The sequence below is a fragment of the Peromyscus maniculatus genome, chromosome 16 (assembly GCF_049852395.1).
Source record: "Peromyscus maniculatus bairdii isolate BWxNUB_F1_BW_parent chromosome 16, HU_Pman_BW_mat_3.1, whole genome shotgun sequence".
Classification (NCBI taxonomy): domain Eukaryota; kingdom Metazoa; phylum Chordata; class Mammalia; order Rodentia; family Cricetidae; genus Peromyscus; species Peromyscus maniculatus.
Window position 1 is genome coordinate 56913730 of NC_134867.1, and position 72089 is coordinate 56985818.

Sequence of the window (72089 nt, forward strand, 5' to 3'; positions counted from 1 at the left end):
GAACCACACAAAGGGCAATAACAGTAAGATCAAGAGGGCCCTGGAGGGATGGCTCAAATGGTGAAGTGTTTGTCCTGTAAGCGTGAGGACCTGAGTTCAAGCCTCATAACACACACTTGTCTATAAAAATCAGAATTTTGTGTGCACTTGTAATCCCAGAACTGTGGAGATGGAGACGGAAGGATCCCCAGGTTTGCCAGCCATCCAGACCAGCCAGCCTACTTGGCAAGTTCCAGGCCAATGAGAGACCCTGTTTCCGAAAGGTAGATGGTGCCTGCATAGTCAGGGTAAGAATAGCCATTCCAGAGCCAGAGGAATTGGAGTCTGGGTTGTTTTCTGCCCTCCACACACATGTGCACATGTACACATGGCATATCTACACATACAAGCTCACCTGTACAAGCACATATACACATACATACACAGGCAGTTTAACACACACACACACACACACACACACACACACACACACACACACACGAAGACAACAAAATTATTCCATTTGGGAGAAAAATGCTAAATTGTCGTTCTGAGTGACTGGTTTGTAGGGAGTCTGGGGGCAGAGTCTGAGTCCCAGTCTTTGGCCTATCTAAGTTTTATGTACTTTTTCTCTTCATTGACGCCTGACCCATTTCTGGGTATATGAGCATGCAAATATTCACTCCTTTATAATGGTACCAAGAAATGAAACCCAGGAAAACTGATTTGACCCAGAACAAGGCTAAATGCGAGAGAGCAAAGCTGCAAACATCAGTGCGCCCCAGAGGGATGTACCAACTCCCCCTGTGGACTGCAGGCCATACTGTCCCCAGGGAGCAGCCACCGGCTTCCTTGTGAGACCCTTCCAACCACGTTGTCTTTGACTCCCCCCACACAGTGAGTGAAGGAAGAGGGAACCATTGGGCCATCCTCGTCTGCTTCTGCGGGCTCCACCGCTACAGGACAACTCCCGTCTCGACATGATTGCAAGCCGTGGCAGCAGTGATGGACACCGTCAGCGCTCTCTCCCTGTTCACTGGGTGAGAAAAGATTTTTCATTTCATACATCATTTACAACTTGCTGCGGCGATTCTAAAAAAAACCAGTGGGCTTTATCGAGTTAATGAGCAAGAAAAACATATTTGGTGAGCGTGTTAATTTCGAGAAAGTTCCGCAGAGCCCAGGACATTAGGCAATGTGCATGGGGCATCTGGGCACTCCGGGGAGTCCACTCCCCAGATGCTCTCCGCCCAGCTATGTGGGCACCTGGCTATTTACTAATAAGTCAGAAATGCATCTAAATTGAAACAGAAGAGAAAGTGTGTCCCTTGCACTTTACATTCTCTGTATTATCTCTGGCAGGGACATCTGGGACCTTGGGCCAAAGTCACCATGGGCTCAGTTGAGTTCCCTCAAACATACCAGTCTTCATAGCAAGAAAAGGAGCGTGTAGTTGCAGCTTCGGGGAAAATCAGGCCACAGGGAGAAGAAGCTATGCTGAATTCTAGCACTGAGGACTTCTAAAATTATATAAGACAATCTCTCCACAAAAAAAAAAAAAATGACACTGTAATAAAGGTGACAGACTAGACATGCTGGTGACATGGCCCTGTCATAGGACCAAAATAAGACACCAGAGTAGGACTTCACTTACTAAAGAGTCCTTTATTCTTATTTTTATCTATCAAGATCCCTGACATTTCAAGCTGGTTGCATACATCTCCGAATTAATCCCCTCTCCCAAGCCGTCAAGCAGGACAGCCATAATAGATCTTTCAGGTCCTGTCTTGAGTTTCAGCCTAAATTAGACATGAGAGATTGGATCCCAGCAAGTGCAGGGTACTAACAGAACTCACATCCACAGCTGATAGGTGTGTGTGTGTGCATGGTGGGGGTGAGGGGTCCCCGTCTCTTTTCCACACATGGTAACAATGTGGAATGGTGTCTTATTAAAGATGGGGAGATGCTTGCCACGCTGTCAAATTACAAGTATGTGAATTGAATTGAATTTTAAATTGAAACACAAAATGATTCCCACAACATCAGAACGTCCCTCACTCCACACACAGCTGGCAATGGAAAAAGGTAGCATTTTAAAATATGCTATAAAATTCACTTGGGGTCCATTTCTGGCTTCCGACCTATCATAGATAAGGTACCTATAAACACACACACACACACACACACACACACACACACACACACACACACACACTTCAGAACACCAACAGAGAGCTGAAACTGAGAGAATGAACGGGACTAGGTAAAGGCACAGACAGCAGACAGAACACATCTACTGAGCACGGTTGTGCTAAACGGTCTGTTCTGTTTGTCAGACAAAATGCAAAAGAGTCTATTTCAGAGATGATGCAAAAATAAGTACCACTATTTTGGGGAGGAACATAATCATGATTTGTTGGTGAATATAAATCCAGGAGACAGGTTTATATGCTGATATTTAATGGTGCTCTGTACACCATCTTGCCAGGGTACTGGTAAGACTCCCCCTAACAAAGAGACATACTTTGCCTTCAGTGTTGAGTCGGGGCTCATTCCTTGTGCCTCATGTGCAGTTAGACTACGCATGAGAGATGCCCTCGTTTGCAAACGGCTTTTGGAGAAACGGAGACAGGAGAGTTGAGCAGTGTAGTGAACAGCAAGGAGGCTGGACAGGGAGCAGGCTCTCCACGAGGGAGGCTTTAAATGCCTGCCTCGGGTGCATTCCTTTAAGAAGGGCCACACTGACTCTGCATCCTTATTACATCTCATTCTCCTCCTGAGGCCACCCCAGGAGAAAGGCCAAGAGCGTGCCCGATAGTCAAACCGAGCAAAAATACACACATCCTCCAACCTGACTTTTAGGCACTCAGTTGTTCCCCGCTTAAAACTTAGATAGGGCTGATCATGGTGGCACATACCTTTAATCCTAGTACTTAGAAGGCAGACACAAGGCTATCTCTATGAATTCAAAGCCAGCCTGGTCTTGAACATAGACTTCCAGGGCACCCAGGGCTGTCTCAGACAAACAAACAAAAGTAAGCTTAGGGACCAGGGAGACAGCACATCAAGTAAGAGCATTTAGTGCACCAGCCTGAGGACCTGAGTTCAAATTCCCCGCACCCAGTAAAAAGAGGAAGGTGAAGTGGTCATGTGATCTGTTATCTCAGCGCTGTGGGTGGCACAAGTATGACATTCTCTGGGCTTGCTGACTACCCGCCTAGCTCTAAGATAAGAGACGATATCTCAAGGGAATAAGTTAGAGTAATAGAGAACACCTGACCTGCCTCTGGCCTCGCACAAGCGGAGGGAAGTACACATAGACATACATACACACGACAAAAATAGCATACAAATTAGCAAACTTGCGCTCACTGCTCTCTGCCTGACATCACAGTTTCTGCAGCACTGTGATGTCAGGCCCTTCTTAAAGATATGTGTCTCTCATATCACTTACTGGGGAAATCCCCAAATGCCCAGAAGATCCTATGTACAAGGAGAAAGAAACCATAATGAAAGAAAAATGAGAAGTCAGGTCGAAAAAAACAAAACAAAAACAAAAACAAAAAACCCTGCCTGAGAATGACAGACAGGGAGAAGAATATTCTAGAATGTTTATGAATCTCTTCCTTCTTCGCCACAGCACCTGGTCTAACAAGGATGAAGCAACTCAAAGCCCATCCCGACCAGCTCCCTGCTAGCACCCTGGACCCCCAAAGACCCTGCTAGGTTTGCCCTCCCCTGAATCCAGATGGAAATGGAGGCTGGCTTCCGGTCCAATAGAAAAGTGGCAGACACCACTGGCTCGCCTGCCCTATGGCCATTGCCTTACATGGGACTCCATTTCAGCAGATGGGAATGAGGGCTTGTGTTGCTGGCTCTGGCACGTTCCACAGTGTGCCCTCACTCAGAAAGCTCTCCGTACACTCACTCCAGAACACTGTGGTGTTACGTCACAGGGGAAAAAAAAAAAAGACGGCACCGTTTCACAGATTATCTCACAGCAGCTGCGGCTGCGGCCGCCTGTGCAAGACTTGCATCGGATCCAGCCAGTCACCATTCCAACGTGGACCAGAGAGGGACGCATGAGCTCCCACGGCTGGCTGAGAAGCTATTGACAATTGGGGGCTACTAGGGGTCCCTTTGCTTTATGGGTGTGGTCCCTGCTAGGTTGACTATGCCACAGTGGATAACCCCACCACCAAGCATGTATAGACAGTGCTAATTCGCCTCTGTGGGCTATGAAAAAGAGAGGGAGAGGAGACATGAATTCTATGCCTTTACAAAAATGCCTAGTGTAGATGGGGACAAAAGACTTGGCAATGAAATTATGGAAACTAGCACATGCCCTAAATATGGAGGTGAGCCTACACCTAATCACACACATCCCTGGGGAAAACTCTCTCAGGCCATACCCAGAGTGATACAGTAGCAGAGCAGTGGGTAGAATTCTGGTCGGGGGAAGAGAGACCCCCCAACACAAGAAAGTCTCCACATGCTGGTTCTGAGGAATGAAAGCCACATGTAAGGAATGAACAAAGCTTCTTGGAAGCCCCAGGAAGCTCCCGGCTGATAGGATACATGGGGCCTGACTCAACCCTGCAGCAAGAAACAGAAGCATAATAACAACCAGAGTGGGTAGGCGTTATCTACCACAACCTCCAGGAAGGAGGCCAGCCCATGCTGATACCTGTGGGACCCAGAGCCGAGGAACCAGCTGGACCACACTGTACACCCACTTCTGACACAGAACCAACATGAAAAGGATGCTTTGGTGTGCATGTTTTATACTACTAACCTTCTAATTATATTTTTTACACTGGAAATAAGAAACTAATTCACTGACCTCAAAGAAGTAGACTGCTGTGTTGTGAAGGCAAGGAGCTGAGGACAGCCCCCAAGAATCCCTCAGTCACAAGCCACCCGATCCTACCAGCCACCACATCAGGTGGAAAGACAAACTCTGCTAGGACTCTCTAGGGGTGCAGAACTGATAGAGTGGATATATATTAAGAGGGGTTTATTCAATTGCCTTACACGCCATGGTTCGAGTACTCCAAGAAGCGTTGCCTCACACTGGACAGGTTGAGAACCCAGTGGCTGTCGTTCCATGAGACTGGGTGCCTCAACAACCCAACACTGAAGCCTGGAGGCTGCCTAGAGAGGAAGTGATCTTCAGCCCCCCACTGGAAGCCCAAAGGAGCCCCTCTGACATCAATAGAGGAAAGCAGCAGGAGCGACACAGGTGGATGAATTTGCGGGGGAGGATGAAGCACAAGCGATCAAAAGACCAAAAGTTTTCCCTCTTCCACGTCCTTGTACAACGGATCTTCCAGCGTCAGTTAAGGCAATCAAGACAATCCCCCCCACCCCACCCCACCCCACATGCGCACAGGCCATCCTGAGGGAACAATCCTTCACTGAGGCTCACTTTCTTCTCAAGTGATTCCAGATCGTGTCAAACTGACAATTAACACTAAACATCGCAGGGCCCAAACAGCAGGCAGCAGCAATTCAACCTGCCCCACGCCTTCATTGTCCCGTTATAATCCTGACCCAGGGAACCTGTAAGATGTTAGGTGTTGTGTTAAATGTTTTAAAGGTTATTTGAAGCCACCAAGGATATGGCTTCTTATAAGAAGGTTTCTGTAACTAATGCACATCTTGTCATGACTGCCATTTATGCTTCCTCTTGACCTCGTCATCCCCAAACCCAAGCTGATGTGTGCCAGGTCAGGATTGGGAAGCCCACGTTACCAGGTTTGACCCCACGTACGTACTACAAGCAGTATTCGAAGGGATCGGTTCTCCAAAGAAAGCAAGCCTGAACTGTATCTGACCTGAGGATGGCCTGGATGGCCTTGATCTGTGAAGTCTAATCTTGTGAGAGCCAGGCTGGAGCATGTGTGCACTCTCCTAGGATCAGCATCTTTGAAATTATTTTTTTTTAAAAAAAAAAGGAATGTTCCCCTGGCTACTCTCTCTCTTCCTAGTGATACCTCAAGGGTCATCTCCTCACTTGCATGCTCCATGGCTAAATGGCCGCCTGTCCCTCTGTCCACTGCTTCAGACACTGAGTGACAGGCTCTGCAAACCCCCTAAAGGAGAGAAAGCCAGAGGCCCCGGAGACAAGGAGTGCTGCGTTACACACTTTCTCACCCCGCCCCCCTCAAACTTTGCTTTTCAAAAGGAAATTCTTCAAACAAAGCAGTCACAAGTCCTGAGTCGGTTGAAGTTTAAAGACAAAGATACCTTTGAGTTTTCTAAACACATTCTAAAAGAAAAGGTTATTTTCTTCCTTTAAAAAAAAATAAAAACAGATGAATTCTTTTGGTGTTCAAATACAGCCAAACAGAATTTCACTACAAATTTTCCCCTGAGTGCTAATTGGCAATAGAGACCAGGCCTTGGATATTATTTTTTTTTTCATCTGAAAAGATTTTTTTTAATTCTTTCAAAAACAAAAAGATACAGTCAGACAAAAAGTGGATTTTAAAAAAGCCACCTTAGAGCCTAGCACTAAGACATCCTCAAATAAATTGTTCACGCTTTCTCATCAGACATCATTTTTGGATTCAGATGATAATTTTAGTGGAAATCACTCAGACTTCCTTGAGGTAGAAAAGCCACTAAATCTTTACCCCATTTTGGAGATATATTGGCCCGTTCTCCTATTTTTAGCGACCTGAGTCTCTTTTAGCATAATCGGGGGAGGGTTGTTTAATCTCCCTGCCAGCGCTGCATACGCTTTATTTTCTAGTACCTGGGTATAATTATCAGTGTTATTTTAATAATCAATTTCAGTATAATGGCAGGATTTGCTTCAGTTGCATTTAAATTATAATAACGCTCAATAAAGAGGAAATGAAAAAGAAAGAGAAAATATCATTGGGAGGATTACCAGAACGCTCCCACAAAAGGGACCTTTTTAATTTTCATGAGGTGATAAACTGATAGCCTTTTGAATAGACAATTAGACTCATAAACCCAACACACCAAGGGCTTAATTCACAAACACACATCATCACTAATACATTTGCAGGGCAACCGTGTGCTTAACAGGATTAGAATACAGCAAACCATTCATTATTAATGGGACTGTACATTGCCTTGGTCTTCATCCCTAGATAGACCAGTATTTAAATCACATAATTTAGCACAACTTTTGGAGTTTAGTTCTGTACATAAATGGCTCAGTGTTTCTCTGCATAGAATGGGGAGTTTTGGCTACTGGACGCTGTTAGCCTGCTTCAGCTCCTGCTCCAGGGAAGATAGGATTCTGGAAGTTTGGGGCCTTGCTTCATTCAGTAATAAGTTGAGAGGGAGCTAGCCCCCACCCCACCCCCCTCACAAGGATGTTGCTTCCGTTTCAACGAGAGGCGGTAAGCCCCAACATGTTCCAGGATCTCCATTTGCACGTTAGCACTGGACATGTGTCCTGAGGGTTCAAACAAAGCCTGGTCTAGGGAAGAGGTAGAATTTGCATTGCAAAGGTGTGGTTTTAACAAAACTTGGGGTATCACCATCCCACAGAAATGACTTGAAAGGTTCTCTCATTCTGCCTTGGCGGGGAAGGGGGTGCTGCCTTTGGGGTGTGTTTGTGTTGTGTGTGGTGGTATTGTGTTCCCCAAAATATTGTGTACTCTAATAAATTTATCTGGGGTCAGAGAACAGACAGCCACTAGATACAAAGGCTAGAAAATGGTGGCACTCACACCTTTAATCCTAGCATTCCAGAGATAGAAATCCCTCTGGATCTCTGTGAGTTCAAGGCCACATTGGAAATAGCCAAGCATGGTGACACACGCCTTTAATCCCAGAAAGCCAGTCTTTAATCCCAGGGAGTGGTGGTAGAAAACAGAAAGATATATAAGGTGTAAGGACCAGAAACTAGAGGCGTTTGGCTGGTTAAGCATTTGGCTGGTTAAGCTTTCAGGCTTTGGAGCAACACAGTTCAGCTGAGATTCATTCTGGATGAGGACTCAGAGGCCTCCAGTCTGAGGAGACAAGACCAGCTGAGGATCCGGCGAGGTGAGATAGCTGTGGCTTGTTCTGTCTCTCTGATCTACCAGCATGGACCCCAATAACTTGCCTCAGGTTTGATTTTATTAATAAGAACTTTTAAGAATCCTGCTACAGTTGTGAGACAAGAAATCGCAGGTAATTTTTTCATTTTTACCATGAAACCTTGAGAGGAGTGACAAACCAGGCCAGTTTGGCTGGGACCATAGGGTTTCCAAGGACATAGTCTTAGAAACCAGAAAATTCCCCAACATACAACCCAATGAGTTTGTTACCTTAGCAAGTCAACATGCATACCAGGATTTCATGACACTCTCATCCTGAGGGAAGGATACCCAAGTTTTACATCTCAAAATTGAGCCTTGAAAGAGCTGCTCCACCACCTCACAACTGGCAGAGCTTTGTTGTGGAATATTATTTTAACTGGGCAAAGATGTGTTACATTTGTTTGTGCTGCAGACTATTACCTTAACTGTGCAAAGCTGTGATAGTTTTGTTTACACTACATCTGTTTAACGATGTAAGGATGTGTGTTTAATTATGTAGAGATACGTTTCATCTGTTTCACCTTGCCTGCCTAAGGCACCTGATTGGTCTAGCAAAGAGATGAATGGCCAATAGCTAGGCAGGAGAAAGGATAGCCAGGGCTGGCGGGCAGAGAGAATAAGTAGGAGGAGAAATATGGCTCAAGAAAAAAGAAAAGAACAAGAGAAGAAAGCGAGGAGAAAAAAGGGGACATGCAGCTGGGCCGTGGTGGCGCACGCCTTTAATCCCAGCACTTGGGAAGCAGAGGCAGGTGGATCTCTGCGAGTTTGAGGCCAGCCTGGGCTACAGAGTGAGTTTCAGGAAAGGTGCAAAGCTACACAGAGAAACCCTGTCTCAAAAAAAAAAAAAAAAGAAGAAGAAGAAGAAGAAGAAGAAGAAGAAGAAGAAGAAGAAGAAGAAGAAGAAGAAGAAGAAGAAGAAAGGGACATGCCCAGGGCAAGAAGCCAGGAGGCTGACAGACAGACAGACACAAGAAGCAGTGAAAGTAAGATATACAAAAAGAAAGAAAAGTAAAAAGCCCCAAGGCAAGAGGTAGATAAAGAGAAAAGGGTTAATTTAAGCTAAAAGAGCTAACCAGAGTGAGATAAGAAGTCTCTGTATCACGATTTGGGAGCTGGTTGGTGGTCCAAAAGAGTTAGCCTGGTACAGAGCTTGGCATGATCTCAGGCCTGCCCAGTGTCTCTGTCTCTACCTCTTCTTCCACTTGCACACCTGAGCACCAACTCACCTGTAGCTGCTGTTCCTGCCATAGCCACATCTGTGGCACCGCTGCAAACATTCTGCCTCCCTGGGGAGTCAGAGCAGGCCAGCTGGGGAGTTAACCAGACCTGGGAGTCTGGCCAGGCCAACGGTCAAGTTGGTGAGACCTCCCCTAGGACACAAAGGTCCTGCAGAGCTTGCAGCTTGCCCCCATCCCCAGGATAAACATGTGCCAACACACCCAAAGGACGCTTGACCGCAGACAGTACTGACCCCCTTATTCCATGATTTCCCCGTCTTAGCTAAGTGCATCACACCAGTGACCTTAATCTTTGCAGTCTGACGAATGCAAAGTTAACAGATACTTCCCTTTCGTTCCTTGCAATTCCACACAGGATTGTTCTTACTGATGACCTCAGTGACCTCATCATACAGTTTTTCTCTTTGCTTAGTCATAAGCTCTCCACCTTGTCACTAAAGGAGTCACTTTCCAGAGTTTCTTTCATATTTTCCAATAGCCACCATCATTAGATTAGTACTGGGGTCATTATTCAAAGGACGGAGGATTGCTTGGACAGCCCATCCCTGGTGGGATAGGGCCCAGGTAGAACCAAGAGGGACTGTGCAGGATGTCACCAAACTACACAGGACAGGGCACAATGTAAAACTTAAGGATTTGGGTTTTTTTTTTGTTTTGTTTTGTTTTGATTTGTTTTGTTTTTCTATTTTGCAGTTCTGGGAGGTCAAACCCAGGACCTTACACCTGCCGGACAAGCGCTCTGTTATTAAATCACACCACACCACACACACACACACACACACACACACACACACACACACACACACACACACCAGCTCAGGAATTCTTTATTTCAGACAGTTTCCATTTAACATTTTTTCTAAAGCAACTATGGGTACCTGAAACCATGGGAGTGCAAGGGGGCACAACTGGGCCATCGAAAGTGCAAAGTGGGGTGTATATTAAAATTACTCATGGGTGCTTTCCAAAATAAAAATATCCCTCTCACCCACCCCAGGTTACCGAACAGGCTTAGTGGTGTGCCTAGCATGTTCCCAGTGTTTTCAGATAAAGATCTCAAAGTCCCTGAAAGCTCACAAAGCCTGGACACTTGTCTCATTCTCCTGCCCCAGGCTAAAAAACTGGCTTTATTCCATAGCCTAGTTAGCCACTGTGCCTCGTAAATGTGGCTGGTAAGCCAGGCAAGCTTCCTACAACAGACAGACAGACCACACTGAAGGCAATGTTTGGGAAGAAAAAAAAAATCCTCTCTCTGCTACGCCACTTGGATGACCCTGCACTTCCATGTCCTCATTCATAGCCCTGGGCTCAGGCTAAGACTTGGCCCCAGAATAGTGCACACGAGAAACTGACCACAGGGCTAGTGTCAATTCCCATGCCTTTTTCCTCCACACACAACCACAGCCAAAATCCGGCGCCTATTGGCATTATTCTGCCTTAAAGGGGGTTCCAGGGCTGGGGTGGTAGCTAAGTGAGTAAACTACTTAGCTTGTAAATAGGAAGACCAGACTCCAGAAGCCATGTTGAATACCAATGGCATATGGTAGTGCGTGCTTGTAATCCCAGGGCTGGGGTGGTGGAGACAGGTGGTCCCCAAGGGCTACTTGGTGAGTTCCTGATCAGGGAGATTCCCTGTCTGGAAGGATAGGGGGAGACTGATAGCACCTGAGAAACACAACAGCAGAGGTTGTCTTCTGGCCTCCACAGACAGACAGACAGACAGAGAGATGGATAAGGCCAGGAAGAAGAGGAGACACTGATTCTGTCCAAGAAGCAGCCATCATGGAAACTCACCCCGGCCTGTCCATTCTCATTTCCCTGTGCATTTTGATTATCATCCGCTTCAGACTAGCCTGGCCTTTGTTACCTGCCTGAAGTTAGGCAGGTCTAGTGGGTGTCACTGATAAATGAAATCATCTACCCCAAATAGAACCTGGAACGTGTTGATTCTTCTCATTAGGATAGGAGCATTTTCTACACAGAAATAGAACCTTTACAATACTAAGACCTTAATTACCTTCCTCATTAATTATGAATAGGTACTGATACATATTCATCCTCTGAAATCCAGAATATTTAAGTCTCAGTGTCTTAGTTAAGGTTTCTATTGCAGTAAAGAAACACCATTACCAAAAGCAAGTTGTAGAGGAAAAGGTTTATATGACTTACACATCGTTGTTCATCATCGAAGGAAGATAGGACAGGAACTCAAACAGGGCAGAATCCTGGAGGCAGGAGATGATGCAGGGGCCACGGAGGGGAGCTGCTCACTGGCTTGCTCCTTGTGTCTTGCTCAGCCTGCTTTCTTACAGAACCCAGGCTCACCAACCCAGGGATCTCACCACCCACAATGGGCTGTGTCCTCCCCCATCAATCACGAATTAAGAAAATGCCCTACAGGCCTGTCTGCAACCAGATATTATGGAGGCATTTTCCTAATTGAGGTTCCCTCCTCTGAGATGACTTTAGTTTGTGTCAAGTGGACATAAAACCAGCCAGCATAGCGAGTGTCAGACTAGAAACTTTGTAGTTTGCAGAAAGCCGGTCTCAGTAAACATGAATCACGTCCCCTTCCATTTCCTGTGTAAGTACCATGGCCCCTGCCGGTCCTGGAGACTGAGGCAGGCTGCTTCTCTTGCCTCCCTAGGAAATCAGCTTTGCTTCCCTTCCATAGCTACCCTGCACTGGACCTCCTTTCTGAACTCTCAGAGCTGGTCTCGAGCTGCAGGTGAACAAGGACTTCTAAATGCGGAATGAGTTGAACTGAGTCCACTGGAGCCCAATGTGACAGGACCTCAGAGAGACATTCTTTGGATACAAGGTCATTGCACATAAACTTGGTTAAGATGGAGTCACAATACAGCAAGAATGGTGTCCTCACATGCTATCTCTGAGAAGCCGACCAGGTCAAGACACAGGGACAGAGAACGTTAGAAAGAAGATGGAAGCAGATGCAGACCTGAAGCTGCTGCACCTGCACCTCGAATCTCCAGATTCTAGAATGGTCTGAGTTGCCTGGTTGGTGGGACTGTATCCTGAAAGCCCTGGGAACCCAAGATGCCTAGCCCGGGACCCTGGAGTCTTGTCAGTCTATGAGACCTTCTGTGCTCCCTGTGTATGGAAAAATACCTAGGCAATGTCTTCTTCCCTTCTTGTTTTTCCTCATCTTGTGTATCTATCCTGGCCAGACCCTCTCAATCCTGCCCCTCCGCTCACAGCCTCCTCCCGCCCATCACCACATAGGCCCTTTATCTCCTTGGCCACTCAGGTCTAAGCCACACCAAAATGACCATTCCCCCCATCCCCCTTGGAACCATGCTACTGCCCAGCTTTTTGGCCCTCTGGGGCTTCCATTCCATGGCTGGAGTCACGGAGTGACTGCAGGGAGTCTGCTCCCGGAGTCTGTAGGGAGTCCCACCTGGCACTGTCCCTGCTGTTCTTGCTGGCTTCCCCTTGGGCCACTCTGGCCGGTGGTACTGGCTTTCTCTATCCGGAAGGCTCTACTCCCTTCTACAGTTAGGCCTCAGCCCGCGAGAGGAGCCTCTTCCTCAGAGACTCGCTTGCTCGCTCGCTGTTTCCAGCCCTCCCTTCACACTCCCTGGCTGTCCCTCGTGGCATTTGTCACAGCTACGAGTTGCATATTTATGTGCGTGGGGTTATTTGCTGTTGCTTCCCCCCACCCCCACCCCGCCTTCCTCTCCGCTCACTATAGGCCCCATCTGAGCAGGAACAATACCCTATTTGTTCTCCTGGTGCTGGCAGGGAGCAGAACAATGTGTGGCTCCTAGGAGGTGCTCTGTAAATATCAGTGGAATGATCCAACCTCAATGCCTCTCTTTGTAGCAAGATGAAGTATAGGGATATGTTGGCTCTAAAATAAACACTGTTAGCCTGGGCTGGGCTCCTCGCTTGCTTCATACCAGGAGGGCCAAGCAAGCTCAGCACTGTTGAGGGGGGAGGGGGCAAGCCATGTCACCAACTGCCATCTCCCGAGTCATGCTATTCATCTGAATCCCGGTTTTCTATAGCTTACAGGGAGACACTGGCCACCGGCCATGAATTCCTGGTTTGGGATATGGCACAATGGTTCCTGAAGCTTTGCAAAGCTTCTCCCGCTTGAGAACACTTTTCTAAGCCCAGCAACAGCAAAGTGAGAGAGACCCCAAAGGCATTAACACACTCTTTTGCTAGCAGGGCCTGTGTGCAGGTTCCCATGACTGACCACTGGGCCTGCTCTCCTCCCTGGTAGAGGCCTTACCACACTGAAGAAAACAATATTGAATTCAAACCCTGATTTAGGGATAAAGCCATGTTCCTCTGGCAGGGATTTGATCCTGTCATTCATTTGGAAGTGTCGCCTAGATTCTCTCCAAGTCACCTCCTCAGTCATGTGACCATTCTTTAACAGCGGCAGCAAGTGGCAACCCTACACAGTTCTTGGAACAAAGGGACATCAACCTGGTGTCACGAAGGCAGTTTCAATCACCTGTTGGAAGTTAAACAAATGATCTGGTATTTTTCACCAACTCTCTGCCCATCTAGGGCACATGAACATTATATGGAAGCCAAGCAGGACAGAAGTCACCTCTATGGTGCCAACAAACTCACTTTGTCTCTCCTGGCTTTTCCAGGCAAGAGAACCAGAGCAAAGCAAGCCAGAATCGAAAACAAGTTCGTCTGCCAAAAATGCTGTCCGTCTCGGGCCTCACAATGACCACCAGAGTTTAAGTTCCACGCAAAGCCCACTCAGTCAGGGGCAAACAGAGGTCCTGCGAGCAGCCTTGTGGACAGCTGTTGTGTCCACACTTCACTGTTGGTAAAAGGCCTCGGCACCATGAGAGGGTCCCCTGATAACCAAACCCTGACTTACCCTCTGTCTCCCCCGTCCTTCCACCCTCTCAACCCAGTCCCTCTGTCCCTTTGGGTGCCTCAGGTTCTTCATGTCTCTCATGGACTGCCACAGGGCCCTAGGTCCCCACCTCTCAGTGTGGAAGCTGGGCCATGGGTATATGGAGGCCTGAACTGTCCCTCACTCTGGCTCAGATGTTTAGAGGGAAAACATGGTACCAGGGACTTGCTTCACAATACAGATGGCTACAGTGAGGACAGCCTGGGCCTCTGACATGAAAGCGTGCCTGGAAAGGCCACTGTCCTCTTCACTTTAAATGGTCAATAGTTTGCTGAGACACTTGCTCGTCTACCGTAAACTAGACTTACAGCGGATGGCTTCCAAAGTGTAGGCTGATGGGATGACCCTGAGCACATTTTACATGGTCGAGGCTCACCTGTGACGTTCACTGAGGTCACTCTAGTGCGGGCGTTTGGGGACATGTGTTCAGCTCACGCTGGGGTCTTAGTTAGGGTCTCTGTTGCCGTGATAAACACCATGGCCAAAAGAAACTTGGAGAGGAAGGATTTGTTTCCTCTGACAGCTCTCGGGTCATACTCCATCACTTAGGGAAGACGAGGCAGGAAGGCAGGAACCCTAAGGTGGGAACTGAAGCAGAGGCTATGGAGAAGTACTGCTGACTTGCTTACTCTCCATGGCTGTCTTAGCTTGCTTTCCTAGACAACTCAGGACCACCTGCCCAGGTATGGCACTACCCCCCAGTCTTTCCTGGGCTGGGCCTATCAACATCAGTCATCAATCAAGATAATACCCCACTGACTTGCTTACAGACCAATCTTACAGAGGCATTTTCTCAATCAAGATTCCCAGATATGTCTAGGTGTGTGTCAAGTTGACAGAGACCAACCAACATAGATAGCCTAGCAGGTCATAACCCCGTTGTAAATCAAGGAGCACTGGAAACCTAAGGAGAGAGAAAGATGTGGCAGCAAGGGAAGAAATAAAACAAACGTGGCCATGTACCGAGGATGGAAGCTGGGCCATGGGTCTATGGAGACTTGAACTGTCCCTCACCGTGGTGTGTGTAGCCCACATCCTCCTCCAAGTCCTTGCATGGTTCCTGTGCTCTTAGAATGATGGTTAAATGGAGGATGCCTTGCTCCTTGCCCTGGTGACACTGGACTGTCTACTCATTCCTGCACCACATCCTCACAGCTCTCCCCTTTGCAGGGTGCCTTTCCAGCACTCTCCCCGTCTCCCTGAACTGCTCTTCTGCATGCATGGGGCCCAGCTTCCCTCCTGGTGCCTCCACGGATGGCCCACCCACCTCTGAACTGAGCTCTCCTCTCCTTCATCATGGCAGCCATTTCCTCGAGCATGGAACTCTGTACATTGTTCTTTACTTCCTGGGGAAATAAATCCTGCCCCCATACATTTCAGATTCTTCATAAAAATTGGTCAGATTAAGAACTGAATGGCGTAGGGGCAAGAGAGGTGGCTCAGGCATTAACAGTGCACACTGCTCTTGCAAAGGACTCAGATTTGGTCATTAGCACAACCACCTGCAACTCAAAGTCCAGGGAACCTGATGGTTCTGTGGGCACAGGCACACACACACACACACACACACACACACACACACACACACATGCAAGCATGCACCATAGTAAAAATAAATCTTTTAAAAAATATAGATGAATGGTTAACCAAAACACTGAATAAATATTGTTGTTGTCATTATTATTAATCGTTTTCTCCAATGACAGCTTCCCATCTACCAGAGGATTTATCCTCCTACCTGGGAGACAGTCTGCAGATGGACAGCTGTAAAAATAAAAGTCCAGACTGAGGGCTCAGTCAGTAGAGCGCTTGCCACAGAAGCATGAAGACCTGAGTTCAATTGTTGGAGAATGATGGAGAAAGACATTGATGTTGATCTCTGGCCTCCACATCCCATCATTACACACACACACACACACACACACACACACACACACACACACACACACACGCGCGCGCGCACATCAAAAGGAACCATGCTTGAACTACCTCACTGGGGCAAAGTTGTTGACACACCGAATTGAACCAGCATCAGAGATCTCAGCAGCAGAGCCCCAACCTCCACAGGGTGCTTTCTCTTGACTGCCGGCTTGCTGGATGTCTGTGAGCGTGTCTCCAAGGAGCTTTGAGTGAGGAGGGAAGGCCTCCTCCCTTCATAGTGGGCAGCTGACTGAGCATGGGTCCCAGGCTGAATCAGGAGGAGAAAGGGAGCTGAGCACCAGCTTGCATCCCTTGCTTCTCCCTGGCTGTGGAGGCGATGTGACCAGCTGCCTCATGCTTCTGCTGTCGTACCTTCTCCGTCATGATGGTCTACACCTCAAACCGTGAGCCAGAACAAAACTCCCCTTCCTTAAGGTTGTTTCTGTGAGGTGTCTCATCACAGGAAGAGCAACAGAAATGTAATTAATACGGTGGGGCACAGAATGAGAGGGGCCTGGTCTAGTAATGAGAATCCCGATGCAAAGAAATTCAGTTCTCACTTGCCAGACACCTACGAGCCCTGTACTACCACCCCTATCCCCTGCTTCTAGGGCTTCTGTGTCCTTACCTGTCACTTGGTAACCTCTCCCTAGCCTAACATCTGGTTCCACCAGGTTCCTGACACTCATCAGGAACTACCCTTTAGCTCTTCATGACATCTTAACTCGGTGTCAATCATGGCCTTGCCAAGACTGGCCTGAACCTGGCGCCAGGAAGTGAAGCAAATTCAAACACGAGCTTTGCAGAGAAAGCCCAGAACAGGGGCCGTCAGAAGAGAGTCAGAAGAGAGAGCAGCTGGTGAAACAGAGAGTGGGTCAGTTGGCAAGCCTGAGCCACAGGACAGACTGTTCAGAGGTGGGTGGGACCCAGATAGCCACTGTCCTCAGGATGCAGTTGGCTCTGAGGGCTAGAAGATTTTCCATGGCTAAACAATTCCACAGGGCAAGCTCATCTGTCTTGCTTCCCAGCCACACTCAGATGAACTCATCACAGAGACATCCCCGGGTACAGAGTACGCCACACTCCAGACAAACCACACTCAGGGGAAGGCCAGAGAATAGCCCTTTGGTGTGTGGTTTCTCCCTGTGGTTCTCTCAGAGGAAAAGTAAAATCTCCCCAGAAGATAACCAGCAACTTATGGTTAAGTCATATGGCCAAAACTAGGTGACAGGCCCATTCTGTGACACTAGGTCCATATGGGACTTGTTAGCTGAGTCATTGACATTTCTGAGAAGGCAGGCATACATCTACCCAAGCAGAGGGAAATATCCAGTAGCTAGACAGATGGTTTTGAGCAGAGGTCTGCAGGTGAGACAAGACTGAATTGAGTTCAAGTCCTACCAGGCCCAATGACTCAGAAGCCGGGCTACACGGGAGGATTATTTGTGCCCCATGCATATCAATCCCCATCTTACAGTCTCTAGGAGCTGGGAACTAGCCTCTGCAGGTCTCTGAGCATGCTGGAGGAGTCTCATAACCCCTCCATGATTCCCAAACTCTAACAACAGCCTCCCCCAGGTTCCTTAAGGCTCAAACTGTTCTGCCCCACTCCAGAGATTTCTGACTCAGAAGACCAGATGTGGGGGACAAGAATTCGTATCTAGCACTAACTCCCATGTGGTGTGATAGCTGTTTCTAAGACGCCGTGATGTACCTGAACGTCATCACATCACCAGCCGTGAAGCCTCGCCCTCCTCCCTTATAATGGCTGCCTCAGTGCACACAAAGTCTACAAGAAGCTGTTGACGAACTCAAAAGCACATGGAGCGCCTCTCACCCTCCCCACCTGGAGGGGACCTTTATCACTTAAGTCACAATGACGGTGTGCAGCCCCATGTAAGTGACCCTGTGCTGGTCAGCAAACCCACCCCTAGTATTTGCTGTCTCAAACTGTCCAGGGACCTAAAACGAGTGTATTCATGTTTCCTGTGCAAATTCCCATTCTCTCGAGTTTGTTTTTTGTTTTAATACAATGATGCTTATCTGAGAGAAAACAGCTGCTCCCCTTTCTTTAATCTCTAATTTATCTAATCTCCCTTTGTAAAATAGGTATACTGCTAATGACTGAATTCCTGCCAAGGGAATGAAATGCTTGTTTCAATCACTTATCCTTCTCATTGGCTTTACCCTCTGAGGAACAATATCACAAAACATAAATATAATAGATGGGCCACACTTTGGGGGGGAGGGGCGGGTATCTTCACCACTGGCCACTCTGAGAGAGCCTTCCAGAATGGAGGTGTCATTTTCCATGTCTCCACCTGAAGCACCACGCTGCACATTTGCAGTTGGAAGTCTCCCTTTGAGATCTGCCCTTCACCAAGGCCCCAAGTGCCAACCCCTGGAGAGCCCTCAGCAGAGCGTGACCATGACGGGATGAGGCCACCAGAGGTCGCCGCAGAGCAGCACACCCGCCCCCCCCCCCCCCCAAAGACTCCCAGCCGCGCCCTCCCAGCCAGGCTGTTTATTGTCAAGAAGGGTGTTTTTCAAAACCTGCACACCCCGGGGGGTGGTTTTCCCCCGACTTCTTTCCTGTTCTTTTTTTCTCTCTCTTCTCTTTTTGGCATTTAAGTGAGAGTCAAATAGGATCTGCTCCCCCCACCACCACCACCGTTGTGTTTACAAAAGTAAACAAAGCTGGCACTTAAAAGATGGAATTCGATTTAAAAAGAAAAAGAAAGAAAGAGTGGAACCTGGGTGTTTAGATGCTATGGGGTGAGAGAGGGAGGTTGGAGGCTGAACGCGAGGAACCTCCTGTGTTAACAGGAAGAAGTGCATGGCCCACCCAGGCACAAGCCTCTGAATCCTGTTTGAGCCCTGGCCAGCAAGCACCTGGCCAAGCCAGGAGACACCAGCTCCAGCCAGTATACCACTTAGCCCCCACTGTCCCTCTAGTCTTCCTCACTCTGGAAAATAGCAAAGACATTCAGAACTCCATATTATCACCTGTTTATACCATGCCTTTCAGGGAGCGCATTTCATAGCATTTGTAACAGAAAAATGCACCATGTTAACCTCCCTGGTGTTCAGGACCTGCACTGCCGCCGCCCCTCTTGAGTACTTCACTATCACCTCACACCGAAACCTGGAGGCTGGCAAATGCTCCTGGTGACCTCTATTTCATGTTGTCCCAGCATGTCTGCCCAGTACCTCGCGGAAGTGGAATAGTACCATACCTGTCCCTTTGTGAGTGACATCTCCATTTACTAAGCCGTTTTTGAAAGGTGCAGCCATGCTGTAGCGAGGAGGTGTCAGAACTTCATTCCTTCCGTGGGTGAGTACTACTCTAGCACATTCATTCTCGCAGTGGGTAGCCAGAAAAATGTAGGAAGCAAACCGAAGGGGCTGCCCTGGTCCTTGCCTCCTTTTGAGGACTCTGAGCTTCCCCCACCCAATGCCGGGTCTGGAATCATGGTCAGCTATTCTTTCTCATGCCCGCAGTCCCCTGCCCTGCCTTGTCTTGGGCCCTCTGCCCCCAATCCTCTGCACCCCAGCATGGACAGGTGCACCTTTCTTGGACAGAACATCCAGGCCACCCAGCAAGCAGCTTGTGACTCAAACTCGGCATGAACCGAAATAGGAGGAACCAGAGAGGGTGTGTGATGTTGCATTATCATACAGACCCTTCCCAAAGTTCTTACATGGGCTGGGCAAGCCAACATCCTCTGGTCTTTACATCTCACTTTGCCCAGGTGTTCTAACTGGACCACGGGACTCTGACCTAAGCACTCAAAGAAGGACACAGTGGCCTTATGTCCTTCAGAAGTCTCTCTGTGGTGGAAATTCTCAGGAGCGAGCTCACTGTCCCCAACAAAAGTTTTCTGGAGGGAATTGGGGGTTAGCTGTGTAAGGGAACTATTCTCACATCTCCCTGCGTCTTCCTAACAAACGCACTCCAGGTTCTATCCTGTTCGCATTGCTGAGGTGGTGATTACACATCCGCTACAAGCTTCTTGCACATGACATCACATTGTTCTGCACATGCTCCATGAGAGAATCAAACTTTAAAGACTACGTACATATCTCAGGCGGGAAGCCCCAGCCGGGACTCCAGCCCTGGTTTCACGACTTCAGAGGCCACATTTGCCACAGCCTAGCTAAACTCCTCCATGTTAAACTCTTCTCTCCCTCCCACAGGTGCCAGCTGCCCTGGAGGGCTGTATCCCCCCACTCTACAGCTCGGGCTACTTTCGTTCTCCTCGGCAAGCACCGTCTTTGGGGCACCAGGACAGGTGCTTTGAGACATGCCAAGAGGATGCAGCTTCCTGGAGCTCACCTCTAAAAAGTAATCGAGGGGCTAGGGAGATGGTTAGTAAAGTGCTTGATGTGCAAACACAAAGACCTGAGTTCGAACCCCAGCGACTACAGCAGAGTGGTACAGTGGTACATGCTTGTAACTATAGCTGTGGAGAGACAGATACAGGAGGACCCCTGGGGCTCCCTGGCCAACCTGCCTAGCCGAAGCGGTGAGCTCCAAGCCTGTGCAAGAACCTGCCTCAAAAAAAAAAAAAAAAAAAAAATGGAGCGCCCCTGAGGAACCACACTGTGGTTGACCTCTGACCTCTAAACGCATGCCAACCTGCACACACACATACACACATGAATAGAAGAAAAGCAGCAGCAGGGGTGGTGGTGGTGATCGAGTTGTGTCTGGGCCTTGCTGGATTAGATTTGGGAATAACCTGAGAGTTTTGACTATACTCAATTTCTGGTATGTTCTGAAAGAAAATGGGAGCTATTTATGGGATGACCCTGAGGTGGGAAAATACAATCCCTGGATTCTTAGTAACACACCGGAACCAACCATTTCCCCCACTTGACTGAGCTGCTGAGACATCTGACAGTCCATGAGATCTGTCCTCTCGTTCCAGTAACTTCCGCTGTGCACTGAGGATATTACCTGGGTAGCCAAGGGTGTAGTCAAGACTCCAGCCATCATGTGTTTTACAACCACATGGCGTGTTCGCAGAGACTAGGATTACTCTAGAACTATTACAGGGAAGCACAGCAGGAAACCTGGCCCCCTCTTGCTTCATGTTCTAAATGCCGAATGCTCTAGAACGCTAATAGTTTCCAGAAAAGGCAGCCATACTCAAAAAAGGATGGTTGCCTCTAAAAGGATTCAAGCCGATCTCGATGGTCCAAGAGCGCTTTGATTTTCAGCTGCTCACCACCCTGGACTTTATTTGCCGATTTCTCATAGGAAAAGACTAGAACAGTTTGTGCTGGGCCTCAGTCGGGGCCAACAACAGACTCACCAGGGTGGAAGGAGATGAAAGTTGATTGTCACACACCTGTTCTCTGGGTTCCCACCACAGTGTGTTACTAAGGAAGAGGGGACATGGTCTCCAGTTTGTACTGAACATTGGTACCAATAAATGAGAAACAGAAAGAAAAACAGTGCTTTCCCTCTTAAATACCCTGAGAAAAGTAGAGGAGGGGTGCTCCCTGTAAACAGTGCTGCAGGTGGAGTTTTCCTGTCTTGATTGCAGTGCTCCCATATAACTGACTCAGCAACTTAATATAAATTATAAATGCTCAGCCGATAGCTCAGCTCAGGCTTGTTACTAGCTAACTCTTACATTTCAATTAACCCATATTTCTTATCTACCCACTGCATGTGGCTCATGGCTTGTCACCTCACTTTCTACACCTTCTGCTTCCTGGGCAGCTGGCTTGCATCTCCCCTAACTCTACCCTTCTTCTTCCCATCATTCTCCTAGTTTGGTTGCCTGCCTATAATTCCTGCCTGGCTATCACAACTTTTTATTAAACCAATCCAAGTGACAAATCTTCACAGTGTACAAAAGAATTTTTCCACATCATTTCCCCCTTTTTGTCTAATTAAAAAGGAAGGTTTTAACTTTAACATAGTAAGATTATATATAACAAAATAGTTATCAAGTAAGAATACAATATCCAGTCTATTTGTATTTGACAAAATCAGAGAAAACATTTAATTGTCCATCTTACCTTGGTGAGTACAAAGTTTTATGTAGGGAGCCGCTATTCAAAGATGGCGCTGGCTTCCTGGTAGCCTAGCTGTAAACAACTCCATATTTGGCTATGATGCATGAGTATGGTAATTGGCCTTATGTCCTCAGCCTATCCCATGGCTCCCCGTGCTTGCATTCTGGCGGGACCTAATCACAGTACGGCACGTTTGCCTGATTCCCTATATAAGCAGCTGCAATTTAGTCCTCGGGGCCCCTCACCTCCCGCTCTCCCTTAACCAAGAGGCACTCCAATAAAGTGTGATCTGAGAAGAATCCTCGCGTGGTGGTCGTTCTTCCTCGCTGGCCGAGGAGCGCGCCGCAGTTTTATATCTAATTTACCCTTTTATCATAACTAAGAAAAATTATAACTATGACTATCTGGTCTTCAGCTCCATCAAAGACTCTGGAAGGATGAAATGTTACCTAATGACAGGAACATCATGCTGCCTGGACAGTCACCCAAAGTTCCTCTGCAACGTTGGGGCATCCAACTCAGGTCTGCAGGCCTAGCATATGTGACAGACTTTCCTGTGAAGCAGGGAATTTTGAAGGCTGTCCCACCTTGTCTTGGCAAAGTTTGGCAGTTGCTTTCTTTTGCATCCTGCTGGTCCAGTTTGGACAGTATATCATCAGCAATTGAAGCAAGGGCAGTTCCTTTGCCCAAATGGCTAGCTTTTGCCATAAAGAAAGCAGACTCCATATGGAGTTTCTTCAGTGCCCATCATCTTCTCTAAATAAATTGGTGCTGCCAGGAGCAAATGTGTCTCACTGTCATGAAAAGCCATAGGTTATTAAACATTAAACGCCATATACTGTAGGTCTTTGAAGTGTTTGAAGACCATCTATCTACCTGACTATATCTGTTTCTGACCTTGAAAACATACCTAACATGACTATAAGTCTGACTATTATAGATGACTATTAACCCGTATTTTCTTACATTTTTAAATGAGCTGCATAAATATATCCTAAACAAGAGTAGAAATATACATACAGTACAACAAAATGAACTTTAAATTTGAATCAATAAACCAAAATCCACACCAATGTAAACTATTTTAAATTAATAGTTGTGTTTTGAATTCAAGTAGATTCAATAATCTACCTTTTTATCTCATCATTTTTATATCATATCCCCATTTTTTCCTTTAGAAAGAGACCTGTGAATTTAACTCTTTTGCTTAGCTTTTTTTTTTACTATGACCAATAACAATTTGTAACCAACCCCTCTTAAATGATAATAAACATCCATAACCCATTTTTTGGGAATGTGGATGCAGTTCTCTAGACTACTTCCTGTTGTTTGGGGACATTGACATCTTTTGGCGAACCTTGAGAAAATTTAGATAAAAATGAAGTCTATGAGGCTGGACTATCTCAACCATAAGCCTTGAAGCTGTTTTGGAATCATAATTTTAAGGAGACTATAACAGAGGCATTTTGAAATGCTGAGTCACCTGGGCTATCTGTTTTCCTAAGTGTTTGGTCCCCTTGCTCTGAAAATACATAAACTTTGAAAGGTAACATACATATCTGCCTTAATACAAGTATAAACTCTGCATTGTACATAAATCAGCCAAAGATGTTTTTTTGTCATGTGTTTGAGAAGGTAAAATACACATCATGTGTCTTGTAGTTCTTTTAGGTTTATTTCTTTATGCTCGTAGTCAGGATTTTGGGGGGTCTTCTTCAATCCGACCTGATTTTCTTTAACACAAAATGAATCCACAGCCTCTCATTTCCTGCGAAAATAAAACATAACCTGTTCCCCAAAGCAATATACCTTTTGACTTAAATTTTGAAGTCAAGATATTTTCAATACATATAGGTTGGTTTAATCTAGCAGTCCTCACAATCCAGCAGCCAAAAAATTTAAAGACAACACAATAACATACAGGATCCAGACTGTCTGTATATTTTTCATCATTACATGGTTTTTCTTTTATATTACTTCACTTCCACTTTAAGAACTTTACCCTATTATTTTTAAACTATTTTTATATACCCTTTTTCTTCTCTCTTTTAAGCCTATGCACATTTTCAAACACACAGTGACATGTTTAGAGGCCTTTTCCATCTGAATCTGTCTTTACTGCGTATCTGTGACCTTTTCTGTCTGCATGAGCAAAAACCCTAAACTCACCCTGTTGTGCACTGGTGGAACTCTCAAGCCCACAGTCGGCAGCTGGGAGAAGCCTCTCTGCACCTCAGCCCAGTGAAGAACTGCAGAAACCCACCATACTATTTAGCTCATGGCAGTTGGCAGCCAGCTCCAATTGTAGGCAGCTGTTGGGAGACATCTCTGCATTGCAGCTAGTATGAGACTGTGAGACTAGGAAGCTACTTCTAGTTCCATTTTTGTATGTTTAGAACCTTTTCTAAAGCTTGTTTAGGTCTTATGTGGGTCCATGCCCAATGGTAGGCGCCATTTATAGGTGAAGTTTTCCTGTCCTGACTGCCAGCTCCCAAATAACTGACTTGAAGACTTAATATAAATTATAAATGCTTTGCCGATACCTCAGGCTTGTTACTACCTAACTCCTACATTTAAATTAACCCATGTTTGTTATCTACCCTCTGCCACGTGGTTTATGGCTTGTTACTTCATTTTCTACATATCCTGCTTCCTTGGCAGCTGGCTGGCCTCTCCCCCAACTCCACCCGTCTTCCCATCATTCTCCTGCTTTGATTATCCCACCTATAATTCCTGCCTGGCTACCAGTCAATCAGCTTTTTATTAAACCAATCTGAGTGACAAATCTTCACAGTGTACAAAAGGATTATTCCACAGCACAGTGACCTGTTTTAAAATCTCTGGACCCCAAGAGTTAGAAAATGAAGACTCAGAGCCTAGGCCCACTGAGGTTACTCTTGGGATAGCTCTTAGATCATATTCTGAAGGAAGTTGGGGGTGTGAGGGTGCTGTTTACACACAGTATAGTCATGTAGAACTCAGCTAGGCATTGTATGACATCACCACAAGGGTGGGACCTAGTCATCTCAAATTGAGCATGCTCATACCAAGCTTATGGTGGGCCATGACAGTTCTTTATTTTGCCTTTGAAATCTTGAGTCTTGTTTCTCTCTCTCCTCTGTCACCTCTCTAGTCCAGGGATTATCATCTGCCTGGAGGATGTCTGACAGGTAGGAGTCATCTGAGAGGAGTCTCTGACCTCACTACTGACCCTTGACGTGCTTCAGTCTATGCCTCCACACTTCCTAGGGCACATCTAACATCACTGACACTACACATGCTTGAAATGCTTCCTTTCCTCTAGGCCTCATTCTCTTGGCCCCAATCCTGACTCTTCACTGCCTGTCTCTATGTACTCAGCTCACAGACCTAACCTACCCTCCTCTTCACTAAGGTTTGGTCTTGGACCAGTGGGCTGTGATCAATGATGGAGCATGCCTGTAGGCATTCTCAAGCTCATTTGTGGCTCTTTTGCCTCTGACATGAGAAAGGCATGACCCGAATTTGAGGGGCATCTTCAGCTAAGCCCCACAATAAAGATCTAAGGACCACAGCTGCAGGTGACCCCAAGGGAAGCTGTGACATGAGGTAAAAATAGAAATCTGTCACTGGGAGGCCCTGAGATTTTTTTCCCTGTGTTTGTTACACAGCTTCGCCTAATGAGTGCTAACTATCACATGGGGCTGCTTGTCTCTTATAGGTCAAATTCCAAATTCCATAAGCTGGTGCCCAAACTCTACTTTTATTGCCTTAAATTAGCCTTGTTTCACCACATCAGGAATCTGTCCGACTCTTCAACAACCCACCTCTATTGTGCCAATGACCATGTAGACTTCAGTTTACGACCAGCTCTTTCCTATAAGCTAAGAGGCCCTGACCCCTTAGTCAACCCATCACCTGCCTTCCTTACCTTGTTCATCATAATTGTAATTCCTTTGCTTATTTAATGCCTGTTCCTCTAGCCACATATCCACTCTCAAAGTCTCAGAGAATACTTGCTGGTCCTTGGATCCAAGAGCTAGCAAATGCACTGACTCACAGTAGGTCTTCAGTACATTTTGTGAACCAGTGTAAAGGACTAAACACCTCAAAAGAGAAATGTGAAAAGAGAGCACCTGTTAATTGTTATTGTACTACATGCCCTGATGAAAGGCTTGCATTTAATTTAAGAAAGCAACCAGGCTAGAGTCACATAGACACCTATCTTCTCCTCCATCAGTCAATCCTAGCCTCTGAAGCACAAGTAAATGATTCCTAATTCCTGTGGCAGGTGGTCTGGTCTCAGAGGACATGGAACACATCAGAACATCTGGAGGCTTGCTGGGAACACAGGCCACTAGAATGACTGATTTACTGCACAAAACGGTCTTCTGCCCTGTTCCAAAGGGTTCTCCACCTGTGACATCCTTGACCTTCTGATTTGCAAAGCATTTTCCCTTGAAGGGGCAAGAAATGAAGAGAAGAGACAATGCCCCAGGGTCGTCAGATTGGCTACCAAGTAAAACCCTGAAAGGATAAGAGACCACCTGACTCCCCACATTCTATAGCTGTACCCCACCCAGCTGCTGCTTCTCCCTGGGAATGTCCGTTCTTGACCACGCCACCTCTTCCACACCAGCAACAGCTGCGCCAGCAACCAGAGAGCAGTGTTTCCTTTTTCAGATACCACACGTCAGTTTTGCTCAGTAGATCTGGGAGTATGGAGAGGAAATGCACCCCTCGTTTTCATTTGGGTCGAGATTAAGTTCATCTGCCCTGCAGAATGAGATGGAAGCATGACCCAAGTTAGAGATTGTGTGTGTGTGTAGGGGGGTGTGGACCCACAAGCACTGAACTCAGACAAGCATATCCAGGGAGAGGCCTTTGCTGCTGCTAGAGACTTAACCCTTCCAGCCCCCTCCAGGCCCAGATTCTCAATCTTGTCCCATTTCAAGACACAAATGACACAAAGACCATATCGGTGTGAAGGAGGGATGGTCTGAAAGGATCACAAGCTGAACTGGAATTTCTGTCTCACCAGGATCGTTTTTCCAGACTGCAATGACAGCGCAGTCAGTCAAGTGTTTGGACTACAAGCTGGAAGACGTGAGTTCAATGCCCCTAGAACTCATAACGAAAGCTAAACGTGGTGGTGGTGGTGGTGGTGGTGGTGGTGGTGGTGGTGGTGGTGGTGGTGGTGTGCATTTTTCATTCCAGTGCTGGGGAAGTGGACAGAAGAGGATCCCTGGGCACTGCTGCCAGCCAGGCTCGCCTGCTTGCTGAGTCCCGGGCCAATGAGAGATTTTGCCTCAAAAAATAAACAAAGTAGATAGAGCCTGAAGAATTATATCCAACATTGTTCTCTGGCTTCTACACACACACACACACACACACACACACACACACACACACACACACACACACACACCTCCTTTTCTGGGAGTCTAAATAGGAAGAGAGACAATGCATAAGAGATGAGTGTTGGTCAGTGAAAGTGAAACAGGTCAGAGGTCAGGGGAAAAAAAAACCCTCAGGCTAAAGGTCAAATCCAGCAAGGAGCATCATGGTAGGAAGGGCACTAACAAGCAGGTGTGTAGCCTGCACCACCAAGGTAGCATGATTTTTCAAGAAAGAAGCTGGGCGCTGGAGAGATGGCTCAACTGTTAATAGCATCTACTGCTCTTGCAGAGGACCTAGGTTTGATTCCCAGCACCCATGTGGAGGCTTAAAACCGTTGTAGGGGACCCAATGCCTTCTGACCTCGGTGGACACCAAACACACACATGGTATACATACATACAAACAAGCAAGACACTCAGATGCATAAAAATAAAAAAAATAAATCCTTTGAGAGAGAGAGAGAGAGTTAGCTTTCCGTCCCTCCTTGTTCCCACTCAGGGCTATCTCAGTGTCCTTCCCCCTACACTGTGTCATTTTGTTTACTGCTGTCACAGGCTATCCCGTCTCCACCCCTTAGCCTGCCCCCCCCACATTCTTCTAGAGAGTCTTAATCACCGATAACCTCGACGTGTGATCCCTTAAAGAGAAAGTCTTTAGAAAGAAACTAAGAGGAGGCCGCCATGGCGGGCCCTGATCCGGCATGACCGAGACTGTCATGAAGAGAGAGGGTTGGGCGGACACGCGTGAGGACACGGTCTTCTTCAAGTCAAGGACTAAAAGCAACCCTGCCAACACCTTGACCTCAAACTGCCAGACTCCAGAACGCTGTGACATTCCTGTGAAGGTGCCAAGTGTCAGTTTCCTGAGCTGGGGCTGCCTGATGGGGCCCCTAGAGTTCACACCCACTCATGAAGACTCCGAGTGGGTGACTAGAGAGAAGAGCCCTGATGCTGTGGGGACAATCATCACACATCAGGATCTTACGATGGGGACGGTACCCTAGATGGCAGAGAAACACACAGGATACCCCAAACAGAAGTGGTGATTGAAGGGATTGACCTAGGGTGTCGCTCAGCTGGTGGGGAGCTTTCCAAGTGTGCAGCATACCCTGTGTTCTGTCTCCAGCACCCTACAAAACCATAGCGGTGCACACTGGCAATCTCAGCACCCAAGGAGGCACTAGGGTAAGAAGTTCAATATAATCCTAAACTACATAGTGAGTTCAAGGCCAGCCTGGGACATATATGAGACCCTATCTCAAAAAAAAAAAAAAGGAAAAGAAAAAGAAAGAAAAAAACGATTTTGTTTTCACAAAGTTATTTTAACAGTATTTGCTGCGAAATTATACGGTTTTTTTTTTTTCATTTTTAAGCTCCATAATAGTCTCCTAGATAAATAAGCCAACACTTAAGCAATATAAAAAGGAAGAACCAACAAACTAAAAATAAGCTGCCTCCTTTTAGCACAGCCCTGAAGCCCTGTGGCTCCTCTTGCAAGGTCGGCCACAGCTGCCACCTGCTTCTGTCCCCAGGGTGCTGGGCTCACAGGCTAGGGTGTCATGTATCCCCGCCCTGACTCAGAGCTGGCTCTCCTGAGCACCCACAGTCTGCCTCCCTGATCCCGCAGAGCTCCGACTCAAAGCCAGGGGATGAGCCAGGGGATGGTGGGAACACACTAGGACCCCACCTCTCCGCAAGAGCCACGCACAGCAAAACCAAGCCGGGTGACCCCCTCCACGCTAAGCAGGACCAGACTTCTAAACTAGGAAAAAAGCCAGCTGAGTGGGTACTTTCCAGTACTCCAAGTCGCTCCCGGGAGGCTGCATAAGCAGGAAGCTCCATGAAGGAAAAGTCCAAGAAAAACCGCTGCGGGGTGCTCAGCATTGAGTCACTCTGCATGCCTGCTGAGCGGTCCCCTCGCCACCGCTCTGGCAGCCCCCCTCAGCGCCGACCCCCCCCCCCCCCTCCTTTAGCTGTGGGTATTTGTGCACAATCACAGAAACTGCGTTCCTTAAACCCCAACCCCCTCACATTCCCGAGTCTGGCAGCCACCGAGTCTAGCACCTTCCACCTCACCTCACCACCTCTCGCTCATTGTGCATCTCTGGACCTTCAGCCCACCGGAAACCAGGTGCCCAGACTCCCCCAAGAAGAGTCCGGGATAAGAGGACTGGATTTCACCCTGATCCAAAGCCGTTTCAGCCCCTTAAATGTATATTTCTCACTTAATCCCAACTCTTCACACTTGTTTTAGGATGTGATTTAACATGAAATGTGAAATATTTGCTTGGTGACACTCAGGTTTGCTCTATACAGGGATTGCATGGTGCTAATCCCTGTGGAGAGCTGTAATGTAAGGCAGGAGCTAACAAGAAGGGCCTAGCTCCCTGGGGAGACTCAGCCCGGGCTGCATAAAACCTACTCAGTGGGAGAAATGGGGTACACAGCAGGCAAGCAGCTGCAGCTAACTGCCCACCAAGGGAGCCCTGTGCTCCTGACCCTCACAGTCACACATACAGCACTGAGGACCCAAAGCAAGAGACCAAGCTTTCCCATCATCCTCTGCAGTGGACAGAGTGTCATGTGCTTTTCCCATCTCTTGGTTTTTTGTTTTCTGCTTTGTTTTGTTTTTTGGTTGGTTGGTTGGTTGGTTGGTTGGTCGGTTGGTTGGTTTTATTTTCTATCAGGCAACTGTGGTTCAGCCGGAAAGATGGCTCAGTAGATGAGGCCCCTGCTGGGCAAGCATGGGAACTGGAGTTCAAATCCCCAGAACCCCATGGAAAAGCCAGGTGTGGGGGTGCTTGCCTTTAATCCCCGTGTTACTATGTGAGACAGGAGAATGAGGCGGGAGAACTCCTGTAGCAGCAAAGAGATTTAGCACCCAACAAAGTGGAAGGTGGGGACCACACCTGAGATGACCCAGATTGTCCTCTGACCCCCACACAAGTGCTACAGCACATGCCCGTGGACACACACACACACACACACACACACACACACTGAGGCTTGGGGCCAGGGTTGAGGACCCAACTAGCACTTGCCAGGTCCTGGGTTTGATCTGCAGCACTGTCGAATACATGCCTTTGACTCTGATTAATGCTGGCCTTAATAAGTCCTCCTGGACCTACCGTTTTCTGTAGCACCTTAAACAAATCATTTTGAACCTCTCTAAGGGTGTGGGTGTGTGGCGGAGTGGTATGCAGATATACAAGTTTGTGCATCCGTGTTCATGCCTGTGGGCATGTGGGGTACATGTGAATGGAGGTCAGAGGTCAACATCAGGAGTCCTCCTCCATCACTCCCCACCTTATTCTGAGACAGGATCTCTCACTGCACCTGGAGCTCACCAATTCAGCCAGGCTTCTTGACCAGCACGCCCCCCACCCCACCCCCAGGGATCCTTGTCTCTACCTTCCCATGCCAGAGTTACAGACACATCTGGCTGTTCTCACACAGGTAAATCCCAGCTCGGGTCCTCAGGCCTGTGTGGTAAGCTCTTTGCCAACTCTGTCATCTCCACAGTCCCCATTCCAAACTTTCATCACATTGCACTTCCTCCTGAAATGGGGCAACAGTGGCCCTTATCGCATAGGGTTTGATAAGAATTAATCAGGGGACCATCCCAAGGGAGACAGTGACAGAAAGGAAGTGACTGACCGATGACAGTTGCTAGAACATCTTTATCATCATATCCAAAGAAAGTTCTTACAATGATGAAATAAGGTAACGAGTACAGCCACGAATATTGTAAAAATAATCATGTTCTCATCCATCTAAGTAGCTAGTACTGTGGCTACTAAATATCTAGGTAGATGTAGGCTCGGTGGGTGTAGGACTAGACGCAGGACTAGGGAAGTCAACTAATATATTCGTTGCACAGGTAGGAAAACCAAGATCATAAAAGGTTTGTTCATGTGTGTATAGCGAATGAACGTGGAAAATGAAATCCCAGATTGGTCATTCTTCACATCCTAGGCCCAGCTCTGGCCTGTTGTTGATAGCCTTGGGGAGTACCCAGAAACTATGGGATGGCGACAGTAGCAGAATCACCAGGCAGTCTTCTCTTCAGTTCTGCTGATGATTCTGCTGGGGACATCGAGGCACATGCATGCTGATCCAAAGCTTTGATATGTACCCAAATTTGTTGGTGTTACAAAACCAAAACAGGCCTGATAAACATGTTAGTTTTGGGACCAGGGATATCTATTCAGACCTCCAACTGCACAGAGAACTCCATGTCCACACTAGGCCTGTGATTTCCCAATTATTTATGATAAGGGCTAAGGCCACAAGAGAATCATGAGAAGGAATGGGAAAGGTTACTTGTGATGTTCAGTGCTAATGCAACCTAGCTACTTAGATGGATGAGAACATGGGTATCCTGGTAAAGGTTTACTGACTTGCTCTGTGAGAGCTAAAACCACTGAGCTACAGTGTCTCACAGTTTCCATGACAATCATTTCAAAGCTGCCACAAGAATCCACTGAATCAGATCTGAGAAGGGATGCTGATAACTAGGGCTATAACTGATGAAGACATAGAGACAACCAACGCAGGAGGTAAACAGTTTAAAACTAGAACTCAATGACAGAGCAGCTAGGACTAAAAAAGTCACCCCACAGATTCCTTACACAGCTTTTGGAGGGGGGGGGTGCTGATTTTCTGGGATGTGTAGGTTTGCATGGGGTATCTCCATACACAACACATGGAGATACCCAAGAGTCAGTCACCTAAACAAGACAGAGGTGGGACTATGAAGTCACACATCAATGAAGTTCCAGCCAAGGGAAGTACAACAGACTGAGATGTGGAGGCATCTTTAAGTCATGCCGAAGAAAAAGCTTTGAGAAAGTCAGAAGGTATGAGATTTCCTCAGCTTAAGGTTGGAGCACACACACCCACACTATTCCTTCCTCTTCTGTTTTCTCATGTAAACACTAGTGATTTGAAAGCATTGTTCCACTTAAACCTCAGATTATGAGGACAGAAAAGAATGCACCTTTCAAAATGTTCAAATCAACTATCAACAAACAAAACTTGAAAGTAGATTTTTTTAAAAGGGTGCTCTTGAAGGTGCACTCATGGACGAACTGAGAACTACCTGAGGAGAGGCAGAAAGAACCACTAGGGATGCTAGGACTTGAAACAGTATGATCCTTAAAGATAGAGGAAGTCCTTGGTATCCCTCCCTCCCTACACTCTGAGAAGCTAAGGAAAGATCCCACAGAACTGGGAAAGCAAAGACAGACAGTCAAGACTGGCCTAAGCTAGAGAGACAGCTCAGCAGTTAAGAACCGATCGCAGCTCTTACAGAGAACCTGGGTTCCCCTTTGGCTGCTCAGGACCATCTGTAAGTAACTCTACCTCCTGCAGAGTCATCACCCATTTCCGGCCTCTGCAGGCACCAGGCACACATGTTTGCACACACATACAGTCACACACGCATACACATAAAATAAAAATCAATAGATCTTGAAGACTGGCCTGAGAAGAATCCTATTAAACTGTTGGGGTTTCCAGTGGGATCCCTAAAGAATAACTCTCAAGGAAATGGAAGAGTATATGGTGATACAGATCCTAATCAAGACAGAAGCGGGCTGTTAATCAGCTCCACCTTTCACTACAGTCTCTGTACCTACCGCCTGCCATAAAGTAAAACCTCTTGAGAAAAAAGATAAAAGGTACTCAAGCCTCAATAGTCACTTTAATTTTATTTATAATTCCCATAATTTAATTAAAAAAATAACTAGGCAAAATCAATCAATAAAGAAACAAGAATAAGAGGGGGAAACAAAGAAATCAAGCTGTTAAACTTATATGCAACATAGATATGGAGGTAACCATGATGTCCAAGGAAACTGATGAGCATTTCAGTTGAGAACAAGAAACTGCAAAAATGAAAAAGAAGCAGAATTTTGCACAGAAAAGTAATTAAAATTCAAGATTTGGTAGACAGGTTCAACGGCTGGTTCGAGTGGTTAAAGAGAGATTTAGCAAAGTGGAAGACAGCTGATAAGAAAATATCCAGAAGACCCAAAACACAGAGACCTAAGAGCACAAAGGGAATAAAAGTCTGAGAGAAAACACAAAGGACAGAATACAGCAGGGAAAAGCCCCGTGCTTGTCACTGAAGGAGCAGATGAGACAGTCAGGTGACAGGTGAGTGTGCAGCACATGGGCAGCCAGGCTGGTGCCTCTGTTACTCCTTTTGTTCCATGACTACATTTGGACTGTTGTGTGTCACAAGAGACATTTGGTGTCAGATTCACAGGACACAAGTAGCTGCTGTACTGTTCACATTCACTCTACACTCAAATCAGTGGCCGTCGCAGGATGCTCTTCATGCTCTGGGTGACCTGTCGTGAAGCATCACCCAGCTCCTGTCAGTTTTCCTTTTCTAGCATCTTCAACCTTTGAGAAGAAGAATGTTTGATTCCATGTTGGAGGATATGAGCTTCTGCTGCAAGACCTGGCCACTAAAGACGAAGATTTGGAGACAGTAAGAGATGTCAAGGGTTGCCACTGTCCTGGTTTGATTTCTGTTGCTGTGACAAAACATTCTGACCAAAAGAAACTTGCAAAGAAAGGGGTTTATTTTGCTAGTAATTCCATATCTTAGCCCATCATTGAGGGAACTAAGGCAGGAAGCTGGAGTCAGGAACTGATATAGAAGGAGAACAAATCTACAGAAGAATGATACTGTCTTGTTCCCACCGCAGCGTTCTCAGCTTGCTTTCTTAGCTAGCTCAGGACCACCTGCTGAGGGCTGACATTGCCCACTGTGGGCTGGACCCCACCACATCAATTATTAATTTTAAAAAAATGTACCACATACCTGCCTACAGGCCAATCTGATGGAGGCATTTTCTCACTTAAGTGTCCTCTTCCAAGAAGACCCTAGTGTCTATCAACTTGACAAGAAACTAGCCAGCATATGACCCATCCATTTTCTCTTCCAATCTGTCTGTTTTGTTCATTCTGGCCAGTGCCAAAACGGGAAAAAACAACCTCTCCTAGAGGACTGAACCAGCCCAGGGAATTTATAGAGTTAAATGCCTGTGATGAGTCTGTGGGTCTGTCTGTGTCCACATGGGCATCAATGCAGCTCCTGGTGGTTCTGTTGCTTTGCCTGGACCTTCTTCTGCTGATAGAGACAAAGGTTTTTTAAAGAGATGGTAGCTGGTGATGTCTCTAAGCTTATGCGCAGCAAAACACAAACGTAAGGATTCAATCCCCAAGTATAAAATTATGAAGAAGACTATTTCACAGAAAAACTGCCAGGAACCAAAAGCAAATAATACAAGCAAAGAAGCAAACACTACTACAAAATGCTGGAGAATAAATGGGGCCGTGGGATCCACTGTTCACCGAGAGGGAGAATGTGATGTAGACAATAATCGGCAAAGTGGATAAAACAGTAATATGTGAGGCCTGGCAGTGGTGGCACACGCCTTTAATCCCAGCACTTGGGAGGCAGAGCCAGGCGGATCTCTGTGAGTTCGAGGCCAGCCTGGACTACCAAGTGAGTTCCAGGAAAGGCGCAAAGCTACACAGAGAAACCCTGTCTCGAAAAAAAAAAAAAAAACCAGTAATATGTGACCCTGTCATTCATAAGAAACCTCCCTTAGATATGGAGACAAAGATGGATAGAAAGAATAAAAGCAATATAGCACACAAGCACTGACCAAGAGAAAGAAGGTATGGCTACATCAGTTGCAGGCTAAAGTAGACCAGGATAAGCAATGTCATTAGGGATAGGAGGAGCCCTGTGTAATGATCAAGGGGTCCATCCTTGAAGAAGACCACGAAACTCTAAACATGTGTGCACCTTGCAGCAGAACTTCAAATTACACAAAGCAGAAGCCAACCAAATCAACAGAGAAATACATAAACCTACAATTCTGATTGGAGACTTCAATGCTCTTCTCTCAACCATCAACACATAACTGAACAGAAAGTTGATAAGACTATACGCCTAAAAATACTATCAATCAAATCGATCGAATTGATATTAACACAACACTGTGCCCAAATACAATGTATGTTACTTACAAATATACATAGGACATTCATTGAAATAGGCCACATTTGAACAAAAATAAAAACAAAACAAACAAAAAAACTTAAATTTAAAAGAAAATAAATCTACAAAGTACACATTGAGAATAACACAAAGCAGAATTAAACTAGAGACCAAAAACAGAAATATTTCTGGAAAGTGCTGAAGTATTTTTAAATAAGTAATACACTTCTAAATAATCTGTGATTCAAATAAGAAATCTTGAGAAAATTAGAAAATCTTTTAAACTGAGTAAAAAAATGAAAACATCCCATTTCAAAATGTAATCAGTGTGTTATAAAAAAAAATTATAGCATTAAATGCTTATGTTAGGGGGAAAAAAGAATGCTCTCAAATCAGGAATTGAGTAGGTATTTTACAAAACTTGACAAGAAATCAAATTAAACCCAATAAGAGTGAAGAGATGTAAATGATAAGCAGGGCCAGTACAACGGCAAACAGGGAGATGAAGGCTTCTTAAAGACATTCTCAAACAAGCAGGACCAGACAAAACTCACCCTCACCGGCCTCACACTTATGGGGCTTGCTCAAACCAGTCCTGAAAAACAGCCACGATGTATTAGCTTCCCATCGCTGCCATGAAAGATTATTGCAGCCTCCCAGCTTTAAACAGCAAGTGCTTATGATTATTGGGGTGTTGTGTCCCAGAGTCCCATGGGTCCAGGGTCAGGGTGGCTGCAGAGCTGCACTGCCTTCTGGGGTCTCCAAGGGAGTGTGGGTCCCACCGTTCCAGCAGGACTCTCTCTGCGTCAGGCCTGCTCCATCTTCCAACCCCGGCTGTGCTGGGATAAGTCTTTCTCAGGCTGTCCTTTCTTCAGTTCTCCTCCTCCACGCCCACCCCCGACCCCCCATGAGCACCCTGGGCCCACCCCAGAGTCCCTTCTAGAACCTTGACTCTCTTCTGTCATATCACGTAACACTTTCACCATGTTCAAAGGTTACAATGTAGATATCTTGAGTTGGGGGGTAACACCATAAAACTCTCTATCATAAACAAAAACAAAAGAAGAAGGAAAGAAAGAAAATAGTCACTATCCGAGTAAACATTAAATAAAATGCTTTTAAATAAGATGATATTTCATATACTCTTTCTTTTTTTTTTTTTTTTTTTTTTTTTTTTGGAGTTTCAAATGATCTTTTATTAGTTAATTTTGAAGTTTTACAACAGCTACTTGCCACACAATTGCACACATATATACAATTCTCTGAGTAAATAGAAAATAATAGTTTAGTAAATGTAGTTGAACTCATATTACTCAAAACGTCACCAAAACATTTATTATAAAAATCAGTCGAATTGTTGAACAAGTTTATAAAAATTGTTGGGTGTGTGTACAAGAAAAATTCAAGCTTGCCTTACTGAAAGGTGCATTTCTGTACATGTGCTCTTAGTGCCTGTCCAAGGTAGTTCAAAGGGAGAAGAAGGCAGGTAGCATTGTCTTGTACTGCAGTGCTAATTAGCATGGACTTACCCTGGGGCTCCATGAAAGCTCCTTTCCTATACCTATAGTGATGTAACAGTAAAGATTTATAGCTTTCTTCTGTGACTATAATGCATAAATGATGCTTTATTTCCAGAATAACTTGTTACCATAAAACTGCATTCATTTTGCAGATATTACTGACACTTTGCATGATTTAAGACAAATTTTCATACTTGAAACTCAAAGGAAAAACCACCAAGACCTAGTCTCTCAATACATTCACTGAATGCAGACTTAAATATGCACATTCACTTTGATTGTGCCCTTCATATGTGCACTTTGAAATGACTTTAACATAGTACATTTGTATTTTCAACTGGCACCAAAATTAAGATGAAATGATCTATGTAAAATCAGTAGCCTGTACTTCTAGTAACAGTTGTCAAATGTGCAGGGGAATAAAAAAGGAAAGCCCTGAGTCAATATATATATGTAGTTTTCAAAAGTAATGAAAGGGGTGTTCTGAAGTCATTTCAACTTATGCAATAGTTAAGAATATCCAGTATCCATTTCTTCTGTTTTCACTTTGATTGAAGAGAGGTACAAATTTTGTCTACTTAATCCAATGTAGATGATTTCTTAATACTCAATTTCATTTAAGTCTTCAGAATATCCTGATGATTGTTGAGTTGTGTCTTCCATTTCTGTACATGGTCCTGCCTGAAATTTGACATCATCAATGGCAATATCACTTCTTATTGACACTCCCCGAATGGCTTCAAAAATGATCTGGTGTTGCCTCCTGCAGCTGTATTCAACCAGCGCCCGCAGCCAGGAGATACTCTGCTCCCCTTGTCTTCTCCACAACAGGGACTCTTTGCTCTCTTCTTCTGTTTTCAAAAAAACGCTTAGCAGGCCAGTTCCTGCTCCATACATGTGGTAGAAGAAAGTCAAGCAGTGTTTCCCAGGGACGCCTCTCAGGGGCCAGGACAAGAGGTGTGCTTTTTGTCCATACACCATGTGCGAGGCCTCGATATACATGTAGTAGCCTACCCCAGTAGTGTGATCTCCCTTCGGTCCTGTGTAAGAGGTGGGGGTTTCTCCTCTCCCCCTGTGCCAGCTGCTCCGGTTTCTTTTTTCCTGTGTAAACGCACATTCATCTTGATCGAACGTGCACTCTCCAGGTGCAGGTGGAAGTCTCTCTGGAGCCCGGCAGTTTCCCAATTGTATGGTAATGTCATCTAAGGCTACAAGTCCACAGTCCCAAAAGCTTTTGCATAGGCTCATGAAAACCACCTTTGTGGGCATGGGCTTCTTAAAGCTGATTTCAGCTTGCATCCAAACACCCCTCGGGGACTCGAGCACAGACCAGATCTTCTCTTGAACCACGTGGTTTTCTTCAAAGATATAAACCGCGAGGGTGTCGCTCATTTTCAAAAACCCGAAGATGGCATAATGAAAGCGCACACAGTACTGCATGTTTCCTGGTAAGGAGGGACCGTAAAGCCTCCCGATGTAACCAGGCTGGGCTGTAAACTTAGTGTTGGCCAGCAGGTAATGCCCAGTTCCTGTCGTGTGGTCCCCTGCCCGATACATGTTCGGTTTCACCCTCACTCTGGTCCAACCGGGACCTTCTTTGTCTTGGTGAAAGTTGCAGAGGCCTTCCTCAAAATCACAGCTGCTTTCCACAGCGCTGAAAGGAAGCCCTGTCTGATTTTGGCAGTGAACAGGAGAGAAAGAAATATCATCCAGGGCAACATAGCCTCCTTTGGGACCATTGAAAGCAACTTTGAAAATAACCTCCATGGGATAAGGAGCACTGAACTCCACCTCTGCAAGGTTCCAGGCGGCATTGCCTGGCCCGTCCACTTTCCAGATCTCCTCATACAGGCCAGCCATATCCCGAGTGTACAGAGAGAAGACATTGTCGTTCCCTTGCTGAAGCTGGTAATAGAATGAGAGGCAGCCAGACATGGGGGCTGTGGTCACTGGGGAGATGAGCTGGGCCACCTCCTGGAAGTGCTTAACGTAAACAGAGTCCACGTACATATAGTGGCCCTGCTCGCTCCTGAATGTGTGGTCCTCTGGGAGGATGGAGTGGGTGTTCTTCACAGTTCCTCCTCCAACAAACCAGTTCACGTTAGGGTTCCAGCGGTTCACAAAGCCACACAGATGGTTTTCTTCAAAGTCACACTCAATACAGTAGCCGGCTGTCATCTTGATTTCAAAGAGGGCAATGCTGGCCGTGTTTCCTTGTCCCAGGACACCTTCTATCAAAATCTTGAATTTCTTGGGGCTGTTTTGAAGATCCAGACTGGCTATGAGCCAGCTGTCTGAAGGCTCCTTAGTGGACCAAAGCAAGCGATCGAAACTTTCATCCTCAAATCTCACATAGAGGTTCAGTTGGCTGGGATCTGAGACAGATCCCGGAGGTGTGGTTATCTGGTAGACCAGGCGAAGGCAGTTCCATTCCTCAGCCTGCAAATCAGAACTCAGCAGCATGGCTTTCTCCCCTTGCTTGGCAAAAGAGGTGTCCACATAAACGTAATGGCCTTGCCATGTGGCTGGTGGCTTACTGGCGTCTTCACATGCTGCTGGTCATGGCAGCGGCTGCAGTGTCTCTGGTCATGGCGGCGGCTGCAGCCTCTCTGGTCATTGCGGCGGCTGCAGCGTCTCTGGTCATGGCGGCGGCTGCAGCCTCTCTGGTCATAGCAGCGGCTGCAGCCTCTCTGATCATTGCGGCGGCTGCTCCATATACTCTTTCTAATAGAACATTAAATTACATGAGAAGAATACCACAGAAAGCAGGACCGGGGTGAACAGAGAGAATGTCATTTTATTTATTTATTTTTTTAGATAGAGTCTCACTGTGTAAGTCTGGCTGTCCTGGAACTCACTCCTGTAGACCAGGCTACCCTTGAACTCACAGAGATCCACCTGCCCCCACCTCCTGAGTGCCCGGATTAAAGGTGTGTGCCACTACGGGGCGGCTCAGAAGTAACTTCTTAAGATTCAAGCACCACCCAGACAGAATGTGCTAGGATGCTACATCAAATACTGCCACAACCTCTAAGCCCCAGTGGCCGGAAAAGGATTTGTAACTAATAGCTGACAGAGAGATGACATGGGATAACTTTTAAAATCAAAAGAGTGGGGCAAGAAAAGAGAGAGAAGGGAAGATGGAACAGGTGCAGCAAATAGAAAACAAATCGTTAGCTGACCAATCAGAAGAGCGCTGTTGGAGGACTCCATGGCTCGGAATTATGAGCCGATTACCCACGGACTCGGAGAGCGATGAGCAATCCTGAATCCCGCCTCCCATTGGCTGCAGCTCCAGCCACTTCTAGAGAATTACCTCCTCCCTGGCAATCACATGGCGTCTCTTTAGGTTGGCGACCACTCCCAGCTCCACAGCACCCCAGCTAACTGGGGCAGTCTACGCCGGTTTCCACCACTGCGTGTTGTGATCATGTGCAGAATATCCAAGAAGATTTGCTCCCGCTTGAAATGACCATTAATAAATGCTCCTGCCTGAGCCAGTCTGGGTTTGCAGAGTGAGGATGTTCGGAAGTTAGCAGTGGCCCCCGGAAACCCATTTCAAAGAACAAGAAATTACACACTTGAAGATAAGGGACTGTTCCCAGGCACAGGTAGAATCCATAGAGACATCAAACGCACGGCCACAAAATACTTGTGCTATTAATCTATGGTGATTCAAACTCAAGAGGACCTGACTTTGTTCTCAGAGTGGAAATGGGGATATGCAGAAGGAAGGGAGGGAGGAAGAGACAAGGAGAGGAGGTGGGGAGGAAAGAGGAGAGGCAGAGAGGGGAGGAGGGAAGGAAGAGGGAGGAAGAGAGAGGGAGAGGGGGAAGAGGAAAGAGGAGAAGCAAAGAGGGCAAGTGTGGTTTTGCCTGCTAAATGGAGATATCTCCCGGAGAACCCAGTGGCTCATGACTTCAGGAAGGAGTGATACACACATTTCTTCACCTGGCTATTCCACCTCTACCATCTAAAAGTCATAACAAAGATGCGACAGGGAGCGTTCAAAGTCAAGATGGCTGGCGGTGCAGAAAGAAGACTGGAGACCTGGACTGGTCGGTTGGCAGCAGACATGTTCAGGGCTCACTGTACTCCATTTGAAGAGGAAATTAGACAGCGTCTGAGAACCACAAGACCTGACTCCCAACGCCCGAATATAGTAGGTATGAAGTAACCCACCGATCTCTCTTGCCCATGTACTAGTTATTTTCTTCATTATCGAAACAAAAATCATTTAAGGGAGGGCTTTATTTTGGCTCATGGCTGGAGAGATAAAGTCCCTCGTGGCTAGGAAAGCATGGTGGCCGTGGGGACATGTGGCTGAGGCTCCTCACACCTCAACACGTCAGGAAGTAAAAGGTGATGGGGCGGCCGGTGCTTTTTATCTGAACCCCCAGTCCACTCAAGTCCGGGGTGGATCCTGACACCTCAATTAACCCTTTCTGCAAGGAACCTCACAGACAGGTTGAGACATTTATCTCCTTAGGGATTCTAAATCTAAGGAAGTTCACCATCAAAGTTAGCCAACCCGTACCTTTTTGTCTAACCATAACATGTTTATCTTTATGATTTTCAACATTCCATCCATGTGTGTGCGCGCATGTGTACCAGTATGTGCCTTACCATTTGCACACACCATGAAGCCCTGCGGTGTCAGAAAACTACTTCTGGAGGCAGTCTTCGCCTCCCTTTATGTAGGTCCCGGAGAGCAAACTCAGGTCATCAGGCTTGCATGACGAGCATTTTTTACCTGCCCAGCCATCTCACCAACTCTCCTACTCTCCATCTAGTGTGCCTTCCCAACAACCGTTTTTTATTATTTGCCACATTTAGTGTTTTTGGGGTGACATGCATGACTGTCAGTTCTTTTGCCATAGAAAACAAGAGGCAAAGGAACTCTGTAACTACCTATGCTTGCTGTTGAGTCCACCAATCCTCATTCACCAATCCTCACCCACTACTGCTGCCTGATGTTGAGTCCACCAACCAACTCATGTTGAAAGCCACTGTGGACTAGATACTGCTGGGAGCTGAGATAATAAAGATTAATAAAAACCCAGCCCTGCATCTTCCAGCAGCTCTTGGTGACACTTTCAGCACACAGGGATGACAAAGTTCACTCAGAGTCTGTGTGAGAGGACACTGACCATCTGCTGCAGCTGCCAACCACCAGAGTAACTAAGCCCCAGAGCCAAGGCTATTTTTCCTATAATAAACACCTTACCCCTTCTCCTTATACTTCTGTCAGAAACCATTTCAAATGCCCTGTAGAACTCCGCTACACTGCTGGAAGGGAGGAAAGTGGTCTGGCCAATTTGCAAAACTGCTTTGCACTTTCTTTATAAATGGCATATGCACTTGCTGTGCCACCCGGCAATTCTACCCCTAGATTCTCATCAATAGTAATGAAAATGTAGGGCCACACAAAAACCTATACTTCAATGTGTGTAGTGGCTGTGTTCATCGTCGCTGAAACGGTAAAGAATTCAGAGGCCCAGCAGCCACTGATCAGATAAACTGTGACAACCCAAACGATAGAATACTACTCGTGGATAACAAGGAACAACTCCCAGTAGGCAAGCATAACCAAAAGAAGCCACAGTCAATTTTAAGTAAGGAAAAAAAAGGGGGGGGGGGTTATTAAGGTTCATAAAACAGTTCAAATTTGAAATCTTTGGGGAGTCAGACACTAACATTATATTTTAATGTGTGCTACTCTTCTCTTCTTAAAACCAAAATTGGAGCTGGATAATGACCAACAATTCAACTAGATGCTACCTACGTCAGTCAATGCTTGCCTTATGATGAATGCTGTCAGTGTTTTCCTATTATGATAGGCTCATACTGATAAGGGGACAGAGCAGTTTCTATCAAATTATACTGATAAGAGAAATGATTCATGATGTCATATTATTATGGTACCCATCTTAAGTGTCTCTCAAGTAGCTCAAAGTTGGATTGACTTAAGAGTATTTCTGGCTATATGACGTCGATGACAGTATCAGGAGGTCAAGACCAAAGCCCTTAATTCCTTTGCTCTGTAGATGATACAACTTTAAGCAAAAGTCATTACATGCTAAAATATAAATGGGGAGGTACAAGTGGTTGAATGTGGAGCCTCATACTTGCTAGGCAAGCACTCTACCACAGAGTCAGAGTCCTGGCCCTCATGAAGTCCTCACACTCACTCACTTTATAGACCAAGCACACCTTGAACTCCTGCTCCTACTGGGTGGCTGGGGTTACAAGCTTGTGCCACCATGCCAGACTAGGATTTTTCTTTTCAGGTGTCACTAGCATGGACAGACTGGTCTTGGGAGAATGTTTCAAGGGGATTGTCATAGACTTTGATGGACTTTGGCCTGGTTATGGTACAGGCTGGAGGACAGTAAGGTTCTACTTCTTTTCATTCATTCTTAGAAGAGACAGTTTAGAAGCATTGGACCTTGGTGAGGACGCCCTGCTCTACGAAACCATGAAGCCCTAAGCAGCTGCATCCTCTAACAGACATCTTGGAGAAGAAAGCATTCAAATGGTCTGTTCTCCCCTGTGGCCACACCTGGATGCCTTTGGAAAAGGGATTCCTAGCTGTCAGTACAGGGGAATAAGAAAGATGACTATTTACTTCACTTGTTCCCAAAAAGAATTGTGACACAGTAATAGCAGAGAATTGGGAATTATCAGAGACCTCAATAGTATCCAATAATTGCATTTAAAAAAAATAAGCAAAAGATTGACTCGTTGTGAAACAATCTCTTTGTACACTGTGAAGATGTGTTGTTCTCAGTGGCTTAATAAAGAGATAAATGGCCAAGAGCTAGGCAGAAAGAGATATAGGCAGGAGAGCCAGACAAAGAAAACTCTGAGAAGATGAAAGGCAGAGTCAGGAGAAGACTCAAAGAGAAGCAAGATGAACTTGCTGTGCTGAAAAAAGGTACTGAGCCATGTGGTAGTACATAGATTTAAAAAATAATGGGTTAATTTAAGTTGTAAGAACTAGTTAGTAATAAGCCTAAGCTATCAACTGAGCATTTATAATTAATAAGTTTCTGTGTGGTTATTTGGTAGCTGGCTGGTGGGACAGAAAATTCTACCTACATTGACCTTTGATAATAGGAGTTTTAGGTACATGAGTATCATTTTAAATGCTACCATAAACTGAGAACTGAGAACCAAACATTGCTTTGTGGGGGTGAGGGGTTGTTTTTGGATACTGCCTTACTCCAAATGATTTTCCAGATAGGGAACGCTACACTCCCCACTCACATCACTCATATGCCTTGTTTCAACCCCTCCACAAGTATGAACCTGGAACATGTGTCAGAATCACCTAGAAGGTTGTGTGAACAACAAGTTGCTGGGCTTCCACTGCCACCCCTCATCTTATCCCTCATCCCATCTCCCATCCCATCCCCCATCCCATCCCTCATCCCACCCCTCATCCCACCCCTCATCCCATCCCCCATCCCATCCCTCATCCCACCCCTCACCCCATCCCTCATCCCACCCCTCATCCCATCCCCCATCCCACCCCTCATCTTATCCCTCATCCCATCCTCCATCCCATCCCTCATCCCACCCCTCATCCCACCCCTCATCCCATCCCCCATCCCACCCCTCATCACATCCCTCACCCCACCCCTCATCCCACCCCTCATTACACCCCTCATCCCACCCCTCATCCCATCCCTCACCCCATCCCTCATTTACTAGGCAGACAGGGCCCCCCAGCACCTACAGAGAAATCATAAAGTCTCCTCAGGTGAGCCTATGCACATCCCACAGGTCTGAAACACACCAAGGGATAACATTGTTATTTACCCCAGCCCTAACAAGCAGGCTACAGGCAGACATAGGACAACCAAGGCAATGTTGCTACAAACATCAGAACTTAAAGGAACATTTTTTTTAATTATAAAAGTATAATTTTAAAAAAGTTTTCTGTGAAAAGATTCATCCAAAATATTCTAATTAAATTTTCATCATTTTACATTTAACCAACCAGAGAATTTTAAACGCACATGACTGTGTCAGAGAAGTCCATCTTAACAACTGAAAGATTCATTTGTAAACAGAAGTCTGCATTTGGGCCATCAAGATGGCTTTGCACAAAAAGACCCCTGCTGTCAAGCCTGACAGCTAAGCTCTTAAATTTGGTCCCCAAACCCCATATGGTGGAAGAAGAGCATAGACTTCTGCAAGTTGTCCTCTGACCTCCAAACTTACACCATGGCACATGCTCACACATGTGACACACATATGTACACACACATCAAATAAAATGAAATGCTTAAAAAAATAAAATTTACATCCAACCACGGGCAGGATAAGTAACAGCCTTTGTGAAGCTGTTTCCCTGAGAAATATGTGTGTTTTTACACTCTTTAACACCGAATGAAACCAGGCATGGCAGCTCATGCCTGCAACCCCGGCGCTCAGAGTCTAGAGGCAAGAGGAACATCACAAGTTCAAGGCCAGCCTGGGCTACATAGTGAGTCTCTATCAAAAGAAATACAAAATAAAACCAGAATCGTTTTGAAAGTATGTGCACAGAAGAAACATCACCTCCAACACCATTTTCAGTGCCGACAACCATCATCAAAATGCATCCCCAGTCTCAGGAAAACTTGAACTTCCACAATAGAAACTTTATCCCATTTACGTTTCAACTGTATCCATGGCCCTAGTTGGTTCCGAAAAGTCCAAGAGGGAAAGTGGGGTGCTGGGGAATGACTTCTGAGACCCCGCTTTCCTGCTACACCGACATTGATCCTCATCATGGCACACTTCCCACAGAGTCAGGATGAGGCAGCCCTCTACTTCAGCTCCATACCCGAGGTGGAAATATGACGAAGTTGCCCTAAATTTCACCTGTCAATTACAGTATTGGTTCAATAGAGATTTGTTGTACTGAACTGTGTGCCAAGCAGGATGCTTACAGGTTCCCTGAAAACAACAGTTGAAAAAAAAATTGAAAAGCATCAAAGACGCATTTTGTCCTACTTTTATGTCCTATTATAATTTTGCCAGGAGTTGGCTATGGTAAAGCTGCTAATCACGCCCCTGTTTCAAAGGAAAACACAGCTGATAAATTACACTGTATCTCCAGAGTATGACACCCAGCAGTAAAAATCTATTGTAATTGCATGTTATAACATGGATGAGTCTTGAGATAAAATAAATGATGAAAAGAAAATGAAAATGAGATGGCAAAACCAAAGCTGGTCCTGATGGGCCCCATGAGGAAGGAAAGACGGGAGAAAATTCACACAAGTAGACATGGGTCAGCAGCAATGTTCTTGTGTTAGTCAGCATCCTACCACTGACATGAGTATTTTAGTGTGTGTGTGTGTGTGTGTGTGTGTGTGTGTGTGTGTGTGTGTGTGTGTGCCATATCGCACCTGTGGAGATCCAAAGACAGCTTATGGGAGTCTGTTCTTTCCTCCCACCATGTGTGACCTGGATGTTGAACTCAGGTCATTAGGATTTGTGACAAATGCCTTTACCCACAACCATCTTCTCAGCCCTGAGATAATTGCCTTATTTTTAAATTTAAAGCTCTTGGAAGTTCTGGTCCAAGGTCAGGGGCAGCCTCTGCTCTGGGCTTCTGCTGGGCGGCTTGTGCAGAGGCGGTGTGGATGGCAGAAGCTAGTTGCTTAGCTCATGGCCAGGAAGCAAAAGAGAAAGAGAGATCCCAGCATCTCGCAATCCCTTCAGGTATTCCCCCAGGGGTTCACAGACTCCCCCAAGCCCACCTTCCAAAAGTTCTAGCCCCATCCAATCCTACCACCCTAAAAAACAAGTCTTTAACAGGTGGGCCTCCAAGATTCTGCTCCATGATACGGGCTCACCATCCATCTGAACATGTGCCCTGGGGGCCAGTCTGAGGGAAAAAAAGACCCACTGTAACAACTCTGTTATGAAAGCCAATGCCTCCAGGCTCCTAGGCCCTCAAGAATCCACCTCACTCCAAGGATTCTTTAAATAAAGATAGGCAAGAGGCACCGTGGGAAGGACAAGCCTTGGAGCTTGAGACATCAGTTTGAAAAAGACAAAATAAATAAATAAATCCCAGAACCCAAACAGCTATCATCCCATTGGGTACATTAATTCATGTTATCCATTTTCTTTTGACAGGAAGTTTGGGATATCCTAAGGGACGCCTTAGTTCTCAAATAGGTAGAGTAAATACAAGAAATTTTGTAGAATTTGTTTCTAAAGGAACAAGAGAACTCTATTAGCAGATTGACAGTATTCACAGGTTAATTAGGAAATCTGTTAGGCTGTGGAGAGACTCGGCATATTTTAATTTAGATTGGCATTCCTCAAGATATAGGTATCAATGGTGTTCATTCAGTAATTGCGAGACTTCTCAGAGCCTCTGAAAGACGGGTGTCTAGCAAAAGCATACAGTCGAGCAGTGCATAAAATGTGTTTGCAAACCAAAGCTACATCTTTGGGAAGGTATTCAGGATGTGAACTGACGCACCTTGGAGATAAAAAGAAAGATCAAAAAAGAAAGGGCTTTGGGGCTGATTGAAAACTAGCTTAACAGGAATCCTCTAACCTGGTTTGGACTGTGGCTGGCATTGCAGCTGGGAGGGAGAAGGTTAGAAAATCCTCTAGATTATTTATTATGTTAGTTATTGGACTGACGTCTAAAGAGTCAGATAAAAAGAATAGATTCTTGGCAGGAATACTGAAAAATGTCTCTACAAGGTCTCTCAGAAATTGTTTCAGAAATAGCTGCTTCTCTCCTTGGAGTCTTTAAACCTACCACCACACTTGGCTTTCCAGCGACTACACACCGAAGGTTCTTCTTACCCAGAATTTCAGATCAGAGCTACCAAGATTAGGTAACCAAAAGTCACCGAGCTAGGAACAACCCATCTCAGCTCAGAGGGACTGGGGTCTCCTTGGCCTGGAAGCCACCATCCACTATCCAGCCACTGTGGTGTGAGGATGCAGAGCTGTCTCAGAGCTGTGTCTCTGCCTGGACTGTCAGGAAGAGAAGCTATGGAGTGGGCATTCAGGGTGGACACTCACTGGGTTCCTGTTCTCCCTGTGGCTCGTGCCTCCGTGAAGCCCGGTCCCCCCTTGCCTAAGGCCTTTCTTCTTCAGTCTCTTCTTACCAAAGAGTGTCGCCTCGTGCTCTAGAATGAAGGAGTCTTGTTTTATGGGAAAAGAGGAGGACCTAGGGCCAAGAAGGGTTCTAATTACTTCATAGGGAGACTGTGACTAGTCCTGCTTGGCTACACCTGCCTCTCTTGGGGGGAGGTCCTCATCACTTCAATTCCTGGGGCTTCCTAGGATCTATTATTCCTGGAACCTGTGTCTATGTTTCTTCCTTGGGCAGATTAGCTTTAGATTTAGCTTGTCTGAAAACAAATCTGTGACCACATCCACTTACTGTGGAACCTCTACACTGTGGTAACTTACCCTGAGCCTGCTCTCCCATTCTGCATGTCCTTGTAAATCTATGGGTTTTTATTCCATTATCTCCATCTTATACAATTGTTGGAAGAAGAAGCTATAAATATATATATGTTCAACCCACAATACTTGAAATAAACACATGTTTATGGGCGAGAAAAATGTATGCCTAAGCTTTGATGTAAGCTAAGTCTTACACAACGCCTACTTTCAATGTGTAAACTATGAGGGCCCACGAGCTTTCATTGTAAGTGCTGGGGCCTGACTGCAGACACTTCTGCAGATGTGTCCATCTACAGATCTAAGCTCCCTTTGCAAACTTAGATAAAGGGAAACAAGAAAAACCAGCCCAAGACATCATCAACTGTTCATGCCTCCGGGAAGCAAGGCCATCATTTGTAGCATGAGTGAAGCCATTTTTACAAAGCTTAAGCCACTGTGATTTTAGGGCAAGATTATGAAATGATACAGCCTACTAAATTGTACCATCTCCAAGGCTCTGGGTACTTTGTAACTTTAAAATTTTGAGACTGTACAATCAGGGAATAATATTTCACTAGAAAAGAGAATGGGTGTAATTTCTCACCATCCTCCATTAACACCAAAGTCATGTTAACCAATCCAGTTGTCTGGGTTGTGTGGGTCTATCCCAAAAGACAGAAGGCAGCTGATGTCTGACATCAACTGCATGTGTGACTGCAGCCCCTGAACTTGCACTCTGGCATGAGCAGAGACAATGTGCAAGGAGACTGGAGCAGACAGTGACCACACAGCCAAATTTCCTGACTTTCCCTGACACCCACAGCAAAGGCTGTAGCAAAAGCAATCCTGAAATGCCGCCTCATCTGCTCTCTCTGTAATGGAAGACTCTGGAAGAACCTTCTTCCAAGAGCGTCCTAGGAGCCTTTCTCTTCACTCATCATGGGACATTCTTTCCTTTGTTTAGAATTATATAAGGTCTACACTATTCCAAATATATATATTCCAATATATAATCAAGACTATACATAGAAGGTGAAGACATTCTGTGAAATGTAAATATCATGCTTTCTGGTATGTGTTCACTGCTTAGTGACATTTTCACTGGAGAATAGCGAAGCCCCTCCCATCTCTCAGAGCCCCATAGGAAGAACGGAAAGTCTCCAATGGATTTCATCACTGCCAATCACCTCAGGTATGAAAGAGAAGTGATGAAAGATGCTCATATCTTACGTCACTGGGGAAATGCAAATTCAAGTTATAATGACATGCCACCACACACCGATTACAATGGCAAAATCCAGAATAGTGACCCACCAAATCCTGGCCAGGAGTGATAGGGATGCTCATTGGAATAATCACAGTGCAGGCAAGGCCATCTGTCAGCTCCTTACCAACTAAATACTCTTATCATAGTGTTCCGAACTACACTCCTTGGCTTTGTCCAGATGAGTTGAAAACTTGTCTCCACACAGAAGCCTGAAATGGGCATTTGTAGCAGCTTTATGAAGAATTTCCCAAACTTGGATGCCACAAAGATACTCTTCAGTTGAGATACAGATAAACTGTGGTAAATCTAGATAACTGGGTATTTTTCACTGTGAATAGAAATTACCAAGCCATGAAAAGATGCAGAAGGGTGTCAAATGCACATTACAAAGTGGAGAAGCCAATCTGAAATGTCTACATACTTTGATTTTATTCTGTGACATCTTCTGAGAAAGTTTAAATTAAGATGCCAGGGGCTTGGGGTGGGGGTGGGGATAGAAGGAATTGACAGAGCACAGAACCTTTTCAGAGCAGTGCATTTACTCTTTACAGTGTTACCATGGTAGACACCCACCAACAGATAGTGGTAGAGACACTTAGCAGGTGCACCACCAAGGATGAACCTGATGTATATGGAATACTACAACATATGGCCTTTCAGTAGACATAAGGTCACGGATTCTAGCAGATGTGTGTGCATCACGATGGTTCAGAAATGCTGTGTGTAGAGATATGGGTATAAAGAGCTCTGTAATATCTGCTCAGTTTTGTTCAAACATGCAACCATGAAAGAATAGCAGAGAAAAGGGGATGGAGAGAGGGAGGGGGGAAAAAGGAGGGAGGGAATGAATCAGTTCTTCTTGTCACAGATAAGTAGTGACAAGGTTCTAACCACACAACTTGACTAACCTTCATCTCCTTCATCAATCTTTATTTCCTAAGGAGTAGTCATCACTGTTCTTACTTTTTTGAAAAGAGATGAATGAGAGGAAGGAATGGAAAGAGGGGAGGATGGGGAGAGGAAGGGAGAAAGAAAGGAAGTAGGTGTGTTGGTTACACTGTATTGCAATGATAACATACCTGGTGTAAACAGCTCAAAAGGAAGAAAGATTTGCTTGGCTCACAGTTCAAAGATCTCAGTCCATCACCTCCTGACTCCTTTGCTGTGGTGAAGCCAAGGATCATGACAGGAAAGGTGTAGCACAGGACATGGGTGGAAGACAGATGCTCGGCTCATGACAGGTGGGAAGCAAAGAGATGGGCAGAGAGAAGCCAGGACCAAGCATGCACCCCCAGTGATATATTCCCTTAATTAGGCCCATCCCCAACCATCTACCACCCTCAAAGGATTTTATCACATTATGAATTCATCAATGAATTACTCTAATGATTAGATCAGAGACCTCATTAGCCAATTCACTTCCCAAAAGCAGTCAGCCCCTTAACATGGGAACCTTTTGGTTTCATTTCCAACCCTTAACAGGAGGGAAGGAATGGGGAAGCTCATTAGCAGAGGGCTAGGAAGCCAGGACAGGTGACAACTGGCTGTTACTGTGTTTGTTTTCTGTTGGTGCCTAACAAATGACCACACACTAGAGCCTGGGGGGATAGCTTAGTCAATAAAGTATTTGCTTTACAGGCATGAGGACTGGAGTTCAATCCCCAGTACCCACGTAGAAAAGCCGAACATGGTGGCACTTATAATCCTCTAACACTTATAATGCCAGCAATGAGGAAGCAGAGTCAGGTAGATCCTTGCAGCTCACTGCCCAGGCAGACCACTCTACATGGCAAGCTCCATGACTGCGAGAGACCCTGCCTCAAAAAATATAAAGTGGACAGAGCCTGAGGAATGACAGCCAAGGGTATCTTTTGGCCTCTGCTCATACACGTGTGCGCGCTCATACACACCCATGAACACAAATGTGTGCACACATATACAAATATACACACCACACATACACACACACACACACACACACACACACACACACACACACACACATGAACACAAACGTGCCCACACATATACAAAAAATACATGTTGATTTTTCTCATAATAAGTTTTGGTTTTACCCAATCACTGGGCAAGCATTAGTAAAACATTTCACTATTAGAATAAGAATTTGCACTGTATCAAGCTGATGGAAGAAAATGCTGGTCGTACTTTCAGGAGGGGAGGCTAAAATCTTTTCAGATTATGGATTAGCCTGTAGAAAAACATCTGCCGTAAATCAAACAGTGAAGGGGAAGATGAATAGGAATCTCACGCAACTTAAGTAAATCATGGCTCTCTGAACAGATTTTTCTCACAGTTTCTATGTGCTGAAGGTCTCAGTTCCCCCTTTACAGGCTCTCACCTGATGAACTCAGACACACCCAGGACAATCCTTTGTATTAACTCACGTGTCAACTGATTAGATGCCTTAATAATAAACCCATGTAATGATCACAGGAGTGACACCCAGATTTTATTGACCGGAAACAAATGGCAAGTTCCACAAACACTCACTGGGAAGGAATCACACGAAACTGTGAAGTGCTGAGGGCCACCTTTTGGTGTGCCCAGGTTTTCTTAACTAGAAAATAGAACAGAGTTGTTGCTAAGGATCTTTAGCAAGGTCTGTTCCTTGCCTTTCTGAATCCTTCCCTTGCTGAGCTATGAAGAGAACAGGGCAATTAATTTTAGGGTCTGGCTGGGACAGGAAGTTTCTCCTTTATCTTTGAATTTCCCTCATGTGTATCCATCAGGGGAAGGAGAGGTAAGAACTGGAGAACACTTCGGCTGAGATTTGATTATCACTGATACATCCCACAAAAAAGGATGATGACATGTTTATTAGATGAACCGGAATGAGGTTTTGAAACTGAGTCATGCATCCTTCTTTCTCCTTGTGGGCACAGACCCCTTGTGATGATCAATCTTGATTGTCAACTTCATAGGATTTAGAATGATCACAGAAACAGACCTCTGGGTCTGTGTATGAGGCGTTTTCTACATTGTGGTAACTGGGGTGACAAGACCCACCCCAAATGTGGATGACACCATTCCATGGGCGGAGGTGCCTGGGCTGAACAGAAAGTACATGAGCTAACCACCTCTCTCTCTATCTCCCTCTTCCTCTCCTTCCTCTCTCCCTCCCTCCCTCCCTCTTTCTCTCTCCCTTGCCCTCTCCCTCTCCCTCTCTCCCTCCCTTCCTCTTCCTCTCTCCCTCCCTCCCTTTCATTCCTGACTCTGGATACACTATGACCAGCTGAAAGTGTTTGCCTCCTACTAATGCACCTGGCAGCATTATAGAGCATCAAGACAGGAGAGTGTAGCTAGAGTTTTCCTGCCTTGCCCACAGTCAGGACAAATCTCTGTCACCCGCCAGTCCCACAGCCGCTCAGACCCAACCAAGTAAACACAGAGACTTATATTGCTTACAAACTGTATGGCTGTGGCAGGCTTCTTGCTAACTGTTCTTATAGCTTAAATTAATCCATTTCCATAAATCTATACCTTGCCATGTGGCTCATGGCTTACCGGCTTCTTTTCATGCTGCTTGTCATGGTGGCGGCTGGCAGTGACTCCTTCTGCCTTCCTGTTCTTTCTTTTCTCCTCTCTGTTAGTCCCACCTATACTTCCTGCCTAGCCACTGGCCAATCAGTGTTTTATTTATTGACCAATCAGAGCAACACATTTGCCATACAGAACATCCCACAGCAGGAGAAGCCACTGGGACACTGACCACAGGGAAAAGATGCCTCCATTTCTATCTAGAAAGGGGGTGCACAAGACACGATTGTATATTTTGTATTAGTGTAAGTCCATGTGTGTAAGCCCCTAAGAGAAGTCCCAGCAGTACAGAGACCAAGCTCGGGGAAAGGAGCAGAGTCTGAAGCAGGATATGGCAGCTACTTTACCGGATGTCGCTTTCAGAACAATGAGTATAGTCAAAACTTAAGCCAAGTAAAGTAGTGCATGCCTATGACCCCAACTACTCAGGAAGCTGAGGCAGGAGGATTCCAAGTTTCAGACCAGCCTGGGAAACTTAATCTGCTAGCCTCTCAAAATTGAAAAGTCTTTTAAAAAGACAGGAGATAGCTCAGAGGTAGAATGCATGGGCCTTAAGTTCATTCCCCAGAACAAAAACAACAAAAATCATTTGAAATTTTGCACCCTCTCCAGCCCCTCCCCAGACCTTGGGAACCAGGACTCCGCCTCATTAGTAGGAAGCTCGGGAGACCTGGAAGGCCCAGCACCCATCTGCACACCTGCATTTGGGAGTGGCTGCACCAGATTCGGCCTGTCTTGTCAGCAGTCAACTAAACCTTGTCCAACACGGGCCTGAAGCTCAAGCCCTGTTTGAAGAATGTCCTGTTCTGCCAAGGTACAGAGACTCTGGCATTGCCTTGCCATAAGGAGAATGTCTTCAGCTGGAATGTGACCTCCATGAAGACTCTGTCAGGGACTCTCCTTTTTACTGTTGAATGAATGAATGAATAAATGAATGAATGAATGAACGAACGAACGAACGAACGAACAAACCTACAAGCCTGCTCACAGCCCTAACAAGAAATGAAATCGCCAAATGGAACAGGCCGTCTGTCACGTCATCAACACTTGAAGGAGTTTATTTCCGTCTCTTTCTTCTCTGCTCCATTACCGTGTCTCCACGGGAAGAAGTCCAATTGCTCTGCCCTCCAAAGTAGCGGGGCCTGAGAGCCGTCTCCCCTCAGCTCTACCTGGCGCGCTGCCACGGGCGCCGCGGAGAAGCATAAACGGGACTGTGAAAATCCTTGCAAAAGCCACATTTTTACTGATGACTCTAAAAGATCCCCTACAGGGAGCCCTCACACAAACGTTCAAGGAACAAGATGCTCCCACCCCAGCCACCCCAGTCCCACTTCTCTCTATTTCTCCTTCAGGAACCTTGACACCAAGCCGTAGCCCTCCACTTTCCCCCAGCACGCGACTCTGGCCTCCCGCCTCTTCACCGGCCCCCTAGCCTTCCTAATCTTTCCACTCCCAGACAGTAGATTCTCATTCTTCCGTTACATTAAATCTGCAGTGGTCACAGCATGAAGCCGGGGGCCACTCTCCTCTCACTCCTCAGCGGATCTGGCCACACCCCAGGCCTTGTAAGGAAATGGCATGCCCATAGGCATGAGGGGTGCTTGCAGAAGCTGAGGGTAAAAGGCCTGACGCTTTAGTCCATGAGACAGACTTCCTGTCATGGGCGGGCTCCTTCGGGAAATAGGATTCTCTTTCCACTTCCTCACCCTGGAAGTGTTATTGTGTGACTATACCACAGTGTGTTTCTTCCTCTAAGTAGATGATAAAAGCTTGATGAAAAGAATTCTGCCTTTCCCATACCTTTGGGGTTCTTTCCATAGCCAATCCCTGTGTTTGTGTATTAGGTGTGGATAAATCACTGGTCCCTTCCCAAAGAGTGTCATGTTAACTCTTGTGTGTTTTTCTCCCCAGAAAGACTATATCCAGGTAATAAGGAATCAAGCTCTGAATGCAGACTCTGAGCACAAAGGCCAAACATGTATGTAAATGTGATAGGATGCTAAGAATCATCGTCATCCAAACAGGAAATTGATCCTAGAGGACTCATAGGTAAACTGTAGGCAATCCACGGAGCTCCAGTGGGTACCTGCCAGTTACTTCTGACCCTGGGCAAGGAATGGCTTTTGAAAGCTCAGACAGAGGACAATGCTAGGTCATTGTCCACACCTACCTTCCCCTAATGGGAGAAGTGTGTCAGGCTGTTGGGCCAGACCTGTAGCCATGACTTGCCCTGCTGTTGATGGACAGGCCCCAGATAAAAGGGACTGTGCCCACGGGGTCCAAATTCAGAAAGCCTGCATTTTCTCCCCAGCCACAAAAAAAAAAAAAAAAAAAGAAAGAAAGAAAAAAAAAATGCCTGATAAAGAAACACAGGACGAGGAAGGGAGGGTGGGAGGGAGGAAGGGAGGGAGGAGGAGGAGGAGGAAGAGGAACAGTCACACTCAAAAAATAGGTCAGTGAGAACTGACTAAACTTCCTGCAAAAATCCCACGTGCTCCTCACCCTGACACAAAGCCGCTCCCCAGAGTCCAAGGCAGCCAGTTGCGCCGATCAGGATGCACAGGCTCCAAAAGGCACATCTGCATCCCAGCATCTGGCAGGCCAGCGAGAGAGAGCAGAAGGGCAGTAAGAACCCTCAGCCCTCTGAGCCTCGTCAAGTGCAGTTCACATGGCGAAATCAGAGTTGCAAACGCGAGCCCAAGTTCACTAGTGAGCAGCTCTCTAATGGGCAATTACCTCTTCTCTCGGCTCCCACTCCTGTGCCCCTTCCTCCCTCACGCTAAGGAATAGCAGGCCATAGAGGATGTGAGGGAGACAGCAGTTTTATTTAGTCTGCCTAAGAAGTCACCTTTTATGCAATTCTGAGGTGTGTATAATTACAGGCACAGTTAATGTGCTTAAGAGCTTAGGGGAAGCAATTGTGTATGAAAGATAACTTCCTAACAGACAGCTTTATTACAGCCGGGCTGGCAGCTCCGGGCTCCGGAATCATGCGCACCTCTGCCTGAGTACTTCCGCCCTCTCCTCCTACCATCGCTCAGCTCTGGAAAGATGCTGTCAATTGTGGAAATATGGGGCTAGCCCCACCTCCCAGGGGTCACACGGAGCAGAACAAGTCTTCAAATCTCTTGTTGCTGACCAAGGCATACAGAAGCCCAACCAAAGGCCCCCAAAAGCCAGGAAAGAAGGTTCACAAATTGGTCCAAAAGCTGACAATGAGAGACCATGTGCCAGAATTTCAATATAGATGAGGAGTCAGTTTGAAGTGTTTTCAAATGGACAAGGAGATTTCAAGGGAATGAGATCCTGGAAGCAGCATCGAGCAGGATGGAAGAGCTTGTAGAACCAGGCACCAGTCGGCATCCTACTGAAGCCCTCCTTTAAGGAGAGCAGGGACACACCATTCTTTGCTCCTGAACAATGTCACTTCTTCATAAGCTTAGATTGCTGATGAACAAAAGAGAACATTCCCTACCAAAGGCCTCTGAAATACATGGGGAAATGGTCATGTATATCATTGAGGGGAACCCAACATGGACGGATCAAGTCCATTGACAGAATGAGAAGGAAGGAATGTGTGAGAGAAGTGAGTTAAAAAAATCAATTATAGCACTCAAGTCTCCTCTCCTCCACACACACACTTCCTCTCTCGCTCCCTCCCTCCCTGCCCCCTCTGTATATCTCCATCTCTCTGTCTCTCCGTCTCCATGTGTAAAATACACACACACACACACACACACACACACACACACACACACACACACACACACCTGCCATATCTACATAGCTAGGAGGGGAAAAAACAGCAAGAGCAACATCCTGACAGACATACGGACAGGCAGGAACACAGAGAAGTTTCAACTGGAACAATCTTTGGCCCTTTAAAGACTGAGACAGACTGGGTTTGGCTTTGGCTTGAGGTCAGAGCAGGCGCATTTTTGTGAATGTAAGCACAATTTAGTGATATCATCTCTTGGTACTTACTACATGTTCTTGCTAAAATGGGACCAAGAACACCCTGTCTCTGTCCGAACAGGTTGTTGTTAATGGTCTGGAAAAAAGCAACAGGCCAAAACCTGGACTAGATGGGGGTAGTTCACAGCCTGTATTTTCCAGTTCTTTCTTAGAATCAGCCTCCAGCTTGCTGGAGAAGCACAAAGAGAGTCTACTCAGTGGACTTTATTATCTTTCATTTAACTTGTTCCTCTCCTGCCTAAGGCCATTGGCATGCTTTTTAACTGGATCTCTCTGCTCCTTCCTTTCAATACAAGCTGCACCACTTTTCAGCTCCTAAAACATTATTGTTGGTTAAATACTGTGTGTGTTGGCATGGGGGGGTGGGGAGCTTGAATGACACTGTCCATATTGTTCAACTCAGTCCTACAGCAGCACCAATAAAGACCGGCTTCCCGATTCTCTGTGCCCATGGTAGCTTCCATCTCCAGCGCCACCTCCTAATCCCAAGTGACTGCTGGACCACCAACTGTCTCACCCACTTAGAAAGTCTGAAAGGGAGCCTCTCCCTGCTCAGTCAGCCATCATAAGCAGGCTTCCTGAAGCTTCCACACAATGCTTCTGCTCGTATATGTCAGTCAAGACCTAGTCACAGTGGACTGGGAATGAAGCCCAGGGGATGGAGTGGAGTACTTTCCTTTCATGCACAGCCTGAGTTCTATCAATAGCACTGCCTAAACCAAATGGTAACACATCCCCACAATCCCAGCACTTGGGAGGTGGAGGCAGGGGGATGGCATTGAAGACCATCCTTGGCTATGTAGTGAGTGAGATGTATAAGTCCCTGTCTCAAAAAAAAAAAAAATGTGCTGAGTTCATTGTCATTCCAAGTAAAATTGGATGTTGGGAAAAACTTAAATGAAACGTTTTTATTTACTCAGAATGTGTTTACTGAATGTCACTACTGTGCCCACCCTTGTCTGCAATAACTAATCTCAACCATCACATAACACTCCCTCCTGACCCTGACAATGCTGTCCCCAGCAGCCACCTCTTGGGAACTTATCATCAAGAAGTGGTAGCAACATCTCCCTGCTTAGACTTCTCTCAGCAGATGTTTAGTTTCCATGTCCCCAAACTAGCAGGAATGCATCTAAAGTGCATGATTTCCCAGAAGTCATTGCAACATGATCAGAGTCCATCCCAGGTCAAATGGAGAGACAGGGAGGAAGAATTGAAGCACTCTGATACTCTCTTTAAGAACATCCTCATGGTCAGCCTCTGGCTTCTGTGGTGGCTTTGACCTACATTTCCCAGCATTCCCTTCTCTCTACAGTTCTAGGCTCAGTTTAACTAGACACCTTTGATCTAAGATACAGCACAAATAAGTAAACCGTGGTCATAGTTTTGATGCTGGCTGCTCATTGACCTGCTGTCCTGCCTTGTTGCAGCAGGACGATGCCCATATGCCCATCCTCCCCAGCTCCTGTCAGATTTCCTGAGGGCCTCGGGCCCTGGTCCTCTCATGTGGTGCAGCGGCATAGGAATGGATACCAGCATTCTTGTAGGCCACCCACAGCGAAAAGTTGGAGCCAGTGAGAGTCAAGAGCGGCTAACAGTTTATTCTTAAAAGTTCCAAACATCCTTGAAGGTCACAGTTACCTCACAGATTCATTCTCTCTTTGCTTTTGTTCACCCCCTGTGTTCTTTCCCACAACCAGTCTAGATAGTTCCTAGTAAACTCAGGCCCAATCACAGATGCTGAGAAACAGCCTGTTTGGATAACAGCTCCTCCAACAGCATGGTCCAAACCTGTAATGGAACCCCCTCCATCACTTCCCCGAATGAAGCCTGGCCACAGCATTTTCCACTGGGTTTCCCACTCATTTTACAGAGCGCAGGACAGGGGCAACATGTTAGCACCAGCACAACCTGTATTTTCTCAAAACTCTTCGCAAGTCCTAGCTATGTGATCTAGCACCTCTCTTGAAAATGTCACTGTGTGTGACAGCTAATAATTGTTTCAGCTTCTGTACAGCCACAGACATTCAGAGAAGAGAAGAATTATGTTTCCATGCTGCCAGAGGTGATAGTGAACAGGGCATGGGTTTTGGAGGTTGTGGAATATGTAGCAATAGATAGGTAGATGGCAGACAGACAGACAAACAGATGATAGATAGATAGATAGATAGATAGATAGATAGATAGATAGATAGATAGATAGATAGATAGATAGATGATAGATAGATAGATAAATGGATAGATAGACAATAGATAGATAGATGATAGATAGATAGATAGATAGATAGATAGATAGATAGATAGATAGATAGATAGATAGATAGACAGATAGATATGACAGTAGGTATATTGACTGACTTAGATATGTATACTTTCAAAAGCCAATGTGAAACTTCTCTATCTTTCCCGATAGCTAACACCATCAGGCAGTCTACAGAGTTGTAGGCAATAGTGGGGTCCTCATGGTTATAAACATGTCCAACTCAGACCTCATTAACACAGCACAAGGTGAACCCAGTTTCTACTAATCTTCCTATTTTCCTGAATGATGTTGTCACAGATGCTCTGACTGAACTTATTAATATTATTAATTTTAAAAGTAGACACAGAGAAATGTACAAAATATTTTCTTACCATTGGGTAGATACGTTACCAGTCACCTTTTCATCACTGTGACCAAATACCTACCTCCTCCGACTAGGCCTACCTCCTTCTTCTTATCATCTCACGATAATGCTATTACATTTTGACTCTATCAGTCAGTTAATCCATGAATGATGTCAGGGCCCCTGTGTTCCCATAACCTTTCCATGTTGGGTCCACATTTCCTAGTCAAACCTTTATAGTTATCTTAGTTTCATGTTTGAGTGCACTTTTCTGAGGCTGGAGGATTATGAATGCAAGGTCCCCCTGAGCTACCTAACAAGTTTGAGACTAGTCTTAGCTATATAGAAAGACTCTATCTCAAAAAAAAAAAAAAAGTAAATGAAAAGGTCATGTTTAACAAACTTAAGTGAAATTTATGGATAAAAATAATGGTTGTACTTCAGGTGATTCTCTTGAATTCTACATATGATATTAGTATATTCTAAATAAATAAGATTACTGTGGTATGAGTATGTGGAAGAGTTTCTGTTTGGGAAACTAAGTGAAATGTTTAAGGACTATCTTCTTGATTTTTTAGAGACACCAGGCTGATGTTGAACTCACAGAGATCTACCCACCTCTGCTTCCCAAGTGCTGGGATTAAAGGTGTGTGCCACCACTGCCCAGCTACTAAGGATTATCTTGAAAACAGCATGTGTCAGTTTAAAGACATTCTCCATGTTGTGCTTTATAGAGCAGAATACCAACAAGTATATCTTTGTCCAACAGGCTTGATTCACACAAGGTTAAGTAATATTCAAATTGATTGCTCTACCTCAAAAATCCTCAATGATTTTTATAGACATGCTCTTATGTTATCAAAGAGGAAGGGCCTGGCTTGCTATCTGCTAATGTGGTAAACACCGTGACCATGACAACGTAGGTTTATTTGAGCATCTACTTCCAATAGGCACGGTCCATCAGTGAAGGAAGTCAGAGTAAGAACTGAAGCAGAAACCACGGGAGAACACTGCGTACCAGTTTTCTCGCTGGCTCATGCTCAGTTATCTCAGACAGCTCAGGCCCACCTGCCCAAGGATGGTACCACCCGCAGTGGGCTGCGCCCTCCCACATCCATCAACAATCAAGGCAAAATCTCTCACGGGAAATGAGAAGGGAAAGGGAAAGTGGAGAATGGAAAAGGGAACAGGAAGGAACTTAAGAGATGGCACTGTCTCTATTGGACAACAATACAGTCTTCCACATAGAAGCCATAAAGATACGCACATGTAACCATTGGAGTTCCTAAGTGAACACCGTGAACTTGCAAAATAGAATTTTAAAAACAGTACCGTTTATGGGGGCAACAACAAAAAAAAATGTAAGTGAAAAGCTAATCGAGGAGGTAAAAGATCTGCAGACTGAAAGGCATACCACAAAGAATTTGGAGAAAATGCAAAGGAGTAGAAAGACAGCCCATGTTCATGGACTAGAAGAACTAACATTGTAAAAAAAAAAAATGCTCACAGTACCCAAAGCAATCCACAGACTCAATGTAATCCCTCTCAAAATTCAAATGTCATTTCACACAGAGATAGAAAAGGTACTTAAATGTGTATATAACAATAAAAGACCCCTAACAGTCAAAGCAGACAAGCAAAAAGAATGAAATCGGAGTCTTACACTCCCTGCTTTCAAAACATCTTATAGAGATGTTAGAGCAAAATATCATGGTGCAGACACAAAACAAACACACCAGCCAGCAACACAGAGTGGAGAGCCCAGAAAGAAATTCCTTGTTTTATAGTCAATTGATCTCGAGCAAAGTCAGTAAGAACAAACAACAGGAAAGACCAATGCCTCCCATAAAAGGTGGTGGAGAAAATGGATATTCACATGCCGGGGAACGGAATTATCCCTTGTCTCACAAAATCTGTACAAATAAATCCAAAGCAGAGTGAAAACTTAAGTATAAAATTGGAAACTCTAAAACCACCAGGAGAAAATTCGGAGTAAAGTATCCATGACATTGGTCTGGGCAACAATTTCTCCTATAACCAAAAGCGAGAGTAACAAAAACAAAAATAAACAAGTGGGATATCATCAAATTGAGAAGCTTCTCTCTACAGGAAAGAAGAACTTAAAATGAATCGGGCACTGCTAAAGCATGGGGGGAAATGTCTGAAACCACGTGTCTAACAAGGGGTAAATATTCACATCTGTTAGGAATGCAAGCATCAGGTAATAAGGAAACAAATATCCTGAGGAAAAGGTGGGCAGAAGGGGCTGGAGAGATGGCTCAGTAGTTAAGATCACTTGTTGCTTTTGCCGAGGACCCAGGTTTGATTGCCAGCACCTACATGGTGGCCAAAACCATCTGTGATTCCGGCTCCCGGAGATCTACTGTCCTCCTCTGGTGTCTGCAAGCACCAAGCATGCACGTGGTACACATCCATACATGCAAGCAATATATATGAAGTGAATAAATGGAATAATGAACAAAGAAGATAAATAGATATTTCTCAAAAGAAGATACATAAATGACCAACAGGGATATGAAAAAATTCTTGGTAACTGTAATCACTAAAGAAATTCAAATTAAAGCCATAGTAAGAAATTACCTCATACCTTTTTAAAAGGCTTCTATCAAAAACAAAAGCAAGTCTTAAGGAGGCATCTTCCCAAAGGACTATAGCCCGTGTCCGGTTGACATAAAACAAGTCAGGACGTTTTCTGAACACCACAGGCATGCCTAGTGTCTGTGGGTCAGAAGAGGCCATCGGCTCTCCTGAAAATGGACTTAGAGATTGTTGTGAGCATGAGTGCTGGGAACCAAACCTGGGTCCTCTGCAAGAAAAGTGAGTCATCTCTTGATGACTGAGCCATCTCTACAGGCCTGACGCTGATCATTTAATGCTACGGTAAGAAAAGGACACCACAAACCACACCAGCATAAAGCTCCTGCAGGACAGTCGCCAAAGAGAGGAGAGCAAGATGTAAAAAGAAACTATGAGAAATAAAAGACATTTTTAAAGTATACACACACACACACACACACACACACACACACACACACACACACACACACAAATACAATTAAACTGAATTGGTAATATGAGAAAAATACAACTGAAGTAAGATTTTGACAAGAAATCATGAACATTGGAAGAAATTCTGTGAGTGGCCATGCACTGTGTCATCACATAAATAGAGCATGGGTGTGCTTGTGTTTTAATTGTTGAATATGAGGGAGGGAACCCCACATGTGGAGGTCAGAGGAAAACATCACGAAAGGGTAACATAGAGAGTCTGCTCTCCTCCTCCACCTTTGTGTGGGTTCTGAGGTCCGGACTCAGGTTGCTGGGATTCCACAGCAAGTTCCTTCACCTGCTGAATCATCCCGCCAACCCTCTCGTTTTTAAAAAGAAGCACTGGGGCCTGGAGAGATGGCTCCACAGTTAAGAGCACTTGCTGCTCTTATGGAGGACCTGGGTTCAGTTCCTGGTTCCCACATGGTGACTCACAGTTGTCTATAACTCCAGGTCAGGGAGATCTGAAGTCCTCTTCTGGCTCCACAGACACTATACACAGATGACTGCACATACATACTTACACATACATACACATATACATACATACACATATACATACATACATACTTGCATATATATACATACATACATACACATATACATACATACAAACTTAGAGGAGAAATACATGCACAAAATAAAAATAAAATTTTAAAGCACTTAAATCGTGAAACTGCTGAAAGAAAAATTAAATTTAAAGAAAAAGAAGGAAATGTTGAGATGCAAGAAAGTTTAGCAAAGACATCACTAAGCACATGAATATTTATAGAGAAGACTGGCTCTCTAAAGTGCTGGTAGCAGTTGCCTATGGGGACAAAAGCAATGTAATCTGAAGTATTGGACATGGAAGCTGGGAAGGTGACCTAGCAGTGTGTGCCAAGCATGAGGACCACAGTATAGATGCCCAGCCTATGTGTAAAGGCTGAGTGGGTGTGGCTGTCCACTCTTAATTTGAGCTTCAGAAGGAGGGGCCAGGGAATTGCCAGGGCAAGCCAGCTGGCAAGAAAAGGCAAGGCCACGTCTGGGTTTGATTGAGAGACCCTGCCTCCGTGAATAGGATAGAAGAGCATTGGGGGACGTCCCCTGACATCAACCTTGGGTCTCCCTATGACCTCACACATGTGCATCCTCACTCATATAGACATACCCATGCACGAGCAAACATGAATACACATACATATAAACAAAATACACACACACACACACACACACACACACACACACACACACGAAAAAAATGAACATAATTATCCTAAAACAAGAAAGGAATGGTTGAGTTTAAACACCCCACCGTATTATTCAGTCATCATCGTGAGTCAGGAAGTGGGTATGACTGATACTTAATACGAGTATGAAACAGTACACACATGTTGGCAATAACCAGGAAAAGGTCAGGAATGGGGTACATGGCTTCCAATGACCCTGAGGTGGATGGAAGAAGAAATTGAACTAAATTTACCAACAAGGTGGAAAATGGGAAGACTGAAGCCAAGACAGACATAAGAGAGGAAGAGGAAAAGTACAGTAATGACAGTGGATAAACGCTTCTCGGGTTAAAAACAGACCCAAATTTGCTTTCTTGGTGTGTATAGCAGGAATTACAGCTGCACATGCCTGTATGTGTACCAGCATGCACACCCATGTGCACACATGCAGAGGCCATTGGGAGTCTTCCATTGCTCTCCATCATATTCTTTGAGCCAGGATCTCTCAGTAAGCCTGAAACTCACTGTTTGAGTGATGGTGGCCAGCGAGCTCCCAGGATCTGCATCTCCTAATTCTGTGGTTGCAGACACATGTAGCCATGCCCAGTTTCGATGTGGGCGCTGGGAATTTGGATTCAGGTTCTCCTGTTCTCACAGAAAAGCACCCCCACCTCTGAACCAACCCTTCAGCTCCTCAGATTGCTTTTTTAAAAAATCAAAACCTGGTCATACGCTTTTGTAATGAATATGCTTAAAAATTATATGGTTACATAAGTACTATAAATAAAGGAATCAAGACAAGATAAACCCCCCCAAAATGAAAACCAAATAAAGGGCTGCCCTTGGTACATGTTAGGAGACAAAATAAACTTTAAAGAAAAAAAAACGTCGAAGCAGGGGAAATGTTCGGTGCTCAGTGACAAAAGGAAAAGCCATCTGGAAGACATTATTGTTTAAAACGTACATTTATTGAATAAAGTAACCTCAAAAAAATATATAAAAATTGTTGGAATCACAAGGACAAATGGACTAATTCAAAAATGTTATGCAAGCTTCTAGCACACAGCTACGAGTGTTTGGAGAATTAAGTAGAATTTTAAAAAAAAAATAAAAAAGACGTCAAAGGCTCCTATAGAAGAATGCAAACCGGCAACCCGTTACAGAAGGGGAGATGTGCCTTGATACACCCCGAATTCTCTCATTAGGAAATGCACGTAGTTTCAAATATGCAGAAACCACTCTTTTTTAAGCACTCAGGGAAATGGGCAGCATGACCAGGACACAGTGCAGAAGGATTTGGAAGCTCTCCACTGACTCTCGACAGCATCCGCGGGACTTTTATTAGCCTCATCGTGTTCTGTTCAAGACCAAATGCCTAATCAGAGGCGAGGAAGGAGAGCACTGAAGAGGCTCAGCAGAGGGAAAAGGGCCCTTGAACATCGACGCGGGCACTCCTCTGCTCCAAGCTGGTGCCCACATGCTCCTATACAGCGTGTTGTTGTTTTCTTGATAGGCTAAGGCGAGAATTTGTCTACACTTTAGGTCAAGACCATACACTATGGGACAAGTGTCCTCAAGGGTACTCCACACTGAAGTAGGCATCAGGAAAGGGGACAAGAATTTGCAGAAGGCACACAGAACCTAAGGAACCGTAGCTGGGATTCACAGCGTCCTTGGGAGAAGAGCCATTCTGTACCTCCTGGGGACCTCATCTAGTTTCCTGGTCTACCTGTTCTATTCTCTTCCTTCAGCCCAGCTCCCTCCCACACCTTCAGCTCACCGGCCTGCACAGTGGCAGCAAGCTCTAACTGTCATCATTTTGAATTACTGGAAAAGAGCCAGTCCATGAAAAACTCACAACCCCAAACAGCATGCAGCTATGATCCCTTGACCACACCATCCAAAGCCAGGAGAAGTGGCAGAGTCCAGTCATTTCATGGTTGTTTCCGGTGCGGGGGGTGGGGGGGTGCTCAAGACAGGGGAACCATGAGATACGGACCCCACACACTGGGCAACACAAATAACTCTACTCAGTTTGCAAGAAGAAAATAAAAATGGCATTTACAAGAAGAACAAGACGTGAAGGTTGACCAGTCCGAAGTATCTAGTGAAGGACTCATGATCACTTTGATATTCAGTCAACAAACACTGGTTAAACATATATCATGTGTCAGGAGGTAACCCAGGGAAGGGGTCAGAATGGGAAGTTGGAGTCCTCAGGGAAAGCTGTGCTGCTTTTACTGTAGAAAACACAAAGGTCCCCACTACTGGGGAGCTCTGAACATAACCAAGAGAGATTTACTCACCCCATCCTTGAAGGACCCACCTCTGGCTTGCAGGATGCTTGGAGCTTTAGCCTTTTAGCCCCAGCTTCCTCATTACCTCTGAGAACAGACATTTCCTCTTAGAAAAAGACTTGCAAAATAGAAAAACAGCTAGAAAAATGTATATTCCATCGTGTTTATTTTTAATAAGTTTACAAACCCACCCAATCAACTGGAACCTGTGTAATACAGAGACTGGGGATTGCCAACACACACAGTCAGAAGTGGGCAGAATCAGGGCGCCTGTAGCATGCCACACCTACCAGAACCATCTGTTCCAAATACACCTCTGCTGCTGGATTTGGATAGTGCCTGCCTGCGCTAAGAACATCGGGGGATGTATTAGTCTTGACTTCCTGGATTTCTACAAAGGACAAAATACTACATCCTGGAGAAAAAGCAAAAGAACAGCCAGAGAGCATAATTCGCTGCACAGGCTTGGTGAGAAGGGGTTTTGCATTCCTAACTCCCAGTGTCCTGTGAGGAATGGAAAACCCACAGCCCAACCATTCGAACTCCCCAGGCACAATCCCAGGTCACCTGCTTTTAATTAGCCCTGACTCTGGCCATGAGTTACTTTCTAAGGTCAAAGTCAGAAAAACAAAACCAGCAGAAAATTCAAGTTAAATGCTTTCTTTTTCTTAAAACGATGAGAGGGTGCTCAGGGTCAGTGCTGGCGTGGGGACCCAGAGATGACAGCATTAGTCCCCCTTGTCCCTTCTCTGTTAAGAAGTGACTTTGCGTTGGAGGTATCGCTACACACGGCTGGCCAAGGCCCACCTTTCTGGGTCATGGGTTATTGGACCAAGACAGAGTCCATGTGGCTTGCTTGAAAACTTGGCCTCCTTGGGTGGGAGAGGTTAAGAATTCCCCCGGGAAGGAATGCTGGAGACTCCTCAAATCCACTAGGGCCATGGGGATTCAGTCAGACACAGCAGGAAACATGATCTCACTTAGCCCTCTAAAGCCCTTCCAGAGGGTTCCTTAGAAAGTCTGGCATGGCTGTCCCCTAGATAGGCCTGCCTTAAGACCCTAAAGTCAGCCATGGAAAGCCTCAGAGGTAGAAATTGGCTGGTATGTCACCTGCCTTTCTAGACGTATCCTCTTCAGAGCTGGTGACTTTGAGGATGACATCCGTCTATTGTTCCATCTCTGGAGTTTGTCATCCTATGGTCTCTTTTCCCATGATGCAAATGGATCAAACTCAAAACGGCATTCACCAAGTTGAGGTCCATTGACCTTAGTAATGTATTTCCCTCTAGGAATAGTCAATGTATGTCTTTCACCCACAGGGATCAATACAAGTCCCTGGGACTCGTTCCCACTGCGGCTCCTCCGTATCCAGTACACTGGTTGGCCATGGAGCATATTTCCCCATGAGTGCTGTAAGGACTTTAACACCACACGTCTCCTGATTCTAAAGATTAAATAAGAAAATCTTAACTATTTGGCATACTACAATCACAATGATTTCAAGCAAGAAAGCATGGACCTGTGCTAAATCTAGTAGATAACAGTGGGATAAGAAAATGAGCTCTTCTTCTCATGGCCTCCCGGAATCCTCCAGATGGTGTCCACCAGTTCTAAGTGAAACACAGTTACCTTACAGCGCTGAAAACCACAGGACACTGCCCCAGGCAGGGAACCGGGGTTAATCCAGGAGTCACCCTTCCCTGGATCCCCTCTCCCCAGTCCAAGAGGGTCTGAAAACATTAAATGGAAAGTTCCATAAATAAGCAGTTCATAAGGTTTAAAAATAAATTTTACTATAATGTTGTCATATTGTTCCTTTTTGTTATTAGCTATGTTGTTTGCCTTTTACTGTGCCTGACTTATAAACTCCATCTTGACATAGGTATGTATGCTGTTGTGGTTTGAATGTGAAACACACACACACACACACACACACACACACACACACACACACACACACACCCCATAGGCTTTCTCCCCACTTGGTGGCACTATCTGGGGAGGCTGTAGAACCTTTAACTGAAGAAAGCTGGTCCCTGAGTTGGGTCTTCTGGGTTATCACGTGACCCCAGTTCCTGCCTGGCCAGTCCATTTTCTGATCCACCAACATGTAAGCGGCATCCTCATATTCTACTGCCCCAGGTGTAAGACTCCATGAACTCTGCCAAGCCTCCCTCTCCACGATGGGCTGTACCTTCTAAAACCATGAACCAAAGTAAATCTTTCTTCCCAAGAGAAAAGTTGACTCTTTCATGTATTTGATCCCGATGAAGAAAAAATTAACATGTGCTTCGGGAATAAGCAGAATTTGTGCACACAGTGTAGACTGATTTCAAGCATTTGTTGGGGGCTAAGAGCAGACACTGTAACAAAGAGATGTGTGACACACTTCTGAGAGACAGCTTTGAGAAGAGCACACTTGGAGAGCACCCTTGTTAAAAATCTTAGAACCAGAATTTGTCACATAGAGACAAGAGATAAGGTCATATAAAAAATATTATACAAAATAATTGACACATGTACCTTAAAATTTTCAAAGTATGGGCTGGAGAGATGGCTCAGTGGTTCAGAGTACTGCCTGCTCTTCCAGGGGACCTGGGTTCAATTCCCAGCACCTACATGGCAGCTCACAGCTGTTTATACCCAGGCATGCATATAGTATATAGACACACGTGCAGACAAAACACCCATACTCATTAAATACATAACTAAATACATTTCTGTAGATGTAAAGGTCACTAAGAGGTGACATAATGCCCCCCAATACCTGGAGCTTGTGACCAGGTTATGGTACATAACAGAAGGGCCCTTATAGTTGGAGAAATAACCGGGGTAAACCCATCTAACGACATGAAGCCTTAAGGGGAAGCCTGGCTTGGCACGCTGTGCTCAGGAAGATGAAAGGGTGTCTGAGAGATGTGCTGGCATGAGAAGGACTCCGCCAGCCACCCTGGCTTTGATGGTAGAAGTGGGTACACATCTCAAGGAACGCCAATGGCACCTGGAGAACCTGCAGAAGGAACTCAGCTTTGCTTCACCTCAGTTTCAGCCCATTGAGACCATTGACAACTACACAAGAGGTGTGATTCTGTAGCAAAAACAGAATTTAGCAGAACAACTGGGCAACTGGGCCAGATGTATATCTGTAGCGAGGCGTGGTGGATCATGCCGGTAATCTTCATACTCGTGAGATAGACCCAGGAGGATCAGCAGTTCAAGGTCCTCTTTGGCTATGCAGCAAATTCTAAATCAGACTGGAATACATAAAACACTGTGTCAAAAAAAAAAAACAAAAACAAAAAAAAACAAAAAACAAAATGGTTTGGAGCATTTACAAGCACACACTGCTCTTGCAGAGGGCCCATGTTCAATTCCCAGCACCCATGTCAGGAGGCCCACAGTCACCTATAACTGCAGCTCCATGGGATCCTGGTTCCTCTAAACTCTGTGAGCACCTGAACTCACACACACACACACACACACACACACACACACACACACACACACACACACACACACTCACGCACACACATAAATAATAAAAATAGGGGTTGGGGAGATGGCTCAGTAGTTAAGAGCATTTGCCCCTCTTGTAGAAGACCAATTCCCACATGGCAGCTCACAACCAACTGTAACTCCAGTTCTGGGGGACCTGACGCCATCTTCTGGCCTCTAGGGGCACTCACTGCACACAGGTGGTACACTGTCTTAGTCACTGGTCTATCGCTGTGAAGAGACACCATATGGTGGCAATTCTTATAAAGAAAAGCATATAATTGGGGGCTTGATTATACTTTCAGAGGTCAGTCCACTATCATCATGGTGGGGAGCATGGTGGCACACAGGCAGACATGGTCCTGGAGAAGTAGCTGAGAGTTCTACATCCTGATCCATAGGGAGAGAGAGAGAGAGAGAGAGAGAGAGAGAGAGAGAGAGAGAGAGAGAGAGAGAGAGAGAGACTGACTCCAGGTTTGGCATGGGCTTTTGATACCTCTAAGCTCACCCCATCCCACCCCACCCCGGTGATAGTCTTCCTCCAGCAAAGCCACACCTCTCAATCCTTCTAATCCTTTCGAATAGTGCCACTCCCTGTGACTAATCATTCAAATACATGATCCTCTGGGGGCCATTCTTGTTGAAACTACCACATATACATATATGCATGCAGATAAAACACTTATACACATAAACTAAAAATAAAAATTTTTTAAATAACCATTACAATTTATAAAATTTTAAAACACAAAACAAAAAACATGTATACTTCTAAAATATTTCAGAAAAGTCATATATACATGCAGGCACATGAATTAGTGCATGAGTATGGGTGAAGCACTTGTCTACACTGACCTTCGGTTTTTCCACATGTGAATAGGAAATACCCAGCCATGAGGATGTGAGGATTCGATGATCTGACATATGTAAATTCCACAGAACCAGGGTGAGCACCTAATAGGTTTTATATGAGGCTGGGCCTCTGCATGGTTGAGTCCTAGGAGGCAATGAGAAAGGGTGCTGTCTGAACAATCTCCCCCAGACCCCTCCAGTGGGGCACTGAGGTTCCATCATCAGAGGTTCATCACCTTCAGATCAACTGTCATGTCTTACCTAAACTCACTGACTTTTACCCACTATTCAGAGTTTGGTATTCAATTAGGCCCCCTCAGACCTCTACTAAGACCAGATACCTATGATAAGAGAAAGAAATCAACATGAAGAGATGCATTCCAAAGGCTACTTATTACTCCAAGGATAACAACTCTGGGAAAGTAGACACTAAGATAAATAATACTCTGATGACTATGAATTTACTTTCTTTTAAGACATTCCATAAAGAGATTACCCATAGAGGAACTAGAATTTGACAGTGTATGTCTCAGCAACAACACTGAGCCTAGGAAGATGATGAAGTGCTTTTAATACAGAAAGAAGAGAGCTTTGAACCTATATTATATTTAGCTGAACTGCCATTCAAATGTAGAGGTGTGATAACAGTGCTCGTAGGGAGTGATACCTCAGGGTCTGCTGCTAAATGGTCCACACTGAAAACGTCTTTGGAGAAAAAAACTCAAATATTAAAAAAAAAAAAAAGGCCAAGAAAAACTTCAAAAGTATGGAGAGCAAGGAATCAAATTTCATTATTGTCTCGATTTTTGAAAAAAAAAATTAGATAAAATAAGAGGGTATCTTGACAACAAAAATAAATTCTAAATACTATTTCATGAAAAGTCTCTTAGAACACAGAAATACAGAAATTGATTGGCTTTAGTACAATGAGGATGAACAAGTAAGTAAAAAGCAAACACCAAGGAGGATGAAAGTAGAACACAAAATGATGAATGTCACAGAAAAAACTACAATCCATTCCACAAAAAGCAGAGAAATGAGAATATAGGAAAACAAACAGAACACACAGCGGAAGTAGATCTTACTATAATTACGGCAAATCTAAGTTAAACTGTTCTTGAAGCCCTGCTGAATATCAAAATTCCAAGGTGTAATAAAATGATTCCTCCTATTCTATATATACATTATGCCTTTTAAAATTCCTTTCACTGATGTACAGATTTCAGTGGGCAGATATGCCATCTGAGTATTTCATAATAAATAAAATTAACTGTGTCGTCT

General features: G+C 45.5%; 1 pseudogene; it reads right to left on the reverse strand.

Moving 5' to 3' along the window:
- Positions 1–36717: 36717 nt before the first annotated feature.
- On the reverse strand, positions 36718–39576 carry LOC102904338 (MAM domain-containing protein 2 pseudogene; annotated as a pseudogene).
- Positions 39577–72089: the final 32513 nt, after the last annotated feature.